Source organism: Salmo trutta, chromosome 24 (assembly GCF_901001165.1).
Source record: "Salmo trutta chromosome 24, fSalTru1.1, whole genome shotgun sequence".
Classification (NCBI taxonomy): Eukaryota; Metazoa; Chordata; class Actinopteri; order Salmoniformes; family Salmonidae; genus Salmo; species Salmo trutta.
Window position 1 is genome coordinate 25031245 of NC_042980.1, and position 72089 is coordinate 25103333.

General features: G+C 41.8%; 2 protein-coding genes across 5 annotated transcripts in view; both read left to right on the top strand.

Annotated features, from left to right (window-relative positions):
* Positions 1 to 17273: 17273 nt before the first annotated feature.
* Positions 17274 to 47881, top strand: ikzf2 (IKAROS family zinc finger 2). Of its 4 annotated transcripts, none has more exons than XM_029711597.1 (8): positions 17274 to 17467; positions 20521 to 20567; positions 25369 to 25476; positions 33003 to 33191; positions 34536 to 34703; positions 44711 to 44848; positions 45169 to 45300; positions 46400 to 47881. In XM_029711597.1, exons 2-8 carry the CDS (start codon positions 20534 to 20536, stop codon positions 47218 to 47220), a joined length of 1590 nt encoding a protein of 529 aa, XP_029567457.1. In that variant the 5' UTR covers positions 17274 to 17467; positions 20521 to 20533; the 3' UTR covers positions 47221 to 47881. The 4 variants fall into 4 exon arrangements, with proteins under 4 accessions (XP_029567457.1, XP_029567455.1, XP_029567456.1 ...); XM_029711595.1 differs by lacking the exon at positions 17274 to 17467 and adding an exon at positions 17478 to 17645; XM_029711596.1 differs by lacking the exon at positions 17274 to 17467 and adding an exon at positions 17700 to 18606.
* Positions 47882 to 69908: 22027 nt separating this feature from the next.
* Positions 69909 to 72089, top strand: part of LOC115160516 (receptor tyrosine-protein kinase erbB-4-like) — a 235484-nt gene continuing 233303 nt past the window's right edge. The window contains exon 1 of the mRNA XM_029710684.1: positions 69909 to 70324. Within this exon, the coding sequence (XP_029566544.1) occupies positions 70243 to 70324 (82 nt within the window). The 5' untranslated portion in view covers positions 69909 to 70242. The remainder of the gene's footprint in view (positions 70325 to 72089) is intronic.

Below are 72089 nucleotides of genomic sequence, written 5' to 3' on the forward strand. Positions count from 1 at the left end.
TGAATACTTTCGCAAGCCACTTTACCTCAACCAACACTTTCCTCTAACATCTTTCGACAAAATGCTTTTACGTGACTGTCTTTCTACATCAAAGCCAACATATTCCATTTTAACTCCTTCACACAATCATGAACCTATGAATTGTTGTCTCTACAGCAAATAAATGTTGGGGCTTTATGGAGCCATACAATTCCAGACAATTGACTTTATTTGACAGACGATTTATTTAATTAAAAAAATAATAATCTTTCAGAATAACTGCAATCCATGTTTACGTAAATAAAAATTACTATGTGCAGCTGTGTAACAGTGAATGGATTGCAGTAAATGGAATTACTTCAGGTTGAGAGAGTTTAAGCCAGACCTACTCAGAGAGTGTGTAGGAGGCAGATGACTCAATCCCAAACCACTAAACAGTCTGAACCCAGCCCACAGTCTCCATGCTACTGTAGTATCCATGCTACTGTAGGTATAAACCACTGGAGATATACTGTGGCTCCCCACTAAGAACCAAAGTTACTATAATTCTGTTGGCTTCTCTGAAAAGACTTAAATTCATAGACCTTTGTCCATTTTGTTTTGAGTATTTCCAGTAAGCTGGCTACAAACTGTCCTTTCATATCCTTCTAAACTTCACCCAGAGTTCAGAAAGGAAAGAGTAAGTATGACACATCTGGTCAACATGAAAAACAGAATATGTAACAACTAGAACATTTCCACTAGTTGTCATGACAACAAAATACCCCTATGATAAAAACCTTCCTAACATGTCCAATAGAGTGATGCCAGCTATTCTCTCTAAGGCCATAGAGGAGAATGGATTGATGTCCTCCTACCTAGTATAAGCGTGTAGAGAATGGTGAAGTCACTTTACAACACACAAGCTGTGACCAATATGATTGGCCATGCATAGTTCATCCAATGTCCTTGGAGCTGGCTTGCTTTTATTGTCAACTTGTCAGAACTCTGCAAATGCAGTTTCACTTTGTATTTACCTAAATGAAGATCTGCTGTTTGTTTCCTTGATATTGTTTTAATTACAGTGAACATATACTGTAACATCCCAATAGTCTCAATCATTCGCTTACTGTTTCCGATTTCCTGGAATTGTGGCATTGTAACAGACAACAGTTCCAGTTTCCTATAAATGTAGATAGCCATAAGTGGAAAGCAATACAGTTGAGTTGATCCCCTGTGATTTTGCAGGCTCAAGAGCAATCACACCACCAACCCCAACTCCCTGAAGTGAAACAACTAGTGATCAACACAACCAAACCAAAATGGCCGCCCAGTCACCTAGACACAGATCTAGAGGATGGTAAAATGAACAGCTCTGTAGGAGCTACACTGCTGCTACCAGACACCCAAACACACCGGACACAAAGGTGATGGGATGAGCTAGTCCACCATTACCAAACTTCAAAACCTTGTGGCACGCACGCCGGCATACACACACACACACACACACACACACACACACACACGATGAGCTAGTCCACTAGGACTGAGCCTCATGGGGTACAGGCAGTTTGAAAACAGTCATTACAACAAATGTGAAGGTACAAACCACTGACAATGTCTCTTCTTTTCCAGTATTGATTGAAGCATTTGACCATGTTTATTTTATTGTTACTTAAGCCCTGGAGGCCAGAGGGACAGCCAGAGAGAGAAAGTTATGTCTCCTGTTTTCAATGAACGACTTTATAGGAAGACTTTAAATTTGGTCAGACAAAATATCTGAGACGCATGGTGATTTGATCTGCATCCCAAATATCAGCCTTTCTCCAAGCCTACATAGTTCATTACTTTTGACCAGGGCCGATAAGACTCTATATAAGGAATACGGTGTTAAACTACTTGACCAAAAGTATGTGTACACCTGCTCATCAAACATCTTATTCCAAAATCATTAATATGGAGTTTGTCCCCCCATTGCTGCAATATCAACCTCCACTCTTCTGGGAAGGCTTTCCAGTAGATGTTGCAACATTGCTGCGGGGACTTGCTTCCATTCAGCCACAAGATCATTGGTGAGGTCGGGTGACTGATTAGCCTGGCTCGCAGTCGGCGTTCCAAATCATCCCAAAGGTGTTTGATGGGGTTGAGGTCAGGGCTCTGGGCAGGCCAGTCAAGTTATTCCACACTGATCTCAACAAACCATTTCTGTTGCCACAAAGTTGGAAGCACACAATTGTCTTGAATGTCATTGTATGCTGTAGCATTAAGATTTTTCTTCACTGGAACTAAGGGGCCTAGCCCGAGCCATGAAAAACAGCCCCAGACCATTATTCCTTGTTCGGGCAGGTAGTGTTCTCCTGGCATCCGCCAAACCCAGATTAGTCCGTCTGACTGCCACATGGTGAAGCATGATTTATCACTCCAGAGAACGCGTTTGGACTGCTCCAGAGTCCAATGTCGGCGAACTTTACACCACTCCAGCCAACACTTGGCATTGTGTATGAGGATCTTAGGCTTATGTGTGGCTGCTTGGCCATGGAAACCCATTTCATGAAGCTTCCGGCGAACAGTTCTTGTGCTGATGTTGCATCTATAGGCAGTTTGGAACTTGATAGTGAGTGTTGCAACCCTTTGACAGACAATTTTTACGTGCTACGTACTTTGGCACTCGGCGGTCCTGTTTGGTGACCTTTTGTGACCTACCACTTCACGGCTGAGCCGTTGTTGCTCCTAAATGTTTCCACTTCACAATAACAGCACAGTTGATCAGGCAGCTGTAGCAGGGCAGACATTTGATGAACTGACTTGTTGGAAAGGTGACATCCTATGACTGTGCCACGTTGAAAGTCACTGAGCTCTTCAGTAAGGTCATTCTACTGTCAATGTTTGTCTATGGAGATTGCATGACTGTGTGCTCGATTTTCTACACCTATCAGCAACGGGTGTGGCTGAAATAGCCGAATCCACTAATTTGAAGGTGTGTCCACATACTTTTGTATAGTGTATTTGTGATCCAGCCTTAGTTAGTTTGCTTTCTGAATACATCTATGTTTTCACAGCCCTCACAGGACACATCACATGAAGGAATGATTATTTAAACTTCGGTTAACAGAGGACATCAAAGTACCTTAGAGAATGAAGGAAATGATTGGAGCGATGGCAGTGCTGCTCTGTGATTGCACTGTGATGTAGTACAAAATGAGACGATATGTCATGTTACCTTTGCAACATTTCTCTCTGTAATCTGTCCAATGTTAGTGACCAAGGTCAGGGATGGTGGATTGTGGTTTACTTCACTAGACAGAATGTAGACACTCACAGACGTGCATACACACAAACACACCCATGCACATGTGCGAATACACACACAAATGACAGGGAGGTTGTTGTTAGGAAGAGACAGAGACTTTGACTTTGCTCTGTGTGGGTGGAGATATGTACGTCTGATTGTTTATAATCTCTTTATTTTCTTAAAATGCTGTTCTGCAATTTCACAGCCCAGGGTCTTTAGACACAAATGAGAGTTAATTAAACAATCATGGCTCTCTCTTTGTCTGCATATCTGAAAATCACTTAAACTAAATGAAAATGAACCAAATGTTACCAACTTTGAACTAAGTTATAAACCAATTGTAATAAAGTATTTTCAACCAGCTTGGGAAAGATGTCATCACTCAGAACAGACTTAGATGAACTCTATCGTAAAAGGATTATTATGTTTAAATTATAAATTACTTGAAAACAACAAGAGCTCTCTCCAGCTCTACTGAATGTAAGATGCTAGTAACAAAGCTTTATCTTTAGCTGCAGGTTTTTTCTATTAATAATTAATGAACCCGATCATTGGACATACTGCTGACCTGCTGCAATAGAAGACAACTAATGTGTTTACTTCAGGGTTAAAAGCCTGACCGGTTATCTAACTCCAGCTAAATCAGATATAATAAGAAACACAAATCTCTATCATCATAAAGAGGCTTTTGCAGTATGTTGGTAAAAATAGAATTTAGTTGGAGTTGTTGTTGACTGCTTCCATAGCTGAGGGAAGTAATTTGGGGGGTGGGGGGTGTGGGGTGTGGGGGTGGTAGATGTTTTTTTTGCCCACGCTGCAGACGGAAATATCAGTCCACTAATACGGGATTATTAAAGGCATTTACAACATAGATCAAGCCAACATGTTCAATATCTTGCAAACAGCAAACGTACATCTCACAAATAACTTATCAAAGAGGATCACGGATAGGTTTCTGTGAATCTTCAGATACTAACATGAGAACATTTGTCAGACAGCACTTTCTTCTGCCCCAGGGTTGGGGAGTAACTGATTACTGGTAATCTGGTTATTAATTGTAATCAGTTACATTACCTGCAAAAATATTGTAATCAGATTGCGTATACTTTTGAAAAACTGGATGATTATTTTGATTAGTTTTAATTGTCCCTCTAATACGGGACTATTAAAAGCCAAGTGCACTACTTCTGTATTCATTTTTTATAATTTTTTATAAAGATTTTTCAGGGGGGTGCACCTTCAGCACCCCTACTTCCCGCGGCTATGACTGCTTCCCAATTAGTACCTATTCCCTACATCAGCACTCTCCAACCCTCTTCCTGGCAAGCTACCGTCCTGTAGGTTTTCGCCTCAACCTTAATCTAGTTCACCTAATACTAGTAATTGGTTGGTTGATAAACTGAATCAGGTTAGTTACAAATGGGTTTGGAGCGAAAACCTACAGGAGGATAGCTCTCCAGTAACAGGGTTGGAGAGCCCTGCCCAACATAGTGCACTACTTTTGACCAGGGCCCATAGTGTGTTCCTGCTCTGTTGGACATTCTATTGATATCTTGTTTCGTCTCGTTTCTCAGAAATGTATTTGATAAGAAACCCAGTCAGGCTTTGAGTGACATGCTGTGATTCGCTGTGGCTCCACGGTGTGTGTTAGACAAGCCTGAGTGGATCAGACAGGGCAGAGATCAGCGTATCTGTGTGTGTGTGTGTATTGGGATTCAGGTAAATGGGACCACTCAGTCAGCCAACCCAGGTAGCCTAGCAGTTTGAGTGTTGGGACAGTATCCGAAAGGTTGCTTGAATGAATCACCAAGCCGGCAAGTGCTGTTCTGCTCTTGAGCAAGTTGAGACCAGTTAACCCCTACAACAACTGCTCCCTGGGCACCAATGATGTTGATTAAGGCAGCCCACCCGCACCTCTCTGATTCAGAGGGGTTGGGTTAAATGTGGAAGACACATTGCGGTTGAATCCATTCAGTTATGCAACTGACCAGGAATTTACAACATAGATTTAGTCATTTTAGCAGATGCTCTTATCCAGAGATAAGCCAACATGTTGAATATCTTGCAAATAGCAAACGTGCATCTCACAAATCACTTATCAAAGGGGATCACGGATAGGTTTCTGTGAATCTTCAGATAATAACATGGGAACATTTGTCAGACAGCACTTTCTTCTGCCCCAGGGTTGGGGAGTAACTGATTACTTGTAATCTGATTATTAATTGTAATCATTTACGTTACCTGCAAAAATATTGTAATCAGATTGCGTATACTTTTGAAAAACTGGATGATTACTTGGATTACTTTTAAATGTAGAAAGGAGGTTTGAGAGAAAAAAAATATATACCATAATTTCCGGACTATTAAGCGCACCTGAATATAAGCCGCACCCACTGAATTTTTAAAAAAGTATTATTTTTAACATAAATAAGCCGCACATGTCTATAAGCCACAGGTGCCTACCGGTATATTGAAACAAATGAACTTTACACAGGCTTTAACGAAACACGGCTTGTAACAAAAATAAATAGGCTTTAACGAAACACGGCTTGTAACAAAAATAAATAGGCTTTAACAAAACACGGCTTGTAACAAAAAATAAAAAATTATCAGTAAGCTTAAGTTGTCTTTTTGCACTGAGACAATTCCTCACAATGCTGTTTCCAACTTCTTATCATCGACTCATTAAGACCAAGCTCCCGTGCAGCAGCTCTATTTCCTTTTCCAACAGCCAGATCAATCGCCTTCAACTTGAAAGCTGCATCATATGCATTTCTCCGTGTCTTTGCCATGATGAGGGTGACAAAATGACTACCGTAATCAGAATGGGAAGTTTGAGAGCGCTCAATTTAATCTAAACAGTAAACAAAAAAGTTGTTTGACCGTAACCCGTTCGGCAATTTCATTGGTCTAATGAAAGCTTCATGCTGCCAAAAAACTGAGCACGTCACAGAATGTGTTTTTTGGTTAAAAAAAAATTGAAAGCGGGAAAAATCCATATATTAGCCTCGTCATTGTTTAAGCCGCGAGGTTCAAAGCCTGGGAAAAAAGTTGCGGCTTATAGTCCGGAATTTACGGTACATTATGACACCTTTCTGTTTTCTCAATAACATTTGATTTTGCATTGAAAAAAGACACAAGTTTAAATTTGTTCATTGAGTATGCCCACAACTTAGAGACAACTATGATGACACCACAAATATGATTGGTGGATCCTTTTTGTCTTCTTCTAATGCCTCTTAAGGGGAAAGTAAACCAAAAGTAACTGAACATAATCAGATTACGTTACTGAGTTTGGGTAATTACGTTACGTTACTGAGTTTGGGTAATTAAGTTACTGATGAAAATTTGGGACATGTAACAAGTAACTGTAATGGATTACATTTCGATAGTGACCTACCCAACCCTGTTCTGCCCATACACTGGGTAAAAAACAATCATATACAGACTGGTGAGAGAGACTTATGGTTTGATCTGAGGTGTTGTCTCACAGGGGATGTAAACTGCAGAGTGTGTCAGGATGACTCGAATGAGACGAGAGAGCAACTACAACAAAGATACCAGTATCAGGATGTCATGTTGTCTAGAAATGAAAGTTTCTACAAAATGAATTTACAGCCAGCTTTGAAAGCATGTCAAAACAGTTTTCATGACAAGAAGAGTCCAACTGGGCACAGACGTCAATTCAATATCTATTCCACGCTGGTTCAACGTAATTTAGTTGAAATGACTTGGAAACAACGTTAAGTCAACCAGTGTGTGCCCAGCGGGGAAGAGGATGTTCCATTTGACGAACTTATGTTAGGTTTACATGGCATGCTGCTCGCCCTCGATAGCCGCCTGGGTGTGAAATACGATGCAATCCCCTCCGCTGTCTGTGTAAGATATGCAGCCGTGGCGTGAAGACTTACACCCGGGCCTACACTAATAACTCTCAGACCCCCCCCCTCTCGCTCTCTCACCTTGCCTCTCTCCCTCTTCATCTCTCGCTATTCCTATGTCTCTCTTCCTCTCTCTCTCTACTCTACACCCCCATCTCTGCACCGATGAGCTCGCAGTAAGACCATGGTATTCTTATCACAATGCATGAAGAGCAAGTCTCTCCAACCTCAGTGGAGCTGATGATATTCATCCTTCACATCCAAGTCTGTGCCTGAGTTCCAAATGGTACCCTATTCCCTTTATAGTGGACCCTACGGGCTATGGATGAAAGTAGCGAACTATATAGGGAATAGGGTACCATTTTGGACAGACACTGTCTCTACAGATCTGTCACAAAATTTGATACTGAGGGTGCTGAAAAAAACATGTATTTCATGGATGTATGGGTGTTATAGTCAAATCAAATCAAATCAAATGTATTTATATAGCCCTTCTTACATCAGCTGATATCTCAAAGTGCTGTACAGAAACCCAGCCTAAAACCCCAAACAGCAAGCAATGCAGGTGTAGAAGCACGGTGACTAGGAAAAACTCCCTAGAAAGGCCAAAACCTAGGAAGAAATCTAGAGAGGAACCAGGCTATGAGGGGTGGCCAGTCCTCTTCTGGCTGTGCCGGGTGGAGATTATAACAGCACATGGCCTAGATGTTCAAATGTTCATAAAGGACCAGCATGGTCAAATAATAATAATCATAGTAGTTGTCGAGGGTGCAACAAGTCAGTAACACAAGAGTAAGTGTCAGTTGGCTTTTCATAGCCGATCTTTGAGAGTATCTCTACCGCTCCTGCTGTCTCTAGAGAGTTGAAAACAGCAGGTCTGGGACAGGTAGCACGTCCGGTGAATAGGTCAGGGTTCCAGCAGGTCTGGGACAGCAGGTCTGGGACAGGTAGCATGTCCGGTGAACAGGTCAGGGTTCCATAGCTGCAGGCAGAACAGTTGGAACTGGAGCAGCAGCACGACCAGGTGAACTGGGGACAGCAAGGAGTCATCAAGCCAGGTAGTCCTGAGGCATGGTCCTAGGGCTCAGGTCCTCCGAGAGAGAGAAAGAAAGAAAGAATGAAAGAAAGAGAGAAAGAGAGAATTAGAGAGAGCATATTTAAATTCACACAGGACACCGGAAAATACAAGAGAAATACTCCAGATGTGACAGACTGACCCTAGCCCCCCGACACATAAACTACTGCAGCATAAATACTGGAGGCTGAGACAGGAGGGGTCAGGAGACACTGTGGCCCCATCCGATGAAACCCCCGGACAGGGCCAAACAGGTAGGATATAACCCCACCCACTTTGCCAAAGCACAGCCTCCACACCACTGGAGGGATATCTCCAACCACCAACATACTATCCCGGGACAAGGCCGAGTATAGCCCACAAAGATCTCCGCCACGGCACAGCCCAAGGGGGGGCGCCAACCCAGACAGGAAGACCACGTCAGTGACTCAACCCACTCAAGTGACGCACCCCTCCCAGAGACGGCATGGAAGAACACCAGTAAGCCAGTGACTCAGCCCCCGTAATAGGGGTAGAGGCAGAGAATCCCAGTGGAAAGAGGGGAACCGGCCAGGCAGAGACAGCAAGTCATCATAATCCTTTTCAAATCAAATCAAATCCAATTTTATTTGTCACATACACATGGTTAGCAGATGTTAATGCGAGTGTAGCGAAATGCTTGTGCTTCTAGTTCAGACCATGCAGTAATATCTAACAAGTAATCTAACCTAACAATTTCACAACAACTACCTCATACACACAAGTGTAAAGGAATGAATAAGAATATGTACATAAAAATATATGAATGAGCGATGGCCGAACGGCATAGGCAAGATGCAGTAGATGGTATAGAGTACAGTACATACATTGGAGATGAGTAATGTAGGGTATGTAAACATTATATAAAGTGGCATTGTTTAAAGTGGCTAGTAACACATTTATTACATACATTTTTCATTATTAAAGTGGCTAGAGATGAGTCAGTATGTTGGCAGCAGCCACTCAATGTTAGTGATGGCTGTTTAACAGTCTGATGGCCTTGAGATAGAAGCTGTTTTTCAGTCTCTCGGTCTCCGCTTTGATGCACCTGTACTGACCTCGCCTTCTGGATGATAGCGGGGTGAACAGGCAGTGGCTTGGGTGGTTGTTGTCCTTAATGATCTTTTTGGCCTTCCTGTGACATCGGGTGGTGTAGGTGTCCTGGAGGGCAGGTAGTTTGCCCCCAGTGATGCGTTGTGCAGACCTCACTACCCTCTGGAGAGCCTTACGGTTGTGGGCGGAGCAGTTGCCGTACCAGTTGGTGATGCAGCCCAACAGGATGCTCTCAATTGTGCATCTGTAAAAGTTTGTGAGTGTTTTTGGTGACAAGCCAAAATTCTTCAGCCACCTGAGGTTGAAGAGGCGCAGCTGCGCCTTCTTCACCACGCTGTTTGTGTAGGTGGACCATTTCAGTTTGTCCGTGATGTATACACCGAGGAACTTAAAACTTTCCACCTTCTCCACTACTGTCCCATCGATGTGGATAGGGGGCTTCTCCCTCTGCTGTTTCCTGAAGTCCACGATCATCTCCTTTGTTTTGTTGACATTGAGGGTGAGGTTATTTTCCTGACACCACACTCGAGGGCCCTCACCTCCTCCCTGTAGGCCGTCTCATCGTTGTTGGTAATCAAGCCTACCACTGTAGTGTCGTCTGCAAACTTGATGATTGAGTTGGAGGCGTGCATGGCCACGCAGTCATGGGTGAACAGGGAGTACAGGAGAGGGCTGAGAACGTACCCTTGTGGGGCCCCAGTGTTCAGCAGGGTGGAGATGTTGTTACCTACCCTCACCACCTGGGGGCGACCGTCAGGAAGTCCAGGACCCAGTTGCACAGGGCGAGGTCGAGACCCAGGGTCTCGAGCTTAATGACGAGTTTGGAGGGTACTATGGTGTTAAATGCTGAGCTGTAGTCGATGAACAGCATTCTTACATAGGTATTCCTCTTGTCCAGATGCCTTAGGGCAGTGTGCAGTGTGATTGCAATTGCGTCGTCTGTGGACCTATTGGGGCGGTAAGCAAATTGGAGTGGGTCTAGGGTGTTAGGTAGGGTGGAGGTGATATGGTCCTTGACTAGTCTCTCAAAGCACTTCATGATTATGGAAGTGAGTGCTACAGGGTGATAGTCATTTAGCTCAGTGACCTTCGCTTTCTTGGGAACAGGAACAATGGTGGCCCTCTTGAAGCATGTGAGAACAGCAGACTGGGATAAGGATTGATTGAATATGTCCGTAAACACACCAGCCAGCTGGTCTGCGCATGCTCTGAGGACGCGGCTGGGGATGTCGTCTGGGCCGGCAGCCTTGCGATGGTTAACACGTTTAAATGTTTTACTCACGTTGGCTGCAGTGAAGGAGAGCCAGCAGGTTTTGGTAGCGGGCCGTGTGAGTGGCACTGTGTTGTCCTCAAAGCAAGCAAAGAAGTTGTTTAGTTTGTCTGGGAGCAAGACATCGTGGTCCGCGATGGGGCTGGTTTTCCTTTTGTAGTCCGTGATTGACTGTAGACCCTGCCACATACCTCTCGTGTCTGAGCCGTTGAATTGCGACTCTTCTTTGTCTCTGTACTGACGCTTAGCTTGTTTGATTGCCTTGCGGACATATGAACTGTGATGTAGATCACTAACTATAAGAGTCAATAACAATACTTTCTCTTTCCATCTGGGATGTATCCAGACAAAGCCTTTAGGAGAGCACTAGTGCCCTCTACCATCGCCTGATTATACTATAGTTATTTTGAGCCTATAATACTTAAAGTAGATATTTATTCATGTAATGGTTACTGGATGTGTAATTGGCACACTGTGTGCCACTGGATATTGAGAAATAATGAATAACAATATGTGTTACATTCATGAATGTGTATCAACAGCATGATCAAACAGATGTGCTCCTCCAGTACACAGTCACTGTTTTGAACAGTGGATGGCAGCATTGAGGTACATTGCTACAAGTCTTAACTCACTGAACTCTCTCTTTATCGTGCTAATTACCTTCTATAGATCAACATTTCCTGTTTAAAAGTGCAAAGCTGTTATGAGGCTGTATTGAAGGTAGTTTCACACCTTTGCTGTCCTTATATCCATTGCAGGAGCATGCAGAATTTCAAGCCACAACATCATCTGTGACCTTAACGTGGGTGTGAAGAGGCACTCGCTTTACCCTGAGGTTATGCCTTCTCACTTTTCTCTCTTCTGAAAGAGAGCCTAGCCTATAAGGTTAATGACAACTATTCGTGTGGCAAATTATTTTAGTTTGATGTTGTGGAGGAAAGTGAAAAAAGGGAGTTAGAGATAGAGGACTTGGCTCTAAATACGAGGAAGAGAGATGGCCTTGTGGTTTAGGGCCCTGGCTGTTTTTGTAATTAGTGGTTTTGTGACACAATTCTCTATGGTTTTGTTTTTATATGGTTTTCAGGGACATTATTTTATATTTGAGTGATAATTCAACGTTGTTTAAACTTTTACTGTGAGTGAAGTCATATCCTCCCAGACTCGTACTGTACAGAGTACACTATTAGAAAAAAAGGTGCTATCTAGAACCAATACGGGTTCTTTGTCTGTCCCCATGGAAGAACCATTTGAAGAACCCTTTTTGGTTCCAGCTAGAACCCTTTAGGGTTCCATGTAAAACCCTTTCCACAGAGGGTTCTACATGGAACCCAAAATAGTTCTACCTTGAATCAGAAAGGGTTCTATCTGGAACCATAAAACGGTTCTCCTATGGGGACAGCCGGAGACCCTTTTGAAACCCTTTTTTCTAAGAGTGTAGATGCTGTGTGTAGTAGGTAACTATCCCTTCAACCATTGAGAGTTATTCAAACATAGTTCACCAAACCACTACTGTTACGCAAACATACCCTTGTCTTGGAGAACCCACACTAAGATGTCTTCATTCTTATGAGATGTGTGTGTGTGTGTGTGTGTGTGTGTGTGTGTGTGTGTGTGTGTGTGTGTGTGTGTGTGTGTGTGTGTGTGTGTGTGTGTGTGTGTGTGTGTGTGTGTGTGTGTGTGTGTGTGTGTGTGTGTGTGTGTTAGAGAGAGAGAGAGACAGAGACAGAGAGAGCAATAGAGAAAGGTGTGGTTGGGGGCTTGTAACGGTTTTCCCTCCACTTCAAACGCCAACCTGCAGTGGAAACTTCCCTTACGCTCACTCTCAGGGTGGGTGTCTACTGTCAAACTCCTTTAAATCCAGGAGCTGCTACTGTAAAAGATGAACGCTGAGGTAAACACTTTCCAAGATTGCAAATGTGATCATGCAGGAAAAAAAGAAACTCAAACTGAAAAAGTGTGAATTCTTCGATTTATCATACGCTTCTCTGATCTGAAAAACTTTTGAGTTCTAATTTTGATAATTTGTTTACACATTTTATTTATTTTTCTGACAGTGTAATGTCCTAGGTACTGTGCAACTCCATTTTTCTCAAATTATTCTCCAATTCATCTTATACTAAATAAAAATGTTCAGGACACAATCGATAAATGCCACACTTATTCTGCATTACAAACTATATATACTATTGATAAGTGAGTAATTGATTACTTTTATTCATGTTATTCATTTTTATAATCCTTATAATTCAAACCTTAAAATGTATATGTATTTGGGGATTCATTCCTAGCCTTAACCCTAACCCTTATCTTAACCCTAAGTCTTAAACCTACTGTAACCTCAGCAAGCATTTGCTTATCAACAGTTAGTTTGTTGATCGCATGATCATCTTTAGAGCATCTACAGACGAACTATGCGGACTATCCAAATAAAGTGTGACTAATTTCTTTATATCAAAAGTTCTGTATAATAGAAATTAAATGTTGAACATGTATTTTATTTGGTTACGTATCTTTGATGTGACAGAAGTGTATCATATTGGCTAAAGGTGCTTCACATTATCTTGTTTTTATTACCAGTAAGTAAAGTGTCATATCACATCAGCAGTCTTTTTGGTATTCAAATCCAAAGAATGAAACATCTAACCACTTGTTGGAAGTGACTAACATGACCAGAAGTTCACATGCGTGACATAGGAACAACGCATCACATGACAACATAGAATGTCAAACCTCTCTCAATTACATTTTTTTGTTTATTTTCATTCTGAGTGTACAGCAACTTTTAGAACCGGCATTGACAAACAGTTGCTAGGTCATTTCAGACAAGTCTGGTCTTTACCACAGGAGCGAGCAGCAGAGGCGAATAATGCATCTACAATACAGAACAGAGCTTACTGTTTATTCCACGTCTCACAAGAAAACATTAAAATAAATAAACAATAATATATATGTAGTACCAATCAAAAGTTTGGACACATTTACTCATTCAAGGGTTTTTCTTCATTTTTACTATTTTGTACATTGCAGAATAAAAAGACAACAAAACTATGAAAGAACACATGGAATCATGTAGTAACCAAAAAAGTGTTAAACAAATCAAAAATATTTTATATTTATGATTCTTCAAAGTAGCCACAGCTTTGCACAATCTTGGCATTCTCCCAACCAGCTTCACCTGGAAAGCTTTTCCAACAGTCTTGAAGGAGTTCCCACATATTCTGAGCACTTGTTGACGGATTTTCCTTCACTCTGCGGTCCATCTCAATTGGGTTGAGGTCAGGTGATTGTGAAGGTCAGGTCATCTGACGCAGCACTCCATCACTCTCCTTTTTGGTCAAATACCCCTTACAGCCTGGAGGTGTGTTGGGTCATTTTCCTGTCGACAAAACAAATGATAGTCCCACTAAGCGCAAATCAGATGGGATGGCGTATCACTGCAGAAAGAGGAGTTGCCATGCTGGTTAAGTGTGCCTTGGATTATAAATAAATCACTGACATTGTCACCAGCAAAGCACCACCACACCTCCTCCTCCATGCTTCATTGTGGGAACTACACATGCTGAGATCATCCGTTCACCAACTCAACTCATCAGACCAAAGGACAGATTTCCACCATTTGAATGTCCATTGCTCATATTTCTTAGCCCAAGCAAGTCTCTTCTTCTTATTAGTGTCCTTTAGTAGTGGTTTCTTTGCAGCATTTCGACAATGAAGGCCTGAATCGCTCAGTCTCCTCTGAACAGTTGAGATTTGTCTGTTACTTGAACTCTGTGAAGCATTTATTTGGGCTGCAATCTGAGGAGCAGTTAACTCTAATGAACTTGTCCTCTGCAGCAGAGGTAACTCTGGGTCTTCCTTTCCTGTGGCGGTCCTCATGAGAGCCAGTTTCATCATAGCGCTTGATGATTTTTGAAATTGACTACCTTCATGTCTTAAAGGTAATGATGGACTGTCGTTTCTCTTTGCTTATTTGAACTGTTCTTGCCATTATGGACTTGGTCTTTTACCAAATAGGTCTATCGTCTGTATACCACCCCTACCTTGTCACAACATAACTGATTGGCTCAAACGCATTAAGAAGGAAAGAAATTCCACTATTTAACTTTTAACAAGGCACACCTGTTAATTGAAATGCATTTCAGGTGACTACCTCATGAAGCTGGTTGAGAGAATTCCAATAGTATGCAAAGCAGTCATCACGGAAAAGGGTGGCTACTTTGAAGAATATAATATAGAAACTGTATTTTGATTTGTTTAACACTTTTGTGGTTAATTCACGATTCCATATGTGTTATTTCATAGTGTTGATTTGATGTCTTTACTATTATTCTACAATGTAGAAAATAGTAAAAAATAAAAACCCTTGAATGAGTAGGTGTGTCCAAACTTTTGACTGGAACTGTATATATCCATTTTAGATCGCAAAGGGGCTGAATACCTATCTATATATACAACACCTTCGGAAAGCATTCAGACCCCTTGACTTTTTCCAAGTTTTGTTACATTATAGCCTTTTTCTAAAATGGATTAACTTAAACATATTCCTCAGCAAGTAACACACAATACCCCATAATGACAGAGAAAAAACAGGTTTTTAGAAATGTTTGCAAATTCATTACAAATAAGAAACAGAAATACCTTATTTAGATAGGTATTCAGCCCCTTTGCTATGAGACTCGAAATTGAGCTGAGGTGCATCCTGTTTCTGTCACGCTTGCTCCCACTCCCCCACTCTGGCGCTTGCGGGCACCAGGATGTCCATCATTACGCACACCTGTCACCATCATTACGCGCCGCTGCACAATACTGGACTCACATGGATTCAATTTGTTGATTACCCCTTCTTTATCTGTCTGCTCCTCACATTATTCCTTGTGTCAGCATTGATGTAGTTATTTTTCCCCTGTCCAGACGCTGTTCCTGTCCTGTTTCATGTCCGTTGTTCTTTAAATGTTCTCCCTGTACATGCTTTCTAAGGTCTCCCGTGTCGATCCTCACTGTTTCCAATGATCATCCTTGAGATGTTTCTACAACTTGATTGGAGTCCACCTGTGGTAAATTCAATTGATTGGACATGATTTGGAAAGGCACACACCTGTCTATATAAGGTCCCACAGTTGACAGTGCATGTCGGATCAAAAACCAAGCCATGAGGTCGAAGGAATTGTCCGTAGAGCTCCGAGACAGGATTGTGTTGAGGCACAGATCTGGAGAAGGCTACCAACAAAAAATTCTGCAGCATTGAAGGTCCCCAAGAACACAGTGGGCTCCATCATTCTTAAATGGAAGAAGTCTGGAACTACCAAAACTCTTCCTAGAGACCAGCCAAATCGATCAATCGGGGGGGAAAGGGCCTTGGTCAGGGAGGTGACCAAGAACCCAATGGTCACTCTGGCAGAGCTCTCCTGTTCCTCTGTGGAGATGGGAGAACCTTCCAGAAGGACTACCATCTCTGCAGCATTCCACCAATCGGGCCTTTATGGTAGAGTGGCCAGACTGAAGCCACTCCTCAGTAAAAGGCACATGACAGACCATGAGAAACACAATTCTATTGTCTGATGAAACCAAGATTGAACTCCTTGGCCTGAATTCCAAATTTCACTTCTGGAGAAAACTCAGGACCTCAGACTGAGGTAAAGGTTCACCATCCAACAGGACAATGACCCTAAGCACACCGCCAAGAAAATGCAGGAGTGGCTTCGGAACAAGCGTCTGAATGTCCTTGAGAGGCCCAGCCAGATCCTGGGCTTGAACCCGATCTAACATCTCTGGAGAGACCTGAAAATAGCTGTGCAGTGACACTCCCCATCCAACCTGACAGTGCTTGAGAAGAATGGGAGAAACTGCCCAAATACAGGTATGCCAAGCGTGTAGCGTCATACCCAAGAAGAATCGGTGCTGTAATTGCTGCCAAAGGTGCTTCAACAAAGTACTGAGTAAAGGGTCTGAATACTTATGTAAATATGATATTTCTGTTTTTTTTTAAATATATAAATTAGCAAAAATCTCAGAAATCTTGTTTTTGCATTGTCATTATAGGTTATTGTGTGCAGGAATGGGGGGAGGGGGCAATTTAGTCAATTCTAGAATAAGGCTGTAAAGTAACACAATGTGGAAAAAGTCAAGGGGTCTGAACACTTTCTGAAGGCACTGTATATAATGTATTTTTGCTTTTGTCCATGTTTTTTATTATTTAGAACTCTTAGGCAATATGCAGGCAAATGTGCTGTCGAAAATGTGAAAATAACTGTAATCCCCCCTATAATAATAATAATAACAACAATAATAACAATAATAATAATAATGATGATAATAATTAAGTGTTATTAATATATGTTCATGTTCTATCAAAATATTGATTTTAAGTCACAGCCTACTTTATAGCCCATCAGCTTGGTTGATATGCACTTTTTAGTAACAGTTTAATAGGCTAATACAATTCATATTATTATGAGAATTGTATCTACTGTAATTATTAAGTAGCAGTATCGCTTTATTACTCCCCTATTATTATTATTATCATCCTATTGTATCCTATTCAATCATTGTTTTCACCATTTACTCAGAATCAAAATGTGTTAGTGTTATTTTAGCTAAATGTAATGTCAATATGTTATATGCCAAAGAAACAGGCTGTGAAGTCCTGTAATCGATTGCCGAACACAGACAGGCAGTCAGAGAGAGAGAGATCCGTTTCTCTGTGTCAGACCAAGTTCCCAGAATAGACACTCGCGGACTCGTCTGCTTTTCTTTCTAATATGGAGGAAGTATCGGCGGATTAACTGTTGCTGCCTGCGCCACTACTGTAATATGTTACAGTGTGATCCAAGAAAGATATTCCTATGGGTGAAATGTGTTGGCTAGTCCTAATTTCCGAGCATAGGTGGTGGCATTATTCAATCTCCTGCGTTTATAAGGTAAAGAAAGAAAGAAAACCAATGCAACTCAGTGATGATATTTAGCCTACAAGGATAACGGTTACTCAGCTATAATGACATATAAAATATGCCCGTGGATAAACGCTCAACATCCGACCATTGATTCATCCAGACAATGCAATGCGTGCTGCTGTCTCCACGACATCCAGCGAGACAGGTGGGTCTCACGTATGAAAGCCAGACGGCTCGCGACTCAACCGTGATCCGATACCTGTTGATGCAGGAGTGGGGGGTTCTGCGAACTCTCTATGACACCATTCGAAATGGTTTTTTTTCCCCCCCAAACAGCAATGCCAAGAGAGACACTCTATCATCTTATGTAAACCTAATTGAATTAGACTGAATGGGCACTATAGTTGAGGAGACGTTCTGTCTCTACTGAAATGTATTTCTCACGGCACCTGTGAATATTTTGGCAGGTTAGTATGAGACAGCATGTTATCTGGCATATCTCTCAGGGACTGCCTACTCACTCACTCACTCACTCCGACTTCATCCAATACCTTTTGAATATCCTACGTATGCTTTTCTGATTCCTTAGCCCCCATCGGTTTAAAATAGGCTGCTCCTTACTCCTTTTCTATGGCTACTTCCTCAGGAACCGGTGGATCCAGTTTTATCCCCTCGTTCTTTATTTCATTTAGCCTCAAAACAAGTTGAGTCTTCGACCTCATTTCTGCTGTAGTAAAAACAACATCCAGTAATACACAGTCTATAAATGTTGACGTGGCCATATTTAGGCTTATGAAAGTGTACTTCATAGAATACTGTAGGATACAGGGAAGGTGTCGTTTGAGGTGGAACGTTTGAGGTGGAAAAGTTGACGGTCTAGTTCAGCACAGAGGAAGTAACTACCAAAGCTACTTATTGAGGAGTGTACTGCTCTGTTCCTGAACTTTATTCAGGTTGTATGCAGGACAGGACAGTGTTATACTCAACTCAAGTTTTTTGGGGGGGCATCCCACTTTTTTTGGAGGAGAGTATCCCCTCATTTTTTGGTTTGTTATTGTCTACCAAAAACATATTAGGCTACTGAGCATTTGCATTTGAATTTTAAGAGGTGCAACTTCCGCTGACGAAGATCACTGATTATCACTTGAACAGGGGAGACACAAAAGGTAATGTCCAATCAAATATTTTGTCAATTTATCAAGTTACAGGCATCCTACACATTATAATGCACTGAAAACGATTAGGCTACCATCCTTACAAGACAAGGTTATGTAACTTTGTAATACGTTCATAATAACTTTTCATAATTGTTTTATCTGGACGCAATATATCAACTTCGACGATGCTCCCCCTGCGTACTGTTTAGGAGCGATTGATCGACACATTGACAGTGTATCCCATTTGCTTGCTCATGTCATAACAGGGGACGGCCGATTGTGTCAATCAAATGCCTTGACTCATATAATATAAATGAGAGAAAAAATCAACCCATATAGTTTTTCTTAAACTGAAGGGAGATCTTGGGCTGTCAGTTAGCCTACACACGTGCACGGCGGAGCGTTTGGAGAGACAGGTGTCCACCACGGAGGCGCGGATAGCTGGTGAAAATACTTCTTATGGGCTTTCCGTTTATTGCAGATGAAGCACTTCTAATTTCAATTGTCAAAAATATAAAGGTAAATTATATTGATTGAATTAATCAAATAACTTAGGTTGCTTATCACTAAAACAACTGTTTTCTATTTATTTATTTGAATAGCCTAGTCTACCCATGTATGACTGACTATAAATTCGAGAGAAAATACTCTTAAAAATATAAACATATCATGGCTCTTAGTCTTATGTATGAATCGTTTGCATTGTAGGCTAAATTATTGAAGAGTCAATTACTAGGGAAAATCTAAGTGCATGCCATTTTTTATTGACTGATTCTGAATATGTCTTGTGTGATTTTTATTGTATTGTATGTAGAAAGAAGTAGTAATCATTTACAAGACATTTGCCAAAATGTTGACATTTGTATTCTAGTTCCTAGTAGAAAATGTTTTGCTCTGTCAGTCCTCAAGATTGGGTTTCTGTTTTTTTTTTTATACTGAACTATGAGGGCTTATCCCTCTTGTGGGTCATACTATGAGGACAAACTCCTCTTGTGGGGTCACACTATGAAGCTGTACTCCTCTTGTGGGTCATAATTATCTTGTGCATCAAACATCAATACTACACAATTTCATGTGAACCACCAACAGATAATACATGTCTACTACATTTCCGTTGATACTGATAGCAGACATTAGGTTGGCCAGGGGTTTGTTTGCACCTCACTACTGTTCTCTCAGACATATTTATTTTTAGCTTAAGGCCTTTGTCAGAGGACGTGAAACTACTAGAACTGCAGTGTGTGTTCTCACTCCATGTACATGTATAGCCCATATTATAGTTTTAGCTGAATATATGTGTTACTTCTCTAACAGTGCAACTTTCAATGAGCCACTTCATTCTATTCAAAGGCTGTATTTTACAACCCACCAGTCCTTCAGCAGCTTTTGGGGGAGTTGAACCATAGAGTGTTATGTTGCGAGACAATAAACTGGTGGTGTGAACTTTTCGGATTCAGTTGTATTTGAACGCTGTATAATTTTTATACATCGTATAATTGTATCAGTCATAATGAGTTTAATGTATTTTCACTCAACCTTTATTGTAAAATATTAGTGAAATATTTCAAATTAATCATTGCCTTTTTCAAAATTAAAATATCCTCTAATTTGGCTATTTTAGCATTTATAAATATTTATTATCATTCATAATGGGTTATTAATGAAATGTATTATGAAGTGTTGCCTAAATGTACAATGATCGCGTAAAAAAAACAAAATTCACTCCAAACAAACAGTATAATATGGGTCATTTCATAAGGATTTAGAAGAGGTTAGGATCTACATCTATTCCAAGTTGGTTCAACTCATTTCATTGAAATGATGTGGAAACAAAGTTGATTCAACCTCTGTGTGCCCAGTGAGTAAGCATCGTGGTTCAGCTCAAGTGCTCTTCTAATTTATTGTTTCTTTTGATACCCAAAGCTCTCCACCGACTATGGAAACAGAGGCAACTGATGGATATTCTGCAAGTAAGTCAAGTCTTCAATCACTCTCTAACCTGAAGCTTCCTGACCTATTCTAATTCTTTAAACTTTTGAAAAGTTGTGTTAGCGAGATCCTGTTTCACATTGCAGATGTTGGATGTGTCTCTCAATTGTCATTTTATGGTTTTATACAAGCTGGTCTTTCTAATCACGTTTGAAGCGTATCCGTCCGTATCCAAAGAAATGGTAGATTTTATATTGTTCTGGTTCCCTGATGAGAGGCCTAGGCCTACAGGGATACTGGGCAGATGGACCAGGTGTAGGAGCAGGGGCGGACAGTCCTGCTAGGAGAAGGAGGTATCCCCTCTCCTCTCCCAACCTCCTTCTCCTTCACAAGCTACATGTGTTCTGATCCTGTAAAACGATCCTGACAACTTCGCTCTCCTAGAGATGTCTTATCATCAGTAGGGTGGTTCTGTACCAGGTAGACAGTGGTACTTCCCTCTTTACATTCCCCTTCACAGATTCCCGCTGATAGAACATACTGACAATCTGGAGTTTGACAACTCCTTCTTGTGTTTGTTGGTAATAGGTTTGGGATGAGTGGTCAAAAACATGGACGTTATAGTGTGAAGGAAAAAAGTAGGATGAAGTAGGATATAGTGCCTTCTGCTTTCATTCCCATCGCTGATACACATCTATTTTGGTTAATGCTTGAAGTATACTGCCATATCTCCACTAACATGTTCGTAGACAAGTTGGTGAATGAGATCTCTCACAGTCTAGAGGGAAGGTCCGGAGGTTGAGAGTTTGACAGGAAAAACCAGATCCTTGCTCCAGCCTGTGTGTTTCCAACAAGCCACAACATAGTTACTCTGTCATCCGGGGGGAGAAATCCTGCACAGTTCCAACCCTTGATCGTTCTTACTTTGTGTCATTCCTGTTTCTGTGGCTCATTATAGTCCTCCCACTCAGAAATTATGGCATTTTTATAACCAGCCAACCACCTGTTGCTGATAGTTTAATACAACACGTTCTCAATCTCACTTCATAAGACAACCTGCAGTAACTAACATGTCTGATAAGAAAAATCATATACACGGTAGCCTATATCATGATTTCTTGTTCTCTCTTTGTCATTTTCATACATTTTATTTTCCTTTTGGCAACGCCAACACATGGAACAATCCATTGTCTTCTTCCAGTGAAGCCTCCACTGTCTATACAAGTCATCTGGGCCATGGTGTGGTGGTAAATACAGTATTGAGTCAGCTAACAAGTGTGAATCAAAGCTCTGATTCTGACTTAGCAGACTGTGTGTGTGTGCGTGTGTGTGTGCTGTTGGCCCCAGTCGCTGATGTGGCCATACACTGTCTCCTCAACCTGGCCCACGGGTTCCAGCATGCATCACTTTGGGGGCAGCGAGCTGCGAGCTGCAATTGTAACTATGGTATGAGGATTGGCAGATGATAAACAAGTGAGTGTGTTTGAGTGCACACATATGACTGTATCAAACCATTACATTTACATTTGAGTCATTTAGCAGACGCTCTTATCCAGAGCTACTTACAGTTAGTGCATTCATCTTAAGATAGCTAGGTGGGACAACCACATATCACAGTCATAGTAAGTAACATTTTTGTCAATAATGTAGATATCTGCCTCCCGAGTCACGCAGTGTGTAAGGAACTGCATCGCTGTGCTTGAGACGTCACTACAGAACTGGGATCGTAACTGGTAGACCCATGAGGCGGGGCACAATTGGCCCAGCATTGTCCGGGTTAGGGGAGGGTTTGGCCGGCCGGGATTTCCTTGTTCCATCACGCTCTAGTGACTTCTTGTGGCGGGCCGGGTGCCTGCAAACTGACTTTGGTCGCCAGTTGGACAATGTTTCCTCCGACACATTGGTGCAGCTGGCTTCCGGGTTAAGGCAGCAGCATGTCAAGGAGCAGTGCGGCTTGCCAGGGTCGTGTTTCGGAGGACGCATGGCTCTCAACCTTCCTCTCTCCCGAGTCCGTAGGGGAGTTGCAGCGATGGGACAAGACTGTAACTAGCAATTGGATACCACGAAATTGGGGAGAAAAAAGGGTAAAAGTACAAAAAACATTTCAGAGCTAAGTGTGAGTGTTAGTTCACTAAATACTTTATTAATTATTGTTATTAATTTATTTATTTTTGGTGGGGGGAGGTGTGAGGAAGGGGTGCTGTGGGATTATTTAGGATACTCTTTGAAGATGTAGGGTTTCAGATGTTTTCAGAAGAGGGGCAGGGTATCTGCTGTCATTGGGGTCCCAAGACAGAGAAAAGCTTGGACTGGACTGAGTGGGAGTTGCCCTCCCTTGAGCAGAGCCTGAAGGTATGGAGTGGCAGTTCATCTTGCTGCTCCATAGGCAAGTACCATGGTATTGTTGTGGACTGTGTTGTATTGTAGTGAGCTTCTTTGATGTTTGCAGAGAATGACATGGTGTTGTCCAGGGTCATGCCAAGGTTCTTTGCACTCTGGAAGGGGGACACCATTGAGTTGTCAACCATGATGAAGAGGTCTTGGAGTGGGCAGGCCTTCCCCAGGAGTAAGATCAGCTCTGTCTTGTTGAGGTTGAGATTGAGGTGGTGGGCTGACATCCAACCTGAGATATCTGCCAGGCACGCAGAGATGCATATGACCACCTGGGTGTCAGAAGGGGAAAGGAGAAAAGAAGTTGAGTGCCATCTGCATAGCAATGATAGGAGAGACCATGTGAGGATATGACGGAGGCGAGTGACTTGGTTTATAGAGAGAAGAGGAGAGGGCCTGGAACCGAGCCCTGGGGGACACCAGTAGTGAGAGTAGTGAGTAGTGAGAGACGCAGATCCTCTCCACATCACCTGGTAGGAGTAGACTGCCAAGTAGGATGCAATCCAAGAGTGTGCGGAGCCTGAGACTCACAGCCCTGAGAGGGTGGAGAGGAGGATCTGATAGTTCACGGTTTCGAAGGCAGCGGATAGATCTAGGAGGATGAGAACAGAGGAGAGAGATTCAGCTTTGGCAGTGTGGAGAGCCTCCGTGACAGAGAAGATCAGTTTTGGTTGAGTAACCTGTCTTGAAGACTGACTGGTTAGGGTTAAGAAGATGGTTCTGAGAGAGATAGGGAGAGAGTTGGTCAGAGACGGCACGCTCAAGTGTTTTGGAAAGAAAATAAAGAAGTAATACCAGTCTGTAGTTTTTGACGTCAGAGGGGTCAAGTGTTGGTTTCTTGAGGAGGGGTGCGACAGTGGTCAAGGATGAGTTGATGAGTGAAGTGAGGAATGGGAAAAGGTTTCCAGAGGTGGTCTGGAGAAGGGAGGAGGGGAAGGGGTCGAGCGGGCAGGTTGTTGGGTGGCCTGACCTCACTAGTCACAGGATTTCATCTGGAGAGAGAGGGGAGAAAGAGGTCAAAGCGTGGGGTAGTTCTGTGTGAGTGCGACCAGTGGACTCAATAAGCTGAGTGAATGAAGAGCGGATGTCATCAATCTTCTTTTTAAAGTGGTTGACAAAGTTGTCCTCAGAGAGGGAGGAGGGAGGGGGGAGGATTAAGGAGGGAGGAGAAGGTGGAAAATAGTTTTCTAGGGTTAGCAAGCGTGTATACTGTATATAAGAAGTCCTACCACAGTTCGTCTTTGAAACCAGTTTCAGTGAAATGCCTTTAAGGGTTTCAGTAATAATTACAAGTACATAAAACATATGAACATCAAAATTCAGGTGCTACGAGTACACACCACCTTTGAGACACACTGAGCCTTTACCTGACCTGAGAGGCCCTACAGAGCTGCTAGGCAGCCGTCAAGGCGTCAACACTTAGCACAGTAATGGAAAATCCTTCATGACAAATCTGGGCCACCCCTATCTCTACAACAGACACCACTGCCATTGGATAGCCACCTGTCAGTCACCTGAGATTTCATCCAACCCCAGCATGGCATGCAATCGGAGACCAGACCCAGGGATTGTGTCATCATGGTCATGGACCACAACTCCCAGTGTGTCTCACTCAGCAGCAGCCAATCACAACAATTTAACACCACATAAAATACAAGCATTTTGTTTTAGCTTCCATGAGAAAATCTTTGGCGAAGATTAACTGTTAGACTGTTACTTTCAGGTACTTTCCTGTAAACCTATATTAACAAAATACTCCCAGGTGCTAGCTGGTACCGTGTTGTCTTTGCTGTGGTCTGGCTCCTGTGGGATTTGACACCTGGGTCAGTGGGGGTGCTGTGGTGTTGCTGCTGCTGCTGCTGTATTGTCTGAGAGGCTGTGCTGGGGCCAGGCTGTAACGGGATAAGGGATTGTACAGCTCTCCTTCTGAGTGGACAGGACAGGACACACAGCTATAGCTATCCCATGGCATTGCCTGTGTCAGGGAGGGTGCTGACAGGCCGCAATCTGATCTGATCTGTATGAAGAGGACACGAGGCTGATAGAAAAAGTAGCCGGCAGACAGGAGCCATACCACCTTGCACTCTGGTACTGTACTGGTTAGCACCTAGAAGCTAAGCAAGTGCTGGGTCTGGTTGGCAGATCATCCACAGAACATCTGTTTGCTACTGAAAGTGGTTCAGAATGATTTCCTGTTATGAATTAGAAGTGTGAAATACAGCATTAAATGATCCCCTAGCTAAGTATCTCCGGGTATCATCAGACATTTTTACACTTTTTTTTTAGATGGTGTGATTGCTACAATTGACACCTCTCAAGGCATTTATGTGAGGATGTCATGACATTTGGAGAGATGGAGTTTGTATGTACAGTATGTACTGTATATGTATACTGTGCAGTGCAATGGTGTGCAATGCGATGTTCCCAGCTCTCTTGTTGTCTGTCACCCAGGTAACGGAGACTGCTCTCCCAAGAAGACAGAGAACTCTAGAATGTTGGTGGACCTGTCGGCAAACACACCCAACGCACAGCAGCCCCAGGGTCCTTATTCACCGACTGGTGAGTGGATACACACACACACACACACACACACACACACACACACACACACACACACACACACACACACACACACACACACACACACACACACACACACACACACACACACACACACACACATACACACACACGTCAAGAAACAGTTTATTTTCTTTTATCAAAGGGTCATCAGAAATGTATGTCTTATCTGAAGGGTCTTGCGTAGTTCCCTTCCCTTAAATGAACAGAAATAGGAAGAGCTGAGACATGGTGCCATTCTTCTCATTGTCTTCAGACATGTCACCATGAGGTGGCTGAACCAGAAAAGGGAAGTTGTTTCCCGCAGCATCCCCCAGTATTAGTAGCCTGGTCCTAGATCTGTGTCAGAGGGAGAGAGACTCTCACAGATACAGCTTGTGTCATCCCGACACAGAGGTTGCCTAACAACACTCCGCCATGACACCACTTTTGTAACACAACACTGAAATTAAGCAGTTGTGTCAGTGTGTACAAAACTACAAAACATGTTTGCCTATACACTTATGTTTAGAATCAAACTATTAGTATGGTATAGCATTTAAAAGTATTTTTTCATTCACTTCAGCAAAATACCTCTACAGTTCTACTAGCAAAATACCTTATGGGTGGCTCTTCTTGACCTTGATCTCTGACCCTTGAGTAATGTAAACTATGAGGTGTTCAATACACAGCCAGGTATGGGACAGGTATCCTTACTCAGATTAGCTTATGATAGCACTTTTCACTTAGCTTGGATACCTACTGTAGTTTCTCCTCCTTGGTAACATGACCCGTCATGCTTCGGGAGTTTCTTTATATTTTATTTATCTGGGTTCTATAAAATGCTGTTGTCGCAGCAACCATCTCAAGTTCAGCCAGCTTCGACAGAGAGTGGCGAGCTCTTCATGTGTATACCCCACCTACAATACCCCTCAATCTGCTAGCTCCATGTTGCCAGGATACAGCTCTGGAGGATAAATTCAATGTCATGGTGTTAGTAAAAGAGGAGCTCTTTCAGTTCACACAAGGCTAAGAGATAAAAGGGGAAATATTGCTTAAGAAAATACTGCCATGTTGTTACAGAGATTGCCATGTCATTGCTAACAATAGCAGGACTCCAGAAGTCCATGTGGTCTGTGTTGGAAGATAGATGGAAGTTGTCAATCATATCACCTCAGTGGAGTGGATAGTGTGACTTAGTGTCAACCCTATAGCAGTCACCATTACTTAGTGTCAACCCTATAGCAATCCCCATGACTTAGTGTCAACCCTATAGCAATCCCCATGACTTAGTGTCAACCCTAAAACAATCCCCATGACTTAGTGTCAACCCTAAAACAATCCCCATGACTTAGTGTCAACCCTAAAACAATCCCCATGACTTATTGTCAACCCTATAGCAGTCACCATTACTTAGTGTCAACCCTATAGCAGTCACCATGACTTAGTGTCAACCCTATAGCAATCCCCATGACTTAGTGTCAACCCTATAGCAATCCCCATGACTTAGTGTCAACCCTAAAACAATCCCCATGACTTAGTGTCAACCCTATAGCAATCCCCATGATTTAGTGTCAACCCTAAAACAATCCCCATGACTTAGTGTCAACCCTAAAACAATCCCCATGACTTAGTGTCAACCCTATAGCAGTCACCATGACTTAGTGTCAACCCTATAGCAATCCCCATGACTTAGTGTCAACCCTATAGCAATCCCCATGACTTAGTGTCAGCCCTATAGCAATCCCCATGACTTAGTGTCAAGCCTTATAGCAATCCCCATGATTTAGTGTCAACCCTATAGCAATCCCCATGACTTAGTGTCAACCCTAAAACAATCCCCATGACTTAGTGTCAACCCTAAAACAATCCCCATGACTTAGTGTCAACCCTATAGCAGTCACCATGACTTAGTGTCAACCCTATAGCAATCCCCATGACTTAGTGTCAACCCTATAGCAATCCCCATGACTTAGTGTCAGCCCTATAGCAATCCCCATGACTTAGTGTCAACCCTAAAACAATCCCCATGACTTAGTGTCAACCCTATAGCAGTCACCATGACTTAGTGTCAACCCTATAGCAGTCACCATGACTTAGTGTCAACCCTATAGCAGTCACCATGACTTAGTGTCAACCCTATAGCAGTCACCATGACTTAGTGTCAACCCTATAGCAATCCCCATGACTTAGTGTCAACCCTATAGCAGTCACCATGACTTAGTGTCAACCCTATAGCAATCCCCATGACTTAGTGTCAACCCTATAGCAATCCCCATGATTTAGTGTCAACCCTATAGCAGTCACCATGACTTAGTGTCAACCCTATAGCAGTCACCATGACTTAGTGTCAACCCTATAGCAATCCCCATGACTTAGTGTCAACCCTATAGCAGTCACCATGACTTAGTGTCAACCCTATAGCAGTCACCATGACTTAGTGTCAACCCTATAGCAATCCCCATGACTTAGTGTCAACCCTATAGCAATCCCCATGACTTAGTGTCAACCCTATAGCAGTCACCATGACTTAGTGTCAACCCTATAGCAGTCACCATGACTTAGTGTCAACCCTATAGCAGTCACCATGATTTAGTGTCAACCCTATAGCAGTCACCATGACTTAGTGTCAGCCCTATAGCAATCCCCATGACTTAGTGTCAACCCTAAAACAATCCCCATGACTTAGTGTCAACCCTATAGCAGTCACCATGACTTAGTGTCAACCCTATAGCAGTCACCATGACTTAGTGTCAACCCTATAGCAGTCACCATGATTTAGTGTCAGCCCTATAGCAGTCACCATGACTTAGTGTCAGCCCTATAGCAATCCCCATGACTTAGTGTCAACCCTTATAGCAATCCCCATGATTTAGTGTCAAACCTTATAGCAGTCACCATTACTTAGTGTCAACCCTATAGCAATCCCCATGATTTAGTGTCAAACCTATAGCAATCCCCATGATTTAGTGTCAACCCTATAGCAATCACCATGACTTATTGTCAACCCTATAGCAATCCCCATGACTTAGTGTCAGCCTTTTATTAATCACCATGACTTATTGTCAACCCTATAGCAATCATCATGATTTAGTGTCAACCCTATAGCAGTCACCATGACCTAGTGTCAACCCTATAGCAATCACCACAGTAAATGTTGTTGTCAACCCTAAAGCAATAAGCACACAGTCAACTCTAGCTATCGCCACACTCCACTTGTATATAAAATAAATATTGGATGAAATATTGAGTTTGGTCTTATTGCTATTAACTCATAGAAACAGGTTGAATAAAATATTCATACATGGAAAAACAGATGGTAAAAAACAATCTAAAAGAAGTTTGTGTCTGAGAGATATAGGAAGGGGTATTAAACATATTTAACCCCTTTTTTTAGGCACAAACATTTGAACTGGTACCAGGCTACCTTCAGACAAGTCTTGGGAAGCTTGTGGGTGTCCTAGAGAAAAACATGTACGTGTTCGTGAGAGTCTCATCTTTCCATAGAGGGGTCATATTAACGTGTTGCCCAAACTGTTCGGCAAAGGGGCAGGTGCTCCAGCACACCTAGGGCTCCATCTGTGCAAGTGCCTGGTCTAGTATGAAGGAAGACTTCAAGTTTCTGTGCTAAGCTAGTTAGCATTGGCTCATACAACCTTTAACTTCCTTCATACTGGATGCAAACATACAAATGGTACTCACGAGTTCATCTGACTCTCGGGACGTAGAAACTGTAAGTGGCCTTATTGCCAAAATCCCCTTTAATGGAGCCTAGGAGCCTGAAGGGACATTCAGGAGATGGATTATATGGATGTGAGAGGTTTGGGGTTTTTGCTCTGGCTCCTTCCATACCTACGCTATGATTATGGTTTCAGTCACAAATCACAAACAGGCTTGACTGGATGGTTATGATTATCGTCCGTATCAGGTTTTCCTTCAGACTACTGTAGAGGAATTCTAGAAGTCTCCTTCTCACGGCATGATGCCTCTGACCTTGTATGACCTAAAAACTTGTATGTACTGTATATGCTGTATATGAATATGTTATATGTATATGCAGTACAGGAAAGAAATGTGTTCTCTTGTTCTTATTTAAAATGTGTGTTTCTGTTCTTGTCTAATAGAGTTATGTATTTTGTCATGCTTTATGTTTTGTGTGGACCCCACGAAAGTACAGTAGCTGCTGCTTCTGCAACACTTAATGGGGATCCTAATAAAAAAACAAATTCCAAATGTTCAAGATTAAGGTCCCTACGTATATGCTAAGCATACCAGAATCTTAAAGCTGCAAAATACTACTTTTTGGGTAACTCGACCAAATTCACATAGAAACGTGAGATAGATCTGTCATTTCCATTGAACGTAAGTCTAAGAAGCGGTAGATATGTTCTATGTGTGCTGTTTCTATGCGTCCCGTTCTTAAGTTTTATTTTTGTGTCTTTTACTTTCAGTTTTAAACTGCTGAAAATACAATAATCTTGGTTATTGAAAATATATTTTAGATGGTACAACGATTCTCTACACAATAGATTGCTTGTTTTGTCAAACAAACTGAAATTAGGAAAACGATTTGAATTTAAGCAACCAGGAAATAGCAGGACAATTTCTGCATATTGTACCTTCAAAAGTTGTGTGGGAGAGGACGATCTCTAATTATTCTGTGGCTATGTGTGTGTGTCCCTAGTGACTCAAGAGTCAAAAGTTACTAAAGCCAGACTGGAGGAGTATGTACAGTGCCTTGCGAAAGTATTCGGCCCCCTTGAACTTTTCAACCTTTTGCCACATTTCAGGCTTCAAACATAAAGATATAAAACTGTAATTTTTTGTGAAGAATCAACAACAAGTGGGACACAATCATGAAGTGGAACGAAATTTATTGGATATTTCAAACTTTTTTAACAAATAAAACACTGAAAAATTGGGCGTGCAAAATTATTCAGCCCCCTTAAGTTAATACTTTGTAGCACCACCTTTTGCTGTGATTACAGCTGTAAGTCGCTTGGGGTATGTCTCTATCAGTTTTGCACATCGAGAGACTGAAATTTTTGCCCATTCCTCCTTGCAAAACAGCTCGAGCTCAGTGAGATTGGATGGAGAGCGTTTGTGAAAAGCAGTTTTCAGTTCTTTCCACAGATTCTCGATTGGATTCAGGTCTGGACTTTGACTTGGCCATTCTAACACCTGGATATGTTAATTTGTGAACCATTCCATTGTAGATTTTGCTTTATGTTTTGGATCATTGTCTTGTTGGAAGACAAATCTCCGTCCCAGTCTCAGGTCTTTTGCAGACTCCATCAGGTTTTCTTCCAGAATGGTCCTGTATTTTGCTCCATCCATCTTCCCATCAATTTTAACCATCTTCCCTGCCCCCGCTGAAGAAAAGCAGGCCCAAACCATGATGCTGCCATCACCATGTTTGACAGTGGGGATGGTGTGTTCAGGGTGATGAGCTGTGTTGCTTTTACGCCAAACATAATGTTTTGTATTGTTTGCAAAATTTCGATTTTGGTTTCATCTGACCAGAGCACCTTCTTCCACATGTTTGGTGTGTCTCCCAGGTGGCTAGTGGCAAAGTTTAAATGACACTTTTTATGGATATCTTTAAGAAATGGCTTTCTTCTTGCCACTCTTCCATAAAGGCCAGATTTGTGCAGTATACGACTGATTGTTGTCCTATGGACAAAGTCTCCCACCTCAGCTGTAGATCTCTGCAGTTCATCCAGAGTGATCATGGGCCTCTTGGCTGCATCTCTGATCAGTCTTCTCCTTGTATGAGCTGAAAGTTTAGAGGGACGGCCGGGTCTTCGTAGATTTGCAGTGGTCTGATACTCCTTCCATTTCAATATTATCGCTTGCACAGTGCTCCTTGGGATGTTTAAAGCTTGGGAAATCTTTTTGTATCCAAATCCGGCTTTAAACTTCTCCACAACAGTATCTCGGACCTGCCTGGTGTGTTCCTTGTTCTTCATGATGCTCTCTGCGCTTTAAACGGACCTCTGAGACTATCACAGAGCAGGTGCATTTATACAGAGACTTGATTACACACAGGTGGATTCTATTTATCATCATTAGTCATTTAGGTCAACATTGGATCATTCAGAGATCCTCACTGAACTTCTGGAGAGAGTTTGCTGCACTGAAAGTAAAGGGGCTGTATACTTTTGCACGGCCAATTTTTCAGTTTTTTATTTGTTAAAAAAGTTTGAAATATCCAATAAATTTCGTTCCACTTCATAATTGTGTCCCACTTGTTGTTGATTCTTCACAAAAAATTACAGTTTTATATCTTTATGTTTGAAGCCTGAAATGTGGCAAAAGGTCGAAAAGTTCAAGGGGGCCGAATACTTTCGCAAGGCACTGTATCTGGGCCATATTTGTGTGTCTGTGTGTCAGTCTCCCTATAATGTCGGATGAGGGATACTGAGAGTCTGGTGGCCAACCCAGTAGAGTTGAGGCCTTTGTGCCTTTAGTCAGTCAGAGTCCCCCCCCCATCAAGCCATCCAGCCAGTCTCCCAGTGCCAGTCAAATCGAAACCCACAGGGGCTAAGAAGCACCTGGCCGCAGCACTCCGCTCTTCCTCTCCTCCTCCTCCTCCTCCTCCTCCTCCTCCTCCTCCTCCCCAGGGACCAGGGCTGGGGTCAATTCGAATTAAAGGCAGTCAATTCAGGAAGTGATTTTAATTAAAAATAAAACGAAAATAGATTTCAAAATGTATTCAATTTTGAATTGTTATTTAAGTTTACTTGACTGCCTTCAATTAGAATTGACCACAGCCCTGCCAAGGACTGAGTGGAACTAGACCAGCCTGTTTCTCAGCTGTCCCTCCACAAATCTCTAATGTTCAGACCAAGTCACGTATCGCCCGTCCACTTCTGGGACTAACCCCGTTTTTCTCCACATAACTACTTTACTGTGTACATTCCAGAAGTCTCAGGTTTAAAATAGATAACAGAAATAATTGAGCTCCTGTGGTCTAAGGCACTGCATCTCAGTGCTAGAGGTGTCACTACAGACCCTGGTTCGATTCCAGGCTGTATCACAACCAGCCATGATTGGGAGTCCCATAGGGTGGCGCACAATTGGCCCAGCGTCGTTAGGGTTTGGCCGGGGTAGGCCATCATTGTAAATAAGAATTTGTTCTTAACTGACTTGCCTAGTTAAATAAAGGTAAAATAAAAAAATAATGGCATATAATTAACAATAACATACCAATAACTAACAATATTTTTGTCAGATTTGGTGAGTCCCTGCCTCTAGAGGTTAGCATTAACTTTGGCAATTTATGTTGAGCATCATTATATTACTTATTTCTCCAGGGGAAATAACATGCAGATTTGATGAACTTGTTCCAATCAATGGATGTTTATATTCAAAGTGAAACAGATTTACAAGGTTTAGACTCGTAACCTAGAGCCACTGCACCTCTTACTGGAAGAACAAGGATCATCCACTAAAGCCATGTCATGTGATTGTCATGTGATTGTCTGAAAAACTGTAATTGGATTGGTCAAACCTGTCTCTTCCAGAACACACCATCAAACAAGAAGAAGAGACAGAAGATGAAAGGGACAGGAGGACCACAGCTGAGGATATGGGACAAAGTGGGGAAGAGGAATCGGGATTGGAAGAGCCCATGATTGACAGCCCAAACAACCTACAGGATGGGGTTCCTGGGTCAGATGGGTCATGTGACCCAGGAACTCGGCTGCCCAATGGTAAATGTTTCTCTAAAGTTGTTACCCCTTATGTCCCTTTCACAGTATATGGCCCAAACCTAATGTACTTTATATTGATCAACAATGACTCAATACTCTCTGATGTATCTAAGGATTGTCAATATTTTACCATTAACATCTAACAAACTGCAAAACCCATTAGTTATACGTTAATAAATGATGAATACATTATACTTCACGTTGTAGCTCCCTATGAGATATGAATTTTACAGACTCAAGCAATTGCACGTCACTCATCCTATGATTTAAAAAAAAATCTGTGAGTCAGAAATTGTTTCTACGGGTGTGGAGCTGGAGAGCTTTGCTGTTTTGTAGAATACAATAGTTTAGCCTTGGAATGATTTTCATGGATAACATCCCAGGAATCCTCCACAACCTGTTCCCGAGCCCTTAACTGACGCCATTACTGTGCCTCAGTCTTCATAGATTTAGGATAACATTTCACTTTTCCAAACGTTCGGCCGCAGATCAAGAGACGATCATCAAGATGATGATGAGACTACTGTCGTTTACTGGTGAACCGGGCAAACTTTTTGCATAGATACAGACAAACATACTTCCATGGTAAAGCTGGTATTAAAGATGTACAGCACTTTAACACAATGGAAGATTTTATGACACACTGTAAGACTCCTTAAGTCTTAACAATTTACTATCTGAAAAGACGTTGACGGCCACACTAAACCTTATTAACTTATACCAACTTAGTGGTGTTGGTGGTGTTTGTGTATATGTGGGTAGAACGCATACAGCCCTACAGGGCGCCTGGTGAAGGATGAAAACTCACTGTATTTCTACACCTACTCTGTGGTGAGAGAGGGAGCTGTAGAAGAGACCCAGAACAGAGCTATTAGGGTGGAGATCTAACACCTCATCTCGCCACACTCCAGACACTATTACTGTAGTAGCAGTAGACCGTAGTTCAAATGTATCAATTGTACACAGCACACGTCAGGCACCACACGTTAGTGTTTTTCTACCCACTGACAAACCTCCTAGAAATATATTCTCTGCATTATTTGAGATGTTACAACGTTCTCAGCTAAGGCATGTTGCTTGCCTTTACCAATCAAACCATGTTTTACCATTGCAATGTGTTGATTGCTGTTGAGTAGCTGTGAACCTCCATTTCCGTCTTTATCAAGTTTGTTCGGTCCACTAGCCGAGTGAAAACTCAAGACTAGGTGGCTGGTGGTCTGTGGGTATTGTGTGTTGCTTTTCTGGCTACATGTAAAAGGGGGAGTGAGAGATGAGAGCCTGCACTTCCTGTGCCCCTTCAAGTGATAGGCCGTTCCAGTGTAACACTTCCTGTGCCCCTCTCAGGTGATAGGCCGTTCCAGTGTAACCAGTGTGGCGTGTCGTTCACTCAGAAGGGCAATCTGTTGAGACACATCAAGCTGCACACGGGGGAGAAGCCCTTCAAATGCCCCTTCTGCAGCTACGCCTGCCGCCGTCGTGACGCTCTCACAGGCCACCTACGCACACACTCAGGTCAGCCCCTCTACCTCCTCTCTTTCTTTGTTTCTTCCTCTATGTTCTTATCCTCTTCCTATTTTTTCTCCTTGTCTCACTATTCCCTTTGTCTTGGGTCCATGCTTCCTATAACTGTTTTATTACTGTGGTTACTCCTTAGTATTTATCCTGGTTTCAATAACTTCTAAAATAGTCCATACTATGTTGATGCTATAGAACCGGCCTGTCTCGATGTAACTTAAAGCATGATTTGGTCTGACCTGTGTCTAAGTTTTTGTGACAGATTAGCAACAGACCCACAAATATCTAACCCTGACATGGTTTTGTATTGTTGGATGGGTGCATCTATCTGGGGATTTTTGTGCAGACAGACAAGGGCTGTGGTTAGGCACCCAGGACATGCTGTTCCTATAACCTGCTCAGCTCACGTCTCCTCGGAGAGGAACTCTCTCTGTTATCTGTAGAGATACAGTATGGGGAGACCAGAAAAACACTGCCCTGCTCTAACTGTAACCCACTTTCCTATCTCTGCGTCATAGGCCTCTGTCTCTGTGTTCTCTCCTGCCTCTAGTTTGAGATCCGGGACAGACAACAGTATAACCTCATCTCTAGTGTTGTCCTCTTAGAAGTACTCACATGTACAGTGCATTCGGAAAGTATTCAGACCCCTTGACTTTTTCCATATTTTGTTACGTTACAGCCTTATTCAAAACTGACTAAATTGTTTGTTTTTTTCCTCATCAATCTACACACATTACCCCTTAATGACAAAGCAAGCACAGGTTTTAGACATTATAAATGTAAAAACTGAAATATCACATTTACATAAGTATTCAGACCCTTTACTCAGTACTTTGTTGAAGCACCTTTGGCAGCGATTACAGCCTTGAGTCTTCTTGGGTATGACGCTACAAGCTTGGCACACCTGTATTTGGGGAGTTTCTCCCATTCTTCTCTGCAGATCCTCTCAAGCGCTCTCAGGTTGGATGGGGAGCGTCACTGCACAGCTATTTTCAGGTCTCTCCAGAGTTGTTCGATCGGGTTCAAGTCCAGGCTCTGGCTGGACCACTCAAGAACATTCACAGACTTGTCCCGAAACCACCCATGCCTTGTCTTGGCTGTGGGCTTAGGGTCAATGTCCTGTTGGAAGGTGAACCTTCTCCCCAGTCTGAGGTCCAGAGCGCTCTGGAGCAGGTTTTCATCAAGGATGTCTCTATACTTTGCTCTGCTCATCTTCCCTCAATCCTGACAAGTCTCCTCCAGGCCCTGCCGTTGAAAAGCATCACCACAGCATGATGCTGCCACCACCGTGCTTCACTGTAGGGATGGTGCCAGGTTTCCTCCAGATGTGATGCTTGGCATTCAGGCCAAAGAGTTCAATCTTGGTTTCATCAGACCAGAGAATCTTGTTGCTCATGGTCTGAGAGTCCTTTAGGTGCCTTTTGGAAAACTCCAAGTGGGCTGTCATGTGCCTTTTACTGAGGAGTGGCTTCCGTCTGGCCACTCTACCATAAAGGCCTGATTGGTGAAGTGCTGCATAGATGGTCGTCCTTCTGGAACGTTCAACCATCTCCACATAGGAACTCTGGAGCTCTGTCAGAGTGACCATCGGGATCTTGGTCACCTCCCTGTTCCTGTTTTACATTTTTAATACATTTGAAAACATTTCTAAAAACCTGTTTTCAATTTGTCATTATGGGGTATTGTGTAGATTTATGAGCGAAAAAAATTATTGAATTTATTTTAGAATAAGGCTGTGTCTTATTAGGGCATTGGGTCACCACGAGCAGCTTCAATGCACCTTGGCATAGATTCTACAAGTGTCTGGAACTCTATCGGAGGGTTGCAACACCATTCTTCCACAAGAAATTACCATCATTTAGTGTTTTGTTAATGGTGGATGGAAACGCAGTCAGTTGCTGCTCAGGAATCTCCCATAAGTGGTCAATTAGGTTAAAATCTGATGACTGACACAGCCATGGCATATGGTTTACATTGTTTTCATGCTCATCAAACCATTCAGTGACCACTCATGCCCTTTGGATGGGGACATTGTCATTGTATGGGGGAATAGCCATGGTAGCCAAAATAATGGCCTGCCCAGCATTTTTATACATGACCCTAAGAATAATGGGACATTAATTGCTTAATTAACTCAGGAACCATTCCTGTGTGGAAGCCCCTGCTTTCAATATACTTTTTATCCCTCATTTACTCAAGTGTTTCCATTATTTTGGCAGTTACCTGTATTTCCATGTTGAAGCCAGTAAAACAACTAGATCGGCTAGGCTACATGTATACTATTTAATAAACTATCTTCAATGGATAGGAAAACATCCATGGCTCCAGGGAAGAGCCATTAGGCCTACAGTGTGCACACATTGCTTTATGCTCATGGAACGAGAGATTTATGATATCCTGCTTCTGACCCGATCCTATTTAGAAATATTGTTGTTGTTAAAAAAAATATATTGATTGTTTTCCCTTTAATTTGAGTTCCCCTTTCCTGCAGTCAAATGACCTAGTGGCCTCATGGGTGGAATTTTATTCATACTTTTTAATAGTATCATAATTAATAAACATTATTTATTTATTTTATGCAGAAAATCTGGTGTTTCTATGTCAAATTATTTTGTTAAATTTCAGTCTTCTGTGATATATATATAAAGTATCCTATTGGGATGCAAAGTCAAAATGTAGTACATTTCAACTCTATTTGTAGCAGGTAGCCTAGTGATTAGAGTGTTGGGCCAGTAACTGAAAGGTTGCTAGATCAACTCCCTGATGTAACGGCTGTTGCAAGGAGTAGACCAAGGCGCAGCGTGGTGAGTGCTCATCATTAACTTGTAATAGAACACTTTCAACAAAACAAGAAAACGAACGACAGCTAAACAGTTCTGTCAGGAACATGAACTAAACAGAAAGTAACCACCCACAAAACCCAAAGGAAAACAGGCTGCCTAAGTATGGCTCCCAATCAGAGACAACGATATACAGTTGTCCCTGATTGAGAACCATACCCAGCCCAAACAAAGAAATACAAAGCATAGAAAAAAGGACATAGAATGCCCACCCTAGTCACACCCTGGCCTAATCAAAATAGAGAATAAAACCCTCTCTATGGCCAGGGCATGACAGTACCCCCCCAAAGGTGCGGACTCCGTCCGCAAAACCTGACTCTAAAGGGGAGGGTCCGGGTGGGCCTTCCTAACGGCGGCGGCTCTGGTGCGGGACGTGGACCCCGCTCCACCTTCGGCTTGGCCCACTTAGGTGGCGCCTCTGGAGTGGGGACCCTCGCCGCCGACCCTGGACTGGGGACCCTTGCAGCGGGCCCCGGACAGGCGGGCGACTCTGGCAGCTCCGGACAGGCGGGCGACTCTGGCAGCTCCGGACAGGCGGCGACTCTGGCAGCTCCGGACAGGCGGGCGACTCTGGCAGCTCCGGACAGGCGGGCGACTCTGGCAGCTCCGGACATGCGGGCGACTCTGGCAGCTCCGGACAGGCGGGCGACTCTGGAAGCTCCGGACAGGCGGGCGACTCTGCAGGAGGCCTGGCTCTGGGCGCAGGCAAAGAATTCACCAGGCTGGGGAGACATGCAGGAGGCCTGGCTCTGGGAGCAGGCACAGGACTCACCAGGCTGGGGAGACATGCAGGAGGCCTGGTTCTGGGAGCAGGCACAGGACTCACCAGGCTGGGGAGACATGCAGGCCTGGCTCTGGGAGCAGGCACAGGATTCACCAGGCTGGGGAGACATGCAGGAGGCCTAGCTCTGGGAGCAGGCACAGGACTCACCAGGCTGGGGAGAAATGCAGGAGGCCTGGCTCTGGGAGCAGGCACAGGATAGACCGGGCTGTGGGGGAGCACTGGAGATCTGGTGCGTAGGCTTGACACCACCCGTCCTGGCTGAGTTGTCACTGTAGCCCGGCATGGGCGAAGCGCTGGCACAGGATGAACTGGGCTGTGCTGGGGAATGATGGCTGCCGTGCGTAGAGCAGGCGCAGGGTAGGCTGGACCTAGGAGACGCACTGGTGGCCAGATGTGCTGTGCCAGCGCACTTCTCCCTGGCTGAGTGCAAACTCTAGCACGGCAACGCTGAGGAGCTCGTATCGACCGCACCGGGCTATAGCTGCGCAATGGTGACACAGTGCGTAACTCAGCATAACAGGGTGCTTGCTTGATTCGTCGCTCCCCATAATAAGCACGGGGAGTTTGCTCAGGTCTCCAACCTGACTTACCCCAACTCCCCGTGTGCCCCCCCCCCCCAAAAATGTTTTGGGGCTGCCTCTCAGGCTCCTGTAGCTGACTTGCCTGTTCCTCCCAGTATCGCCGTTCTGCCTTCGCTGCCTCGATCTCCCACTGCGGGCGGCGATACTCCCCAGGCGTTGTCTAGGGTCCCTTTCCATCCAAAATCATCTCCCAAGTCCAGGAGTCCATAACCCTCTGTTCCTCCATACCACGCTGCTTGGTCTTCTTGTGGTGGGTGGTTCTGTAACTGCTGTTGCAAGGAGTAGACCAATGCGCAGCGTGGTGAGTGCTCATCATTAACTTTTAATAGAACACTTTCAACAAAACAAACGACAGCTAAACAGTTCTGTCAGGAACATGAACTAAACAGAAAGAAACCACCCACAAAACCCAAAGGAAAACAGGCTGCCTAAGTATGGCTCCCAATCAGAGACAACGATATACAGCTGTCCCTGATTGAGAACCATACCCAGCCAAAACAAAGAAATACAAAACAGAAAAAAGGACAAAGAATGCCCACCCATGTCACACCCTGGCCTAACCAAAATAGAGAATAAAACCCTCTCTATGGCCAGGGCGTGACACCTGAGCTGACAAGGTAAAAATCTGTCGTTCTGCCCCTGAACAAGACAGTTAACCCACTGTTCCTAGGCCGTCATTGTAAATAAGAATGTGTTCTTAACTGACTTGCCTAGTTAAATAAAAAAAGTATTATTTCTGACATGGTTCAGCTGTCTTTATTTTAAAGCCCATAATCATGTGTGTGAGGTGTATACTTAATTTGTTTAACACAACCAAGAAACACTCTGTGTGACCTTGATTTAGCCCACTGCAGTAAAAGGTTTTAAAAACCAAACTTATGTTGAGAATATACAGTGCCTTCAGATATTTTTTATTTATTTATTTTACCGTTATTTTACCAGGTAAGTTGATGTTCATACCCCTTGACTTATGATGTTGTGTTACAGTCTGAATTCAAAATGGATACAAAAAAATCTCACCCATCTTCAAATAAAATGTTATTGGTCCCATACACATATTTAGCAGATGTTATTGCGGGTGTAGCGAAATACTCATGTTCCTAGATCCAACAGTGCACCCGATAATGATAAAGTGAAAACATGTTTTTAGACATTTTTGCAAATGTATTGGAAATGAAATACAGAAATATCTAATTTACATAATTATTCACACCCCTGAATCATTTCATGTTAGAATCACCTTTGGCAGCGATTACAGCTGTGAGTCTTTCAGGGGAATTCTCTAAGAACTTTGCATATGTGGATTGTACAATAAAACACATTATTGTTTAAAAACAAATTTAAGCTCTATCAAGTTTAAGAGAAGAGACAGCCATTTTCAAGTCTTGCCATACATTTTCAAGCCGATTTAAGGCAAAACTGTAACTCGGCCACTCAAGAAAATTCAATGTCGTCTTTGTAAGGAACTGCAGTGTATATTTGGCCTTGTGTTTTAGGTTAATGTCCTGCTGAAAGGTGAATTTGTCTCCCAGTGTCTTTTCAAAAGCAGACTGAAGCAGATTTTCCTATCTGATTTTTCCTGTGCTTAGCTCTATTCAGTTTTCTTTTTATAAAAAAAACCTCCCTATTCCTTGCCGATGACAAGTATACCCATAACATGATGCAGTCACCACCATGCTTGACAGTGTAAAGAGTGGTACTCAGTGATGTGATGTCTTGGATTTGCCCCAAACATAACTTAGTAAAGTTCATTTCTTCGCCACATTTTATGCAGTTTAACTTTAGTGCCATATTGCAAACAGGATGCATGTTTTGATTATATTTTAATTCTGTACAGGCTTTCTTCTTTTCACTCTGTCATTTATGTTAGTATTGTGTAAAGGGTTCTACATTGAACCCAAAAGGGTTATACCTGGAACCAAAAGGGTTCTACCTGGAACCATAAAGGGTTCTTCAAAGGGTTCTAGAACCCTCTTAGGTTCTAGATTGCACCTTTTTTTCTAGGAGTGTAGTTATTCCACAATACTAACCTAATTTACAGAGTGAAAAGAATGAAGCCTGTACAGAATAAAAAATATTCCAAAACATGCATCCTGTTTGACACAAGGCACAAAACTAATACTACAAAAAATGTGGCAAAGAAATTCACTTTTTGTCCTGAATACAAAGTGTTATGTTTGGGGTAAATCCAATACAACACATTACTGAGTAACACTCTCCATATTTTCAAGCATAGTGATGGCTGCATCATGTTACGGGTATGCTTGTAATCCTTAAAGACTGGGGAGTTTTTCAGGATGAAAAAGAAACGGAATGAAGTTGAGCACAGGCAAAATCCTAGAGGAAAACCTGGTTAGGTCTGCTTTCCACCAAACACTAGGAGATGAATTCACCTTTCAGCAGGACAATAACCTAAAACATAATTCCAAATCTACACTGGAGTTGCATACCAAGAAGACAGTGAATGTTCCTGACTGGTCGAGTTACAGTTTTGACTTAAATCCACTTGAAAATCTCTGGCAAGACCTGAAAATTGTTGTCTCGCAATGATCAACAACCAATTTGACAGAGCTTGAAGAATTTTGAAAATAATAATGGGTAAATGTTACACAATCCATGTATGGAAAGCTCAGAGACTTACTGCCAAAGGTGCTTTTACAAAGTCTTTTACGTAGGGGTTTAAACTTAATTCCACTTTGACATTATGGGGTATTGTGTGTAGGCCAGTGAAACAAAATCTAAATTTAATCAATTTTAAATTCAGGCTGTAACTCAACAAAATGTGGAAAAAGTCAAGGGGTGTAAATATGTTCTGTACATGGCTCGAATGCAATGCAATTTTGTCTGCTATTTCTGGAGAAGTGCAAATATGATCTGTAAGATGGTTCCATGGTGTTTGTAAAACATTCATTTGGGAGCATTATAATGGTGAGTGGATATTCCCCCTTTCTCTTTATATTGGATCTTTGTCCAGCGCATTTGAAAAGGTTGGATGTGCGTAAAACCATCCATAGTCTAAGTTGGCTTGTCTGTGTTTAACATATTTAGCATGTTTAACATATTTAGCAGATATGGGTCGGGCTATTTAACGAATTAGGCTATAACGGACTAACAATCAACATTGGAGTTGAGTACAATGCAATACATGAAAACCGTAAATAGACAACTTGAAGCAACCACATATTTAACCATGGAGCATATTCTGATTGGCCAGTGATGTGTCAACCCTCGACATACCCGCAACATTTTTATTAATCAAAACCCAGCTCTTTCACGCCATCGCCAGCTACTGCGCACATAATTCTGGTTGTGAAAATATTACAAATATTTCTGACACACCCCCGAACCTATAGCGGTACCAGATTTACCATTGCGTTAAGTTTGTTAAAATAGAGCCCTTTGTATCTCTCTCTCTTTTTCTGTCAATGCTCTCAGACACTCTTTCCATGTCTCTTTTTTTTCTCTTTTGACCTTTTTCAAATTTTCACTTCCTGTTTTGTTAGGCTAAATTAATTCTTTACCCTCCTCCAGTCAGTGTAGACGGCACATTTAGGTGTACTGTAGTTCCCTATGCAGTGCTATAGTATGTAGTAGTGCTGTATGAATCCCCTCAGCCTGCCTATACTACATTAGCTGAGGGTTGAAAGGAATGTTACACTACCTGAGGGTTGAAAGGAATGTTAGGAACTCTTCTGTGGCGTAGGGAGTTGGTTTGAATGGCGTTCTCTAAATGAAAGGCCTCTTCTCCTTTCTCCTCTCTCTCTCTGCCTCTCTCCCTCCGTCTCCCTGCCCCCTGGCACACTGCCAGGAAACAGGTGGAGTGACGAGAGAGGGAGGTTAGGTGTGGGGAGATAGATTGAGTGGGGAGAGAGACAGAGAAACAGAGAGAGAGACAGCGACAGGTGAATGCTTTGATGTATTGTGCAATCCGAGGGGCAAGACAAGAGTATACTTTCCCCTGTCAAGACACAGAGTGGCACTACATGGACTGTGTTGAACCTGAACCCCTCCCAAACACATTGTTAAATATGAATATCAAGTTATTCTTTGAATTGCTGTTCAAATATGTGCAAATGGTTAATCGTGAAGGTGTTTAAGATGCTACATTAAGAGTGATGGGCTCCCTCATTTTTGACATTACATGAGACAACAATACGTTTCTGAGAGAGGTTCCTGTTTATCACCCAACTGGATGCAGCCAACTGTATCTGAAGGCAGAGAGAGTTGAGGCTATTTGCATGTTCAAGAATAGCTGCTGAAAGTGGGATTTTTGTGATACATCCAACATCTGCAAATGGCTGGAGGTTTTGTAAATGAGTAATAGCATAAAATGTGAGTGTGTGTGTGTGTGTGTGTGTGTGTGTGTGTGTGTGTGTGTGTGTGTGTGTGTGTGTGTGTGTGTGTGTGTGTGTGTGTGTGCGTGCGTGTGCGTGTGTGTGGCCTATTCCAATATGAAAGTGTGACTGCCCAATCCGGCTGGCTACAGTTAGCAGGTGCTGTGGCCAATATCATTGGAGCAGACAGACAGTTCAGGGTGTTTTTCAATTACAAGGACATTGTATTAGGCTACATATGGAGAGACTCATAAGTCAAATAAAGAAAGTGTTATGTAATGATGATGATCATGACCTGTAAATTACATGATAATGCCATTGCTTGTATAAAGCTTACTCATGAACCACAGTTTCAAATACACTAAACCAATTGGCATTCACAGGCCACAAAATTACATTAAGACAAGTAACCTATACAGTCATTTGAGATCAGCTTGAAAAAACGTAAGCCAGACGTTCACACACTCACCAATATTTCCAATCAATTCCCATAGACTTAGTGAAATGTTGCCTAAGCCTATCTGTGTCTTACTTTCAAAGTACTTGTCAGATTGAAACATGTTATGCCCACAGTAACAGGTCAGGGAGTTTGTAGTAACTGGTGTCACCTCTGGTACTAGAATATTTTCTCATGTGAACGGCACCTATTTTGGGCCAGTGTCTGGGCCACTGCTTGGTGTCGTCTGGACAACAGTTCCCCCTTGATGACTCATCCCGAAGACTTTCAGAGCCTTGTTTCTACTACAGAAGACTTTGAGTAGTACTTTTCAGTAGATTCAGCCTTTAGTTGCCAAATCACGGTGAATGTATTCATTCATTCATGAGTAATTCATGAGTGAGTGAATGATTGAAGTACAGTTAATAAATTAATGGCGGAAGATTGGAAGGAAGGGAGGACGGAAGGAAGGATCAATGGATGGATCTTCTCTAGGGGAAAGCTAGAGGAGGTTTTGCACAGTCTCACCTGCATAGACTCCTTCAGAATGGAACTGGCTGCATGAATCACTCCCCACCTCCAGCTGCTGAGGAGAAACACAGACGTTGTTTAGGTCTGACGTTAGAGTTATTTTCCTTCTTCTACGGGATCTGTGTCTGTGTACAGCAGGCCAATTGAGTTGTGCACCATAGTAGTAGTGATGGGCTCCCGGAAGAGTTGTAGGCTTTACCAGTTGTTCCAGGGCGTATGAAAGGCAAATGTGTGTATTCGAGTATTTTGGTATATCTCGCCTGCCCACACCTTCTCTGTCTGGTTTGTAATGATGGTGTGTGGGATCCCACTAATGGAACATTAGCACTCCATGAGCTCATAGCCCTGCTCTAGTTTCTGTGTTCTCCACGGGTTCTATGTGTTTACTAAAACCTCCTAGAGAGTTCACATAGAATTGCGTTACCGGTCTGTTTATGTGAGTTGATGAATGAATGAAATTAATCGTTTTTTTCCTTTGATGTCATTTCTCTAATTTAGTGGGTAAACCACACAAGTGTGACTACTGTGGGCGGAGCTACAAACAGAGGACGTCATTGGAGGAGCATAAAGAGCGCTGCCATAACTACCTTGAGAGTGCTGGCATGGATCCCACCTCCGTCACTGGGCCTTATCCAGGTGAGTGTGAATGTCCTCTGGTACAGAGACCTGCTATATAGTATCTCTGTTGATGGCATAGACTCAAACATTTGCTTTCTCTTTTTGCACCTTTTTTACACCTTGCACTTTAACCTTTAATCATTTATAATTTAGGTATGAAGTTAAATTAAAGATCATTTTAGTTTCTCTTCCTCCTTCCTTTTTATAGGTTGTGTGAGTATCCTGTGAACTCTACTTATGTTACTTTTACACACCAGCCACCTACAGTACTACAGTACTACCTAAAGCCTTGGTGCAGACCTCTCACACACTCTCATCCTCTGACCCCTGACCCCCAGGTGATATCCCTAAAGAGCAGAGGCCCCTGGCGGAGGCCGCTGCCATGGCAACATTAAACCGGCCACCTGTCATTGAGAAACTGCAGAGTAACGTAGGGAAGAGGAAGAGTACCACCCCACAGAAGTTTGTGGGTAAGCATCATTGCATCACTTCCTGTCTGGGAGCCCCATAATGTGTTCACCATAAGGATCACTAACTCACAATTATTTATTGTAGCTTAGATAATTATTGTATATAAAAGGACAATAACTAATTTGTAATTTTCATAATTCTGGTATTAAGGGTCTCAATAGGGTATTTATTTAATCCCATTTTGGGATTGAATTATGACCTGTTCTGTTGGATTAAATTCAGTTTACAGTTTTGACTGTTTATTTGTTATGTTCAGTTCAACATACAGTCACTGCAACAGAATGAGTGTATACCTGCAAAAAAAGAATTGAATTGCGTGCCTGGGCAGAGGTACATTGAAACATGATACTGTTGTTTTGCATCTAACAGATGACCTTGACTTAATGGTAGAAATGAAGACACTATTCACATACTGCACACTTTAGTTTTATTAATGTACATTTCACATTTCAGATCTGGTTGTTCCACTCTGAATATTTCTCAATCTTTTCATTTGTAATTTTAACATTTTGATAATTTTTTAATACATACAGTTGAAAAATATATTTGTTTTGTATTACGAAACAATTGTTACGGTGTTGCAAACATTTTGTTGGCATATAACTGGCAATTTTTGCATATTAGCGTGGAAGACAATTATTTAGTTTTTATTATTTACTGCTCTATTAGATAGAGGAAAAGATCGAACGAGACACAGAGAGCGGATGAGAGCGACGAGGACATGTTTTCACTCTGTGGTTTGTTACACCTGTATCTCTGCAATAGCTCTTATCGAGAGAAGAGCAAAACAGCTCACCGCATCCCTGTTTTGGAGGGGTTAAACAGTGCATTCAGATGGATGGGGCTTTCCACTATTAAACAACACAAGAGAAAATACAATAAGACGAAAACAAGAGAACTTTGATAGTGTTTAGCTTATTAAAAAATGGAAAGGTTAGACACGCACACAAAATTAAGGCACTCTTTCATATTCTATAGAGTTACAGTTGTATGTATTCTGTACTATCCAATGGTGTCATTCGACCGGACAGTTTCTCTTACGGTGAGCTTATGCATATGTGAGTTTCATTGTGGTAATATGCAAGCTGTGCTCTGCAGGTGAGAAGATGATGCGTTACAGTTACCCGGAGCTGAGCTATGAGATGGGTCTGAAGTATGAGAAGGAGGCAGAGCTGATGCAGGCTCACATGATGGACCAGGCTATCAACAACGCCATCTCTTACCTGGGCTCTGACTCCCTGAGACCCCTGGTCCACCATCCCCACCCCCATGGTCCCCACGGTCCACAGCCGTCTCTTTCTATGGCTGAGGTGGTCCCCATGGTCAACCCCCTCTTCCACCACGTCTACCCTCTGGGGTCAGGGCTGCGTATGGACGGACCGGGTAGCCGCGACGCCCCACCTCATCCTTCACCTCTGCCCCCACCTCCTCCTGACTTCCATCCCTCCTCCAACGGGCCCATCGCCCTCACCAGACCCAAGCAGCACCACCCACAGGGTACCAGAGAGGAAAAAGAGTCTCCTAGCAACAGTGGGCTGGACTCGGCTGACTCCCCCCGGAGCAGCCCACAGGATAGGCTGGGTTACCACTGGAACAACCCCCACCACCGTCCCAGATCCATCCCAGCATACGGCGGCAGAGAGGAGGGGCGAGGCGGGGCTGAGGTGGCCCAGGGAGTGGCGGCAGAGAGGCCTATAAGTCGGGAAGGGGTGCGTGTGTTTGGGCGAGAGGGGCGGAAGATGAGGGTGTTCCAGTGTGAACACTGCCACATTCTCTTCCTGGACCATGTCATGTACACCATCCACATGGGTTGTCATGGTTACAGGGACCCGCTGGAATGCAACATCTGTGGCCACCGCAGTAAGGACCGCTATGAGTTCTCATCTCACATCGTCCGCGGGGAACACACCTTCAACTAGAGGGCTGGACTGGACAGGAGCCACCACTGGTCCCCGCCCCATCCCACCTCAGGACAGTGATGTTGAACTAACTGTGTGTGGTCAATGCAACCAACCAGGAGAGAGAGAACTAACCAACATTTGCTGCAGCATAATGATACTAGCTATATATCATTCCAAACAAATATATGAAGGTCTGGGCCAAATACACATTTTAATTTTACAAGGTGTTTTGAAGAATTTGAGGTTGAGATATGTATCTCAAGTGAGGGACTTTTTGGGGGAGTGAAGAAGATCACAAAGAAGTAGTACACCTAGACAGTTTTGTCATGGTGTGTCTCAGATTGTCACAGAGCAGCTAATACTGTGAGTAGTTCTATTATAGTTTATCACTGTTCGTTTCTTGCTGAATAATGTACTGTTGGACTTGTTCATTGCCACATAGACTGCCATGTAAGGTCTCAACTTATCAAGGGGGCTTTCTATGACCCCACCAACTGAACCATACTTTAGAATCTAATATTCTTTCTTGCATGATTTCTTGCAACAGACTGTATATCTCCTCTGTCTTTCTAACTGCTAACTGCACAGGCGAGTTGTCACACTAGCCACATTAAAGAATTACATTTTCTGCAGAGGGAAAGAGAGTAGTGAGAGAGAAAGAGAGAGAGCAAGAAAGAAAGGGAGAAAGACAAAGACAAAGAGAGAGACAAAAAAAACGAGGGAGAGGGAGAGGGAGAAAGAGACGGAGAGAGAGAGAGAGACAGAGAGAAGAGAGAGATAGCGAGACAGAGAGTGTGTGTGAGAGAGAGCGAGAAACAGAGACGGAGACGGAGAAACTTACTCATGATTTACCTTTTCAGACATTGTCTACAGATTTGTTATTGTTTCGTTCATTACCCTAGCTAAATATCTGCTTTCTGTAGAACAGTTCCTGTAACCTTCTCAGTTTCACAGCACTTCACAGAGGAAAGGAAAAGCACTGCACTGCAACCCGCCTCCTCCCTAAACCTGTTCTTTCACTAGCAGCCTGATGCCTTGACGGATGGGGAGGACGGAAAGGGATTCCCAGTTTTGAAGCCAATCCCTGTTTTGATGGTTCAATAGTAACTTCAAATCTCCAGCTCGCCAGTTGCCTTTAACCCACTCATGTGTCTTATAGTAGACAGGCTGCTTTCTGCAAGCGCCATGTCAGTGCTCGCGCTCTACTCCTGGGTTGGGATCAATGCCATTTCAATTCAGTTAATAATAAAAAATCTATGAGGAAAATTGGAATTTGGATTTGCAGTTTATTTCTTACATTGATAGAATTGGAATGGCATTGATACCAACCCTGCTGTGCATTGCATGTGAATGTGATGTGGAAAGCATTGTGCCTAGTACAATTAAGCTGATGCACTGGTACTGTTTCGTAGATAGATAGCAGTGTGGTTTAGGGTTTTTTAGAAGTAAAATGCCAGTGAACGGTGATGGTATGTATGTGGATCAAATAAAATAATCTATGTGCACTTGGACAAATGCTTAAGACAATGTACATGTTGCTCTTTTGATAACAAATATTTTGCTGGCAAAATATGTAATGTCTCTGATGTTGTGTTTATTATGCATCATATACCATATTTTGAATTGCCACAATCTTTTGTCCTGATGGTCTTTGGCCATAGGAATGGCCCTATATGTATATGGCCAGGCTCAGTTCATTGTTCAGTTCAAACTTCTTCACTCCTTCTGTATGTTATGTGGTACGGTATGCAACCTCCCCAATCAAAGTGGCAGCTTATTTCTCTTTATATTTCAAAACACATACTGTACTTTTATTGCAACAGCTTATTGTTACTGTAAAGTATTGGCAATCGTGTTTGTTTACATCTTTAACTATTGTAGTAGCTATTACATGCATTCTGCATTCCCTCAATGCATTATTCTTTTTAAATGAAAGCCCCTATTTTGTATTTACTCACAGCTTTATCTTTGATAATTCATATTTTTATAGATGTTCTAATGCACCGGTATAGGCCTATTCAATGTTATGTCTTCAATCTACTGTATGTCCGCCTATTGTTTTTTTTAAACAAATCCAGAATCATTACTATTCTTTATGAAGCAAGCATGGATGCTAACAAATAGTTTTAGAGTATTTGAAAAACTTATGTCAGCCCACCTGTAGCAAAGTGCACACTATTGCTTTACTATCTGTTCTGAAATAATTGCTGTAGGGGCATTGTATGTTTTACTTGTCATTGTAGATAATCTTACTGTATTCTGATTTGTCCCATGTGTACATCAATTGAGGGAGACAATGTGAGCACCAAGATTAGACTTTTTAAGAATTTTCTACATAGCAAAAAGTCAGACTACCGCACCGGGAAGAAAAATAATAGATTATTGTCTGTGAAAGTGAGATCGATATTGTAGTTACATTTATTTTTCTAAATTTTTTTTTACTACAGATGTAGGATCTTAATTTGTTCACCCTGTTGTAAGAGAATTTTCCTGCAATGCATTTGAGGTTTAAAAAGGCTTCCAAATTTCCCCAGACTTGTTTTTCCCTTACGAAAAATGTGTCAATCCCTACAAAAATATCTATTAATTATACTCCACATAATAATTCACATTTCCTGTTGCTGCAGGATTATTTTCCTACTTTAGCAAACTGGCTCAAATTAAGATCCTACATCTATATGTGTGTATGGAAAGGCCTTAGCTCATAAAGTGCTTTCCCACTGTGCACAGGCGTCAATTCAACGTCTATTCCACGTTGGTTCATTGAAATGACGTGGAAACGACGTTGATTCATCCAGTGTGTGCCCAGTGGGTTGTAGGGGCATTGTATGTGGATTGTTGTTGGAGCTGTATGATCCGTCTTACCTCTGTAAGTACTGTACAACCTTGTTAAAGAGTGATAAATATAATGTTGAAGCATTGTGTGTAAATATATCTGGAGGCTACAAACTATATATGAGCCTATATGAACACAAAGAAGAAGTGATCTTATTGACAGACTCCACACTCTTAGATGAAGAGCATACTTGAAGCAGAATTAGTGACACTCGATTGTGGTGTATTTTATATGTACTAAAAACTGCACTGGATTTCAATTTTTCTTGGTAAATGTAAAATTTGAATTGTTTTGTAAAAATTATGTTTTTTATTATTATTATATAACAAGTGCTAACGGACAATACTGGTAAAAGAGCGGGTTGCTGTGTACTTTTGTGTACATAATATGAATGGTGAATATTCTGGCACTATATTAAAATGGGTTAGTAATGTGCACAGATACGCACTGATGATGAAATTATTATCATGTGGGGGTCTCAGGTATTTGTATTCTATGTACTTCTATACACTGTTGTATTTCTTCCAGTACATCTTGGAATACATCATTTCTTTATCAACAAAATCTCAAAATCATAATTTGGGGTATTGCTTAAAAAAATAAAAAATGTAATTGTATCACAATCATTTAACTTGCACGTTTACGTTGCCGATAGAAACACCAGCCACTCTACTAGTATACAAGCATGTTTACAGCTTCAAATTATGTTCATTGAAAGAAGAAATACATCTCTTAAGGACTCTTGCTCCTTTAATTCTATATATGACACAATATTGCTTATTAATTGCTTTAATTAATAGGTCAATCTCTGAATTTGGTGGATGACAAAATTCAAATACCTCAAGAGAATATTGAGGTATTACCAAAACCAATGTTGCTAATATCGTTGACATGAGAAGAAGATACAGGGCTGGAAATGGCTAATATATGTTTATAAGGCATGGGCTTCCCACTTTTAAAGTACAGATTTTACTTATATGGATGTCAAGATGTTTACAATATGTACTAGTTGAATATCAGCATTACCTGTTTATATGTTAAAATACAGTATATACACATACAATCTATGTATTTTAATACCTGCAATTCTGCATATACAGTAAATGTGGACACACGATTGTAAAAAGATGTAGCCCGTTCTTGGTCCTCACCTGTGACCCAGTAGGACTGTCTCTCTCACACCCTGTTCCCACTCAGGTTGTTTCAACTGATGTTCAACACATTCGACACAATGGTTATTTATGTGACAACGAAGAGTCTGCACATTTCTTTTTTTATACAATCAAGGTGTGGTGTCTCTCCACAACCCTTGAGTATTCATGTTTGTGCATAAAAACCCTCAGTTGTATCTCACCCGTTGTTCCAAATGTGTTGTGCCACACATGTTCCAAATGTGCGGTACAACTCAAGTGTGTAGGGGGCCATTCAGCCAGACTCCCGTGGGCGAGAAAAGACTAAGTGGCCCCTGGCCTCCCTGTGCTAAGATGAACCATGGGTTTGAGAGAGACTTCCTCTGTGATGTTTCTCTGGCATTTGGGCAACATGCGGCCTGCTTCTTGTGCTACAGATCCAGTGTGAAGATACTGTACAGTAAGTGTTGTTCAGAGGTGTTGGGGACACAGCAGCTATTCACACACATTTGTGCTGTGGATAGGCTCAGCCAAGATCTGACAGAATCAACCCCATGACAGTTCATCAAGTCAGGCAGCTCAGTAACACTACTGAAGCCCTCCTCTGCAATCCTGAATGATCCTGAAATGTCCAAATAAACTGAGCAGATCTAAGATGTGACCCTGTTAATTCATCTCATCCCAGAAAGGTTACTGCAGTTTGGCTTTGTCTAAGCTTGGAAAATAACCAGCAGTTTGGATGGATGGATGGCAGGTCATTCACACTAGGCACAACACATGGTTTCAACATGGATAATTGGGTAATATTTGGTTGAGATGCTGATCATTGAGATTATAGCCTACAGTATATTCACCCACCCAAAACGAAAGCCAAAAGTTAGTTGATTTTCCAATGTGTTATCACTATACTTTCAACCATCTAAAAGCACAACCAATTTCCAATGGAAAAACAATGTCATATTTTTGGTTCAGATGTCAACTAAATTTCTATCACTGCGCTTTCAATCATTTTAAACCACAGCAATATTCAAATGGAAATAGAATATCAGATATGTTTTATTTTCATGTAATAGATTGTGTTATCCCTGTGCTTCATCTAATAGCAGAACCAAATAACCTAAATTGCAGTTGAGTTAAAATTACATTAATAGTACATGGTGCAAATTTTCAAGACCGGTCAAGATTCTGCAAAGGTGATTACAGCAATTTTGAAGATTACAGCAATTGTGAAGATCTCCACAGACCTGCGATGACCTATACATTTTGGAACATGCATGCTTTATATGATTACAAAGAAATATATAGTTACAGTAACTCAAAATGTGGCTATTTTTAAGTTTGAATGTTACATCACTTTGTAAGAAAGCGTTAACTTTAGTCTATGAACTGTATTACAAAAGTAATATTGAATTGTGTTTAGTTTACAACTCAACCAAATATCACAATTTTAAGGAGATGTAGCCCTATAAACTGCTTGGTAGTTTGATCTGAGCCACCGGCTTAATCCCATTTTATAACTTTTATTGTTGGTTGAGTTGGAGATGTGATTCCAACATATAATATGTTAACTTGTCGACAAGTTAGTATACTATTTATTGTATTTCAAAACTGATATTGAATTGTGTTTGGTTGTCAATGCAACCAAATATCAACATTTGAAGGAGATCTGCTAAGAGAGTTTCGTCTGTGCCACTGATTTAGTCTGGCTTTAATTCCAGTTTGTCTACAAATTAACCTGAACAAAAATGAACTGAACAAAAATGTAAACGCAACATGTAAATTGTTGGTCCCATGTTTCATGAGTTGAAATAAAAGATCCTGTAAATTGTCCATATGCACAAAAAGCTTATTTCTCTAAAATGCTGTGCAAAAATGTGTTTACATCCCTGTTAGGGAGCATTTCTCCTTTGCCAAGATAATCCATCCACCTGACAGGTGTGGCATATCAAGAAGCTGATTAAACAGTATCGTCATTACACAGGTGCTGTCACGACTTCCGCCGAAGTCGGTCCCTCTCCTTGTTCGGGCGGCGTTCGGCGGTCGACGTCGATCCACTTTTCATTTTCCATTTGTTCTGTCTTTGTCTTACACACCTGGCTTCACTCAACCAATTACTTGTTTATTATTTAACCCTCTGTTTCCCATGTTGTGTTTGTGAGTGATTGTTTATTGTAATTCGGTCTGTGCTCGTGATGTTAATTTGTATATTTGTCTTTTTGAGTAAAATTACGTTGATTACTCATATCTGCTGTCCTGCGCCTGACTCTCTACACCAGCTACACACAGGACCCTTACAGACCTGGTGTTGTTCTACTCATATCTGCTGTCCTGCGCCTGACTCTCTACACCAGCTACACACAGGACCCTTACAGACCTGGTGTTGTTCTACTCATATCTGCTGTCCTGCGCCTGACTCTCTACACCAGCTACACACAGGACCCTTACAGACCTGGTGTTGTTCTACTCATATCTGCTGTCCTGCGCCTGACTCTCTACACCAGCTACACACAGGACCCTTACAGACCTGGTGTTGTTCTACTCATATCTGCTGTCCTGCGCCTGACTCTCTACACCAGCTACACACAGGACCCTTACAGACCTGGTGTTGTTCTACTCATATCTGCTGTCCTGCGCCTGACTCTCTACACCAGCTACACACAGGACCCTTACAGGTGCTCCTTGTGCTGGGGACAATAAAAGGCCACTCTAGAATGTGCTGTTTTGTCACTCAACACAATGCCACAGATGTCTAAAGTTTTGAGGGAAGCTGCAATTGACATGCTGACTGCAGGAATGTCCACCAGAGCTGTTGCCAGAGAATTGAATGTTAATTTCTCTACATCTTTTTTGAGAATTTGGAAGTACATCCAATTTGTAGACACACTCGAATTAAAGTCAGACTTAGTAGCAGAGATGGAACTATCCGAGCAGACAATACATCACCTTCAAATGTTGATATTTGGTTGCGTTGACAACCAAACACAATTCGATATCACTAAATGTCATTCCATTTGAAATCAACCAGAGTTTGAAACCCTAGGCCTATGTTTAGTTGAATCCTGGGTTGAATTTAAACAATAGCTGTTGATGACTTTGCAAATGTTATAGAGGCTTAAATAATATGCATCATTGATGGTATGAGTGTTAAAGTATTTTTATTTAATCAAATAGGCAAGTCAGTTAAGAACAAATTCATATTTTCAATGACAGCCTGAGAACAGTGATTTGTTCAGGGGCAGAACGACAGATTTGTACCTTGTCAGCTCAGGGATTTGAACTTGCAACCTTTCGGTTACTAGCCCAGAGCTCTAACCACTAGGCTACCCTGGTCACATTTCATTTTCTCTGTTAAACCTATCCTTTGGAATGATTTTGTTTTTAAGTGGACGTCAACAATAATACTCACGATAGCACATTGGTTATTGTCAGCGACAAATATCATAGCTAAGCCGGGCTTAGTTAAGACCCTGGATGGGAGACCAAAAGGTAGCTGTAGATAGATCAACTTCCAGTAGGAGGTGCTGCCTGACTATTCTTTTTTTTCTGATAGTGGAAATTCCACTTCACAATACGTTGACAAATTACGTTGAAACAACGTTGATTAAACAGGTATATCTTAAGCCCAGATAAAGCCGCTCGGTGGTTGTGCAATCTCTACCTGGTGACTCCTATTCCTGTTTTTCCTGCCTGGCTATGGGGATGTTAGGGCTGGTCTGCTAAACCATCTCTCTCTCTCTCTCGCTCCAAGACACACCCAGCACACATCACAAGACAATGCAGCAACAGGCTGTACACTGCTAGAGAAATGGTGCGAGAACCAAAAGTGGTTCTATGGCTAACCCAGGTTACTGTACCTCTCTCTCTGTGAGTGTGTATGTGTGTGCGTGTGTGTGTGTGTGTGTGTGTGTGTGTGGTGATTGACTGATGTGATGTTACAACACATCACAGTGTCAGAGCCATGTCAGTAACAATAGGGAGTAGTTCGGGGAGGGGCCTCCAGACAGGAGCTGTAAGGACTGGGGAGTGTTGGAGTGTTGTTAGGGGAATCCACAGGTGTAGGCATTCATCTGGTGCTACACTGGATTAAACAGGAAACAGTTGTCTGTTCTCACAGGACTGTCATTGTTTAAAAATGAACCTATCACACAGAGTGACAGTGGAATGTTAACATTTAAGCTGGGTGTTGAACTACTCATAGTGTCCAAGCCACCAGCTCCTGCCATTGTGCCCTTAAGCAAGGGGCATAACCCGAACCCTAAACTGGTCCAGGGGCGCTGCACTAGTCTGCAACTCACCCTGTGCTCCAACCTCTTCGTGGGAGAGTTTGTGTGTCTAGGGTTAGGGATATGATAAAGCAACAATGCAAAGACCTGGTGTCAGTGCAAAGGGCTGGTTTGTGGTCAGGCAGCTCAAAGAGCGGGTGGAGAGCTACATGTGGGGAGGATGTTGGACTGTGGGGGAACTTCCACCTTCCTGCCTCTGCTGTGGGCCAAACAACTTGCAGAGAGAGAGAGGGAGTGTGTGTGTGTGTGTGTGTGTGTGTGTGTGTGTGTGTGTGTGTGTGTGTGTGTGTGTGTGTGTGTGTGTGTGTGTGTGTGTGTGTGTGAGAGTGTGTGAGTGTGTGAGTGAGTGAGTGAGTGAGTGAGTGAGTGAGTGAGTGAGTGAGTGAGTGAGTGAGTGAGTGAGTGAGGGAGGGACGGACGGACGGACGGACGGACGGACGGACGGACGGATAGATAGATAGATAGATAGTTAGATAGATAGATAGATAGATAGATAGATAGACAGAAAGGGAGATACTGACAGAGAAGGCAAGAGAGAGAGAAAGAGAGAGACATACAGACTGTCAGACAGACAGACATGTAAAAACAGCTAGCTGGAGCTGGTCTGAGTGGTTGGCTTCTGAGCCCAAACCCGCTATGACCTTCATGCTGATTTGACTTGGTTCTGCCCATTATAGGGTTGTCCGGTTAGAACACGATGGTGAGGCCCATTACTGTCTTAATTGTCACCACCACACACACATGCAGACACAGCTGCTTCCATTGAAGGGTTTTATATAGGTGTGGTTATATTTGCTGGATGCACACACTTCAGTTAGGAATAGCATGTGAAAGTCTATCAGCATCACAACTATTTGCTTATTCTCTTATGACTGCAAACACACACTAACTAAAGGGGAGGGAAGGTGGTGTCCTGCAGCAGTGTGAAGGGTGATTGACAGTGCTGCAGGCAGGCAGGCAGGCAGGCAGGCAGGCAGGCAGGCAGGCAGGCAGGCAGGCAGGCAGGCAGGCAGGCAGGCAGGCAGGCAGGCAGGCAGGCAGGCAGACAGACAGACAGACAGACAGACAGACAGACAGACAGACAGACAGACAGACAGACAGACAGACAGACAGACAGACAGACAGACAGACAGACAGACAGACAGACAGACAGACAGACAGACAGACAGACAGACAGATAAAGGAGAGATATGAGAAAGGAGAGCAATTAGTGCATCTGATAAGAGGAGAAAATGGCTGAGCAAAGTACAGCTGCAGGGTTGCTAGGCTTGTTACTGTATTATTGGGAAGTGAGAGAGAGAGAGATGCTTTCTTTGGCAATGTTAACATATGTTTCCCATGTTTCCCATGCCAATAAAGCCCATTGAATTGAATTGAAATGAATTGATAGAGAGAGAGGTTGTGATGTTGGGGAGAGCTGTGGGTTTAAGCTGGGAGGTAGGTTTGGGGATGCAGGGATACAGATGGCCGTTGTCTGACAGAAATGGATGCACAGCTGCCAAGAGTTTAAGTGAAAACAGGAAATATATGTAAATACCACAATAGATAGACTGTCGGTGACTTCACTGTACCTAGCTACCCGTTTCTCTTTGAGGCTGCTGAAAGGAGACACCCTCCTGGAAAAAAAAGAGAGAGAAAAAATAGAAAACGTGCCATTTCTGCAACTAAGCACTTAGGTACGATTTTCTCCCCTTTTAAATGTCAACGCTTTTGTTAGTTTTGCGGTTGCTGGGCCTGGGGTCAAGAGAAGAGTGAATAGGGCTTAAATACAACACAACACTCAGAGAAAGATGTAAAAATGATGTTCCATAAAGCCCTCTGAACTTTTTATAGGTATAGCAGTTCAATGCATGCACACAGAGCAGATCTACTGCAATGTACAGGGCAGAGATGCAAGGACAAGGGTTGACTTCTAGAAACAGACAGATAAGTTGGTAGACACTCACTGGTCTTCTCTGGTGTAGTGAGGTGTCTTGTGATGGGATCCTGGTAAAACGTGCCTGGATTGGTGGGTTACAATCTCAAAGATGATCAAACTGTAGGCTTATAAGGCCTCTAGTTTTGGTCATGTCTTCTATAACCGTATTCAAAGAAAAACTGTACAATAATCATGTTAAATTCCTGGACGTCATTGTTTATAGTATTGGAAGCCTGTGGTTTGCCTGAAATGATCTCACATCATCAAGTTTCCTTTAGTCACATCAGGTGACAGATAGTATTGATGAGTCAATGTAACCAATGTGATATTATCTAACCCTACTTTGTAAAAGTCCTCCAGTCCCTACCCCCACACGCTGACATCAAGGGCAGAGTGGTATTAAGATTCTACTCTCAGTATTGCTCAGATAAAACCAGTAATTCAATCTTGTTTCCACACTGATGGTTAATTTTGAGGGCAGACATCAACACAAGCTGTGGGCAAGTCCTGCCACACACACGCACTTTTACAATCATGTAAAGACCACAATAGTCCTGTAATAAGGGAATTAGCCCATTACCTTATTCTCATGCTTGTGCTGCCCTCCAGTGGCAGTACATTGAGATAAAAGGCTTCACAAAAAAAGAGAGAAGCTATGTGATTAAGATAACATCTGAATAAAATCATTAAATTACTCTACAGCAGTGTAATGATAGGAATGATTAGGCTCTTTTGGAAACTCGTTGGGATAATAATGAGATATTTTGCCATACATGTACAGTGAATGCAGTTCATTTAGGTGCCAATAGATGGCAGTATTTTTCAGAGGTAACACAGTAACACAGCAGAGATACAATTATTTATTATATTCAGAAGATGGAAGCAGTGTACATCGTACAAACTCTTACTCGTATTTCACTACTATCAATAACATCATTCACATTAAATACATCCTGTAGTGATTTTTTAAAATTTAGTATTGAAAAGCAATATTGCAAGTATAAAAAGTGTAAAGTACACACACTAAAGGGTAAAAAATATGTTTTGAGCAAAATAGTGTTTTTAAACACAACTGCAAACTTCAAGGAGGAGGAGTCCAAGGAGTTGGACTGATTGGGAACTATGATGTCCACAACCCCACTTCCCCTCAAACAGAAGGAGCCCACAACATCACTGCCCCTATACTGTAGACAATAATCCTGCCTCTGACTGGATACTGAGCATCTACAACCCCACAACCCGCTACCCCTTCCTTATACAGAATCATCTAGACTCACTGCCAGGCCACTGAGCATCCTGCATCTGTCAGCACACATAGCTAGGGTGAGACGGGATGGGATGGGAGTGAACATTTCCCCTAATGGGAAACAATTACACAGTCAGTGGGTTCTTCAGTGACTTCTGATGAGAGTCATTGGCTGAGGAAGTGGCCACGTAATCCTGTGTGTGTAATGTGGTAATGCAGCTTATTGCTCAGTGAATCGCTGTAGCTATGAGCCGAGCCGTAGAGTTGAGGAAAATAGAGACAGAGACAGACTCTGAGGGAACTATTAACCCGTCATTCAAGAATCATCACTAGTTTTTAACTCCTCCTAACCTGAATATTTAACCCCTCCAACCCTACAGCTTCTGGGGATAGCCTAAAAATTCAGGATACAATGGGGTGTGTACCGTACAATGAAATGCCTACTGCTGGCACTGCACCTTATAGTCACACACAGACATTTGTATTTATTTTTCATTTTAGATAAAGAATGCTGAGGCTTATACTGTGAACAGCAACACTCCTACATGGTTGGTTCTCTTGATCTACTGCACACTCTAATGTAGCCAGTGTACACTACTGTACAGTACAGATTGTCATTGAAAGTGTTTGCTTTTCTGGGAAAATAAAATCCACTTACGAGAGGACATGTAATACCTTGAATTCATTATTCATACAGTACCAGTCAAAAGTTTGGACACACACACTCATTCAAGGGTTTTTCTTTATTTTTACTATTTTATACATTGTCAAATATTAGTGAAGACATCAAAACTATGAAATCATGTGGAATCATGTAGTAACCCACCAAAAAAACATCAAAAACCATCCAGATATATTTTAGAATCTTCAAAGGAGCCACCATTTGCCTTGATGACAGCTTTGCACACTCTTGGCATTCTCTCAACCAGCTTCACCTGGAATTCTTTTTCAACAATCTTGAAGGAGTTCCCACATATGCTGAGCACTTGTTGGGTGCTTTTCCTTCACTCTGAGGTCCAACTCATCCAAAACCATCTCAATTGGGTTGAGATCAGGTGATTGTGGAGGCCAGGTCATCTGATGCAGCACTCCATCACTCTCCTTCTTGGTCAAATAGCCCTTACACAGCTTGTAGATGTGTTGGGTCATTGTCCTGTTGAAAAACTAATGACAGTCCCACTAAGCGCAAACCAGGTGGGATGGTGTATCGCTGCAGAATGCTAGGGTAGCCAAGCTGGTTAAGTGTGCCTTGAATTGTAAGTAAATCACTGACAATGTGTCACCAGCAAAGCACCCCCACACAATCACACCTCCTCTTCCATGCTTCATGGTGGGAACTACACATGCGGAGATCATTCGTTCACTTACTCTGTGTCTCACAAAGACACGGCAGTTGGAACCAAACATCTCAAATTTGGACTCATCAGATCGAAGGACAGATTTCCGCCGTTCTAATGTCCATTTCTCGTGTTTCTTGGCCCAAACAAGTCTCTTCTTATTATTGGTGTTCTTTAGTAGTGGTTTCTTTGCAGATATTTGACCATGAAGGCATGATTCACACAGTCTCCTCTGAACAGTTGATGTTGAGATGTGTCTGTTACTTGAACTCTGTGAAGCATTCATTTGGGCTGCAATTTATGAGGCTGGTAACTCTAATGAACTTATCCTCTGCAGCAGAGGTAACTCTGGGTCTTCCTTTCCTGTGGAGGTCCTCATGAGAGCCAGTTTCATCGTAGATTTTTAAAGTTCTTGAAATTTCCCAGATTGACTGACCTCAATGTCTTAAAGTAATGATGGACTGTTTATTTGAGCTGATCTTGCCATAATATGGACTTGTTGTTTTACCAAATAGGGCTATCTTCTGATTACCACCCCTACCTTGTCACAACACAACTGATTGGCTCAAACGCATTAAGAAGGAAAGAAATTCCACAAATGAACTTTTAACAAGGCACACCTGTTAATTGAAATGCATTCCAGGTGACTACCTCATGAAGCTGGTTGAGAGAATGCCAAGAGGGTGCAAAGATGTCATCAAGGCAAAGGGTGGCTACTTTGAAGAACCTCAAATATAAAATATATTTTGATTTGTTTAACACTTTTTTGGTTACTACATGATTCCATATGTGTTCTTTCATAGTTTTAATGTCTTCACTATTATTCTACAATGTAGAAAATAGTAAAAATAAAGAAAAACCCTTGAATGAGTAGGTGTGTCCAAACTTTTGACTGGTACTGTATATTGAAAGAAAAGATTAGCTCTGACAATAACAAATGTCTGTACTGCTACTTTTCCACAGGCTCAGTGTTTGCGTCCTAAATGGCACTCTATTCCCTATATAATGCACTACTTTTGACCCGGGCCCATAAAAAGTAATACACTATGTAGGGAATAGGGTGCCATTTGGGACACAAACAGTGTCTTGAAATTGGACACAAATCACACTTTGAATGACATATTACTCACGTGTCTCATGTGCTCTATCATCTTTAGGCATTAGATTTTCTATTCAGATCAAACTATTTTGAGAGAACATTCGGTCCTCCTGTTCAAGATAAATATAAACTCATTAACACTGTTTCTTATCATTATGTGAAACATGGTTACATTTTAGTCATTTAGCAGACGCTCTTACCCAGAGCGACTTACAGTAGTGAATGCATACATTTCATACATTTTTTTATTTTTTCCGTACTGGTAACCCGTGGGAAACAAACCCACAACCCTGGCGTTGCAAACACCATGCTCTACCAACTGAGCCACATCACTACCATCACAAGTTAATGTGTTCATTATGAAATGAAAGCATAAAACTGAATGAAGTTTTCCTATTTCCAGATATTTCAAGATACAGTATGTATTGAAATATATATGGTATGGAATGATGTGTTGCGCACAGTATCCTGCGCTTCTTAACATATACTTCCAGCATATCAATAAACATGTTGCCCGTAAGAAAATGTTTTCCAAGACTACCATGCAGTCAAAGCTTCAGCATACTTTCCAATGGCAAATCCATACATGGTTATTATATATTAATGTGATCATTGGTATTCAATCTGCAAAACGGACATTTATGTATTTCTGCTGACATCACTATTTCTGCTGACATCACTGTCTATCGGAGGCTGTTAGCTTGTGCTATACATTACATAACCATACACTACTATAAATTACATAACCATACACTACTATACATTACATAACCATACACTACTATACATTACATAACCATACACTACTATACATTACATAACCATACACTACTATACATTACATAACCATACACTACTATACATTACATAACCATACACTACTATACATTACATAACCATACACTACTATACATTACATAAACCATACACTACTATACATTACATAACCATACACTACTATACATTACATAACCATACACTACTATACATTACATAACCATACACTACTATACATTACATAACCATACACTACTATACATTACATAACCATACACTACTATACATTACATAACCATACACTACTATACATTACATAACCATACACTACTATAAATTACATAACCATACACTACTATACATTACATAACCATACACTACTTACATTACATAACCATACACTACTATACATTACATAACCATACACTACTATACATTACATAACCATACACTACTATAAAATTACATAAACCATACACTACTATACATTACATAACCATACACTACTATACATTACATAACCATACACTACTATAAATTACATAACCATACACTACTATACATTACATAACCATACACTACTATACATTACATAACCATACACTACTATACATTACATAACCATACACTACTATACATTACATAACCATACACTACTATACATTACATAACCATACACTACTATACATTACATAACCATACACTACTATACATTGAATACACTACGCATGGTGTCTTTCCTTTCTGCTGCAACACATGGTTCTATTGTGACAGCCACATGGTTCTAATGTCACCCTTTTGCCTATATAGTGCATTACTTTGGACCAGAGCACAGCAAAGTAGAGCACTATATAGGGAATAGGATAATATTTTGGATGCAGGGCCTTTTTGAATAACCTTGCTGCAGGGGGAGAGATTGCCTTGGTTGCAGGGTAGCAGTGAAACAAATAAGCACTGTGATGTGTGAGGAGGAGTATGATAAAGTTGCTTCATAAGTTGCAGAACATTGTGTGTGTGGAATCATTATGAGGCATTAGCCCTCTGGAGGCTGCTATGGATTTATTGGCTCGCCTCATGCAGCAAAGACTCATCCATTAAACAAATCAGGGACTTATGTATTAGATTAGCTACACCACTGGAACCAGGGGAGCCCAGGCAGGAAAACACACACACGCACACACGCACACACACACACACACACACACACACACACACACACACACGCACACGCACACACACAGAATGTCATAATTTTCTGCTTCTGTTTCATAAAGATCCATGGAAAGAATGATGTAATTGACAGCATTAAGAAGATACTGTCAGAGGAGCGATCTTTAAAATAATGAAATTACACACAAAAAAAACATAATAGAGTGGTCTGAATTGCATTTGAGGTGTTATTAAAATGATAAAAGGCAGCCATTGGAAATAGTTTAGAGCCAGGAATAAGAATTATATTTCTTAATCACTTAGGTTGTTGTCATCGATATTAAATGCTCATCACATTAAGTCGTATTTTAAAAACAATGTGTCTAAATGATAAGATGCTCCAATGTGTCAAATTAAGAGACACTGAGACAGTAAACTTGTTGGTACCAGCTTGAGCCATTGTGTGTCCCAAATGGTACTCTCCCAAATGACACCTTATTCCCTATGCAGTGGATGACTTTTCACCAGGTCCCAAGGGGTTGTGGTAAAAATGTGTGCACTATAAAGTGAATAGGGTGCCATTTGGAAAGCACACATTGAGTCATCCCACTGCTAGCTTTATGCTAAATGTGTCATGATGTGGTAACCTCTCAGGTTATAGTCTATCTCCCCCCTGTGGTGTAAGGTCAGAACTACAGTTTCAGTGAAAAAGTTAGTGTCATACAGTTCAATGCATTGTTATTTATTCTGCACTCATGCAAAACAACTGTCCCTTGTGACCTTTAAAAGCAAAAATGGCAAACTTCCCATTTTCTACGTTTTGGGGAAGAAATCAAGGAACATTTGAAAAAAGGACAGAGGAAGGATATATAGTAAAAATGGGGTTATTTGCTTAACATTTAAGATGAAGCGTAGGGGATTTAAACTGAGGCTCAAAGTGTAACACTTATGTCAGGTGGCACAAGTCTCTTCCGGGTTTCATATTTTCATAGCATTATCATTCTAGAATTATGAGTTCATTGTGTTTTCTCTGAATCTCTGAATGTTATTTGGACTATGTGTTCAGCCGTAGTTGTTCTAAAATTAACCAATATATATACAGTACCAGTCAAAGGTTTGGACACACCTACTCATTCAAGGGTTTTTCTTTATTTGTACTATTTTCTACATTGTAGAATAATAGTGAAGGCATCAAAACTATGAAATAACGCATATGGAATCATCTAGTAACCAAATCAAACACATCAAAATATATTTTAGATGTTATATTCTTCAAAGTAGCGACCCTTTGCCTTGATGATAGCTTTGCACACTATTGGCAATCCCTCAACCAGCTTCATGAGGTAGACACCTGTAATGCTTTTCCAACAGTCTTGAAGGAGTTTCCACATATGCTGAGCACTTGTTGGCTGATTTTCCTTCACTTTGCAGTCCAACTCATGCCAAACCATCTCAATTGGGTTGAGGTTGGGTGATTGTGGAGGCCAGGTCATCTGATGCAGCACTCCATCACTCTACTTCTTGGTCAAATAGCCCTTCCACAGCCTGGAGGTGTGTTTTGGGTCATTGACCTGTTGAAAAAGGATAGTCCCACTAAGAGCAAACCAGATGGGATTGTGCATCGCTGCAGAATGCTGTGGTAGCCATGGTGCTTAATAAACAAATTAGGCACATTTGGGCAGTCTTCATACAGAATTTTGAACAGAAATGCAATGGTTCATTGGATCAATCTAAAACTTTGCACATACACTGATGCCATCTAGTGGCCAAAATCTAAATTGGACCTGGGCTGGATTAATACATTATGGTCTTTCTTTTGCATTTCAAAGATGATGGTACAAAAAAATACAAAAAACGTTTATTTTTTTCTTTGTATTATCTTTTACCAGATCTAATGTGTTACATTCTCCTACATTCCTTTCACTTTTCCACAACCTTCAAAGTGTTTCCTTTCAAATGGTATCAAGAATATGCATATCCTTGCTTCAGGGCCTGAGCTACAGGCAGTTAGATTTGGGTATGTCTTTTAGGCGAAAATTGAAAAAAAGGGTCCGATCCTTAAGAGGTTGTGTGCCTTGAATTTAAAAAAAAATAACAGACAATGTCACCAGCAAAGCACCCCCACACCATCACATCTCATCCTCCATGCTTCAAATTGGGAACCACACATGTGGAGATAATCTATTCACTTACTCTGCGTTTCACAAAGACACGGCGGTTGGAACCAAAAATCTCAAATTTGGACTCATCAGACCGAAGGATAGATTTCCACCGGTCTAATGTCCATTGCTCATGTTTCTTGGCCCAAGCAAGTCTCTTATTATTGGTGTCCGTTAGTAGTGGTTTCTTTGTAGAAATTCGACCACGCAGTCTCCTCTGAACAGCTGATGTTGAGATGTGTCTGTTACTTGTACTCTGTGAAGCATTTATTTGGGCTGGAATCTGAGGTGAAGTTAATTGTTAATTTCTGAGGCTGAATTTATCCTCTGCAGAAAAGGTAACTCTGGGTCTTCCTTTCCTGTGGCGCTCCTCATGAGAGCCAGTTTCATCGTAGCGCTTGACTGTTTTTGCGACTCTACTTGAGGAAACTTTCAAAGTTCTTGAAATTATCCAGATTGACTGATCTTCATATCTTCAAGTATGGATGGGACTGTTGTTTCTCTTTGCTTTTTCGAGCTGTTCTTGCCATAATATGGACTTGGTATTTTACCAAATAGGGCTATATTCTGTATACCACCCCTACCTTGTCACAGCACAACTGATTGGCTCAAACGCATTATGTATGAAAGAAATTTCCACAAATGAACTTTTAACATTCCAGGTGACTACCTCATAAAGCTGGTTGAGAGCGAGTGTGCAAAGCTGTAATCAAGGCAAAGAGTGGGTAATTTGAAGGATCTCAACTATAAAATATATTTTGATTTGTTTGAATTGGTTACTACATGATTCCATATGGTTTATTTCATAGTTTTGATGCCTTCAGTATTATTCTACATTGGGAACCACAGTGAAGAGGCAGAAGGATGCTGGCCTTCTAGGCAGAATTGCAAAGAAAAAGCCATATCTCAGACTAGCCAATAACTGGCCAATAAAAATAAAAGATTAAGATAGGCAAAAGAACACAGACACTGGACAGAGGAACTCTGCCCAGGCCACCATCCCAGAGTCACCTCTTCACTGTTGACGTTGAGACTGGTGTTTTGTGGTTACTATTTAATGAAGCTGCCAGTTGAGGACACTAGACACTCTAATGTACTTGTCCTCTTGCTCAGTTGTGCACCGGGGCCTCCCACTCCTCTTTCTATTCTGGTTAGAGTCAGTTTGCACTGTTCTGTGAAGGGAGTAGTACACAGTGTTGTACCAGATCTTCAGTTTCTTGGCAATTTCTAACATGGAAAAGCCTTCATTCCTCAGAACAAGAATAGACTGATGGGTTTCAGAAGAAAGGTCTTTGTTTCTAGCCATTTTGAGCCTGTAATCGAACCCACAAATGCTGATGCTCCAGATACTCAACTCGTCTAAAGAAGGCCAGTGTTATTGCTTCCTTTATCATAACAACAGGTTTCTGCTGTGCTAACATAATTGGGAAAAGGTTTTCTAATGATCAATTATCCTTTTAAAATGATAAACTTGGATTAGCTAACACAACATGCCATTGGAACACAGGAGTGATGGTTGCTGATAATGGGCCTTTGTACGCCTATGTAGATATTACATAAAAGATCAGCCGTTTCCAGCTACAATAGTTATTTACAACATTAACAATGTCGACACTATATTTCTGATCAATTTGATGTTATTTTAATGGACAAAAAATGTGCTTTTCTTTCATAAATAAGGACATTTCTAAGTGACCCCAAGTTTTTGAACTGTAGTGTATTTATGACATTCATCATTATAGGCCAATGCTAAAAAGACTATGCTAGCCATAAAATGTAATGCTTCTCTATAACATGATAATATAAGCAATAATATAGTGTTAGTTTACATAACATTTCATGCAATAACAAACCCTGCAATAACACATTACTTAATCCTCTTTGTTCCTATTTGGATCATAAGGCATCCATGAGAGCGTGACCTTGCTGTCGATCTTCTGCTTTTTTTCAGGATGGCTTTCCATGACAGGCCACAGTCCTTCATCTCCTTCTCCGTGGTTCTTCACCATGTTATTTGTATAAATAAGTTTAAATTCAGTCTACCTTTTCGTTTACCTTGATTCTACAGTTCACTTTAACATTAATATTCTTAATACAGTTGTATTAAGGGCAAACAACATGCAAAAGGTTCAGAAAGCTTTTAGGCTACAGTAGGCCTACAACACTGCTTAAAAGTGAGCGTGTGTATGTGTACGTGCATGCGCCTGCGTGTGTGTGTGTGTGCTTGTGTGTGTGTGTTCATGCACGCCCTATGTGTGCCAAACATAAGAAAATTTGCTTTTCAGACCAGATGTTTTGGCATATTACAGCTCAGAGGGTGTTCTCCCCTCTCTTGAGGTGAGAGAGAGAGAGAGAGAGAGAGAGCGAGAGAGAGAGAGAGAGAGAGAGAGAGAGAGAGAGAGAGAGAGAGAGAGAGAGAGAGAGAGAGAGAGAGAGAGAGAGAGAGAGAGAGAGAGAGAGAGAGAGAGAGAGAGAGAGAGAGAGAGAGAGAGAGAGAGAGAGAGAGAGAGAGAGAGAGAGAGAGAGAGAGAGAGAGAGAGAGAGAGAGAGAGAGAGAGAGAGAGAGAGAGAGAGAGAGAGAGAGAGAGAGAGAGAGAGAGAGAGAGAGAGAGAGAGAGAGAGAGAGAGAGAGAGAGAGAGAGAGAGAGAGAGAGAGAGAGAGAGAGAGAGAGAGAGAGAGAGAGAGAGCGAGAGAGAGAGAGAGAGAGAGAGAGAGAGAGAGAGAGAGAGAGAGAGAGAGAGAGAGAGCGAGAGAGAGAGAGAGAGAGAGAGAGAGAGAGAGAGAGAGAGAGAGAGTGTAATTGAGAGGTAGGTCATTCTCATGTTCTGATGTGGACACACAACATTTACATTCTATCCGGTCACTCCAGCTTAAGATGCAATTTGTTTGTTTTTAAGTTCAAAAGTCAAAGTTGAATAAAAATGTATTCTGTTTAATTCTAGACAACACATAGGCCTACTCTAAGATTATAACCTGCCCTATAACCTGCCCTCATTATGTTATTATGTGTCAAATCAAATTTGATTCATCACATGCTTCGTAAACATCAGGTGTGGACTAACAATCAATCCGTTTTTTTTAACAACAACAATATTTCTAAATAGGATCGGGTCAGAAGCAGGATATCATAAATCTCTCGTTCCATGAGCATAAAGCAATGTGTGCACACTGTAGGCCTAATGGCTCTTCCCTGGAGCCATGGATGTTTTCCTATCCATTGAAGATAGTTTATTAAATAGTATACATGTAGCCTAGCCGATCTAGTTGTTTTTACTGGCTTCAACATGGAAATACAGGTAACTGCAAACATAATGGAAACACTTGAGTAAATGAGGGATAAAAAGTATATTGAAATCAGGTGCTTCCACACAGGTGTGGTTCCTGAGTTAATCAATTAACATCCCATTATTCTCAGGGTCATGTATAAAAATGATAGGCAGGCCATTAAAAACAGGAATGCCTGTTGACTCAAATCAAATCATATTGTATTAGTCACATGCTTCATAAACAACAGGTGTGGACTAACAGTGAAAAGCTTAGTTACGTCCCTTCCCAAAATTGCAGAGAAAAAGAAAATAGATAAATAATAGAAAATTTAAATACATAATAATTAAAGTAAAAGTAGATACACAATGAGTAATGATAACCTGGCTATATACAACGGGTATCATTACTGAGTCCATGTGCAAGGATACAAGGTAATGGAGGTAGGTATACAGTATACTGTACATATAACTAGGAATAAGGTGACAGATGGTTAACAGTAGCAGCAGTGTACAGTCTGTGATGACTCAAACACAGTTAGTGTAAAAAGGGACATTGCAGATAGTCCAGGTAGCTATTTAAAGCTCCAATATGTAACTTTTTAGGCAACCCCACCAAATTCACATAAAAATGTTAGTTATAGATCTGTCATTCTCATTGAAAGCTAGTCTAACAAGCAGTAGATAGGTTCTATTACTGTGCTTCCTGGTCTTAAATTTCGTTTTGGAATCTTTTACTTTTGGTTTTACACACCAGCTTCAAACAGCAGAAAATACAATATTTAAATACTTTATTTTGTTTTATTTTACCTTCATTTAACTAGACAAGTCAGTTAAGAACAAATTCGTGTTTACAATGAGCCTACCAAAATCAAAAGGCCTCCTGCGGGGACAGGGATTGGGATTAAAAATAAAAATATAGGACAAAACACACATCATGACAAGAGATACACCACAAACTACATAGAGACCTAAGACAACAACATAGCATGGTTATGAAAAATATATTTCACAACGGTTTAAACGGTACAATGATTATCTACCCTATAGTTGCTTGTTGTGTCACATAAACTGAAATTAGGCTAATTTTTATCATTTAAACCACCTTGAAATTGCGGAGCGAATTCTGCATAGTGCATCTTTAACTAGCTATTTTGCAGTCTTATATGGCTTAGGGGTAGAAGCTGTTCGTGGTCCTGTTCGTTCCAGACCCATTTAGACATGGTCTACAATTTAAATACATTTTAAGTGGCAAGAATAAATGCTAGAGTAGCCTATTATGCTCACATTTAGGTCTCCCAAAACAGGTAGGCATATAACGCATCATTTTGACAAGCAATATTATTTTGTAGATTTAGTAAATCGCAAGGGACCAACGCAACAAATTCAAGGATTTTGGCAACATTAAAAATCCCTGGTTCTAGGAGGAGGGCTTAAATCAATCAGCGCTACCTTCGACCAATCCTGTTGACTGTGGGAGGAGACAGAATTGCAAGGGGGTGTGTCTCTAGACAGTACGCAGTCGCTTAGTACCGTATCCAACTCCGAGAGTAATGAATGGCATGAGCATTGCTTTACTATTTTTGACAAGCCATATCAAAGCGCTACCTTGGAACATACGCTACCTTCTATCGGTTTGAACTTTTATTCACATTTATTCACTAGGCATAAACCAGACAAGGAGAAGAAGAAGACCGAGTTGGACTAATTAGCCTACTACTAACTCGAATCAATAACTTAACTGCAAACTGACACAAGCTTCTACATTTTCATATTTGTCAAGCCGAAAGGGATTTTGTTTCTGGACATGTGAATCAAAGGAGTTACTGCGAACCCCTGAAAATGAAGCTACTAGCATCGGTTCTGTGTTGCTTGGGCTTTCTGCTCACTTCTGCGCTGTTTCGGAGGATCTCTTCACAAGCAGGTGAGTGACAGTTCGGTGTCTGGCTGGCTGGTGAACAGCGCAAGAGGTTTGTGGCTACTCTTGTCACAACTGTCTGCGCGCTGCGCACTGAACAAGTGGTGTGTTGTATGCCTCTTCCAACAGTCCCCACACATTTGGCCGTTTTGTTTACCAACTCTCTGGGTTGTCCTTCAAATTATCTATACCCACTATGTTGATTTTCGTTCATATCTGCTTTAAAATCACCCTGGCTCTATCTAAGAACATTGAAGAGTAGCCTAAAGTAGCCCATACACGTCTCCTCTAAGTTAAAGAGGTCGTATTGAGAAATATCAGTATATAGTAGCTAGGCTACTAGGTTATTCTATTGCCACAATGACAAACCATCCGAAATGAAAGAGTGATGTGTGTTTGGCTCGTGTAGAATTTCTGAATTCCTTATGTATTTCTCTCTAACGAAATTAGAGGAATCTCAACGGACAACATGTTTCTGCTCTCAGCCTCGAGTACAAGCACAGACAGAGAGCGGCACTCTTCATTTTTTGGGAGAATAAGGAGCATTAAATCACCGACACACGTGTCCCTCGGCTTGGACAAACAGTGGACATCACTGAGACTGAGACCAAGTCCACCATAGCCTCCTGGCTCCTGCTTTATTCTCATCTCGCGTCGTCCGTCTCACTGTGAGAGTGGGTGGTGGGCATTTATAGTGGGCATTGGTCCGTCCGTCTGTGTGTGTTTGTTTTCTCAGACAACATTCGATTCCGGTAAATAAAAATCGTGTTTTGTTGGTTTGGTTTACAAGTCGCAGGTACTTTTGTCACTTTGAAAGGGCGCATTTGTTCTCTGAATAAACCTATCTATTAACTTTATACTCATAGGTAATAACAATCGCCGGCTATTATTATTATTATTATTATACTAATATTAGCCTAGTCTTTATTATTATTAGCCTAGTATTATTATCAGTTAGTAGTAGACTAGTTTTAGGCATAATAGTATAATATAACCTCGCCTATAGTAAAGCAAGTAGGCTAGTTGAGTGCTGTTCTAACGAGGTTATGACTCGTTTCAAACGTACAATACTATATACATTTGACTATGATCCGATTTTTAACACATCGCTCACATTGGTGCGCCGTGCTTGGAGCAGTGCAGCTTTACACATGGTGGTAGTCTATAGTATGAACCGGAGAGAAACGCTCTCCGCTCTGCGCCAGGGAAGGGACTGAGAGCGCGCGCTGATACACACCCACACACACACGCAACACACACGCATACACAGACGCACGCACACAAACACACCCGATATTTCAGAGTGGTTTTTCCGTTCAATATCTACTATGACTGATTTATACACTCTTTAAAAACAAAGAGGTTGTTATGTTGTTTAACATACAGTATTTGGCAGGTGTTTATCCCCTTCAGCAAGTGCACTGGGTGTAGGGTTTCTGTCTCTGTCCAGTAGGTAGCATATACACAGCAGCTGGTCTTTTCAACTCTCGTTTAATATCGAATCACATATTCTAAGTAACCAATCCACCATAGCACCCCTCTGTTCCGCGCGCCTCACATTCTATGCAACCTGCATGCGGTTTGTTCAGAGCTAAAGGTGCAATACAGCGCACCCGCACTGCCCCAGGGCGACAAGACCTTGTATGAATTGTCTACTAAACAAAGAGAAGGGAAGAAAGAAACCGTCCGTTGCATTCCCGATAAGACCCGTTTAGTTGATTAGCCCTAGATTTTTTAACATGTTATCTTTCAGGTGAGTAATTATTAGAAC

Coding starts and splice junctions, on each gene's coding strand:
- ikzf2 (XM_029711595.1), top strand. CDS start 17,542: ATGACATATAAAATATGCCCGTGGATAAACGCTCAACATCCGACCATT. Junction 20,568..25,368: donor AACTGATGGATATTCTGCAA/GTAAGTCAAGTC, acceptor TCTGTCACCCAG/GTAACGGAGACTGCTCTCCC. Junction 34,704..44,710: donor CCACCTACGCACACACTCAG/GTCAGCCCCTCT, acceptor TCTCTAATTTAG/TGGGTAAACCACACAAGTGT.